This window comes from Juglans microcarpa x Juglans regia, chromosome 4S (assembly GCF_004785595.1).
Source record: "Juglans microcarpa x Juglans regia isolate MS1-56 chromosome 4S, Jm3101_v1.0, whole genome shotgun sequence".
NCBI classification, from domain to species: Eukaryota; Viridiplantae; Streptophyta; class Magnoliopsida; order Fagales; family Juglandaceae; genus Juglans; species Juglans microcarpa x Juglans regia.
The window spans coordinates 5,097,528-5,150,996 of NC_054601.1; the positions used below are offsets into that span (position 1 = coordinate 5,097,528).

General features: G+C 36.4%; 7 protein-coding genes across 12 annotated transcripts; 2 read left to right on the forward strand and 5 right to left on the reverse strand.

Annotated features, from left to right (window-relative positions):
* Window positions 1–102: 102 nt before the first annotated feature.
* Window positions 103–855, reverse strand: LOC121262747. Its single transcript, XM_041165338.1, has one exon. It carries the CDS (start codon window positions 853–855, stop codon window positions 103–105), a length of 753 nt encoding a protein of 250 aa, XP_041021272.1.
* Window positions 856–8,984: 8,129 nt separating this feature from the next.
* On the reverse strand, window positions 8,985–10,290 carry LOC121262999. Its single transcript, XM_041165755.1, has one exon. The coding sequence runs from the start codon at window positions 10,187–10,189 to the stop codon at window positions 9,086–9,088; it is 1,104 nt and encodes a 367-aa protein (XP_041021689.1). The 5' UTR covers window positions 10,190–10,290; the 3' UTR covers window positions 8,985–9,085.
* Window positions 10,291–15,670: 5,380 nt separating this feature from the next.
* On the forward strand, window positions 15,671–21,371 carry LOC121262976 (heptahelical transmembrane protein 4-like). Of its 3 annotated transcripts, XM_041165705.1 has the most exons (4): window positions 15,671–16,023; window positions 17,326–17,590; window positions 19,150–19,447; window positions 20,495–21,371. In XM_041165705.1, the coding sequence occupies exons 2-4, from the start codon at window positions 17,328–17,330 to the stop codon at window positions 21,146–21,148; spliced, it is 1,215 nt and encodes a 404-aa protein (XP_041021639.1). In that variant the 5' UTR covers window positions 15,671–16,023; window positions 17,326–17,327; the 3' UTR covers window positions 21,149–21,371. The 3 variants fall into 3 exon arrangements, with proteins under 3 accessions (XP_041021639.1, XP_041021640.1, XP_041021641.1); XM_041165706.1 differs by lacking the exon at window positions 15,671–16,023 and having other exon boundaries at window positions 17,404–17,540; XM_041165707.1 differs by lacking the exons at window positions 15,671–16,023; window positions 17,326–17,590 and adding an exon at window positions 19,633–19,748 and having other exon boundaries at window positions 19,307–19,447.
* Window positions 21,372–23,978: 2,607 nt separating this feature from the next.
* LOC121263128 (protein SOB FIVE-LIKE 5-like) lies at window positions 23,979–25,240 on the forward strand. 2 transcript variants are annotated; one of them, XM_041165928.1, is made up of 4 exons: window positions 23,979–24,571; window positions 24,638–24,721; window positions 24,805–24,877; window positions 24,993–25,240. In XM_041165928.1, exons 1-4 carry the CDS (start codon window positions 24,194–24,196, stop codon window positions 25,019–25,021), a joined length of 564 nt encoding a protein of 187 aa, XP_041021862.1. In that variant the 5' UTR covers window positions 23,979–24,193; the 3' UTR covers window positions 25,022–25,240. The 2 variants fall into 2 exon arrangements, with proteins under 2 accessions (XP_041021862.1, XP_041021861.1); XM_041165927.1 differs by having other exon boundaries at window positions 23,994–24,571; window positions 24,805–24,890.
* Window positions 25,241–28,227: 2,987 nt separating this feature from the next.
* Window positions 28,228–36,383, reverse strand: LOC121262837 (WD repeat-containing protein PCN). Its single transcript, XM_041165472.1, has 11 exons — window positions 36,022–36,383; window positions 35,801–35,944; window positions 34,475–34,778; window positions 34,290–34,353; window positions 33,995–34,108; window positions 33,697–33,859; window positions 32,509–32,662; window positions 31,766–32,364; window positions 30,380–30,561; window positions 29,696–29,956; window positions 28,228–28,708 (listed from the first exon to the last, which is right to left on the reverse strand). The coding sequence occupies exons 1-11, from the start codon at window positions 36,181–36,183 to the stop codon at window positions 28,396–28,398; spliced, it is 2,460 nt and encodes an 819-aa protein (XP_041021406.1). The 5' UTR covers window positions 36,184–36,383; the 3' UTR covers window positions 28,228–28,395.
* Window positions 36,384–36,970: 587 nt separating this feature from the next.
* On the reverse strand, window positions 36,971–48,274 carry LOC121262878 (70 kDa peptidyl-prolyl isomerase-like). 3 transcript variants are annotated; one of them, XM_041165544.1, is made up of 16 exons: window positions 48,013–48,274; window positions 47,795–47,881; window positions 47,447–47,704; window positions 47,195–47,275; window positions 47,025–47,105; window positions 45,393–45,587; window positions 44,831–44,920; window positions 44,537–44,712; window positions 44,034–44,156; window positions 43,792–43,938; window positions 42,961–43,088; window positions 42,759–42,879; window positions 42,434–42,515; window positions 42,154–42,165; window positions 42,024–42,086; window positions 36,971–37,075 (listed from the first exon to the last, which is right to left on the reverse strand). In XM_041165544.1, the coding sequence occupies exons 1-16, from the start codon at window positions 48,209–48,211 to the stop codon at window positions 37,035–37,037; spliced, it is 1,884 nt and encodes a 627-aa protein (XP_041021478.1). In that variant the 5' UTR covers window positions 48,212–48,274; the 3' UTR covers window positions 36,971–37,034. The 3 variants fall into 3 exon arrangements, with proteins under 3 accessions (XP_041021478.1, XP_041021480.1, XP_041021479.1); XM_041165545.1 differs by lacking the exons at window positions 36,971–37,075; window positions 42,024–42,086; window positions 42,154–42,165 and having other exon boundaries at window positions 42,260–42,515; window positions 48,013–48,273; XM_041165546.1 differs by lacking the exons at window positions 47,025–47,105; window positions 47,195–47,275; window positions 47,447–47,704; window positions 47,795–47,881; window positions 48,013–48,274 and adding an exon at window positions 46,978–47,023 and having other exon boundaries at window positions 36,974–37,075.
* Window positions 48,275–49,110: 836 nt separating this feature from the next.
* LOC121263170 lies at window positions 49,111–50,149 on the reverse strand. The gene has a single exon (XM_041165996.1). It carries the CDS (start codon window positions 49,761–49,763, stop codon window positions 49,296–49,298), a length of 468 nt encoding a protein of 155 aa, XP_041021930.1. The 5' UTR covers window positions 49,764–50,149; the 3' UTR covers window positions 49,111–49,295.
* Window positions 50,150–53,469: the final 3,320 nt, after the last annotated feature.

Sequence of the window (53,469 nt, forward strand, 5' to 3'; positions counted from 1 at the left end):
CAAAACCCGAGTAATTTACATCAATGAACACAACAAACGAATTATTAACCACCTCAAAAAACAGAGAGAAAGGAGGGAGTCAGATCATCGGCCTATTCCTGATCACCAGCTTTTCTGATGACTGTGATGTGGCGCTGACTTGCCTTCCACAACCCCAGAAATGCTTCTCATATATTCTTTACTGTTCTCCTTGATCACCATCTTCTTCTCGCTCAATTTTCTGACATAATCTTTCTTCTTTGTTGACCTTTCTGTGTTTGAGCTCTCCTTCAAGGTAGGGACTATGTACCACCCTAGACAGGTACAAAGTATTGCAAAAGTTCTTCCAAACATAGTCAATAGCAGCAAAATCAAGATTATAATAGCTGGCAGATAGTAAGATGGCCGCCTCCATTTATCCAACTTCATGTCCCATAAAACCCTCTTCTTCTTACGCTTTTCTTTGGGTTCCGATATTTCTGGCTGCTTCACTTGTTTCGAATCAGCGTCTGAGATCTCAAACAGTGTGATCTCTTCGTCTTCTTTCCCATCCCTGGTCTTAGTTTTGCCTTCCTTGTTGGTCTTGGACTTTACCACAATTGGAACGCAATCATTTGAGTTCGAGTACACAAAGCGCACCATAGAGATATCTCGGGAGTCCATTTGTGAGTAAATCTTGTTCCTCTTCTCTTCAAGATCATTTAAAAGTGCAGAAAACTTGTCGAGCCCACGACTGGAATATGGGTTTCTGTTGTTCCTCCTATTCTTTCTTGCTTTTGTTGGTGATGAACAAGGACTATTGTTCCATGGGTCTCCTTGATCTTCTTCATGATGAAAAGTACTGCCGCCACTGCCACATATTAAAAGATTCAGCATCTGGAAAAGGGAGTTGGGGGCCGGGTACTGGTTTTGAGAAACAGCTTAGTTTTCTTATTTGGTTGATGAAAGGAGAGAAAGAGAGAGCTACAGGTATTTATTTGCAGGGTATGCTTGGCTGGACTCATGAAAGCTACAGAGCAGGTTTGAAAACAAAGAAAACCTATAGAAGCTTCCCCGGCCCACATTATACATGATATGATGATCTGGGCATTGTTTGACTTCTTGGGAAGGAAGAAATTAGAAGCATATGGAGTTTATTCTTCCCACATGACTATTTCACATCGAGGAAAAATGTACACCGTAGGATAGGAATAAAGATTTATCCACGTGCCATTGATAAGGACTATTGAATGACCAGTACCAGCATACATTAATAACGATCCTGGCCTTCTTCTTCAACTTTCTTCTAGAAGGAGCTAGCACCTAATAAACATTAATTGCTTGGAGAGGCGCATTGATTTGGTTGGCTTTTGTCGCCATTGCTAGCTAGGTGAAATGATGGAATTCTTTTAGAAATGGCAATGAGCAAAAACATCCTATCCTCCTCACGGTTCTACCTTGACCAATTAATATACATTGAGAGTTATTTTAAATTAATATAATCTAGGTCATGTTGCGGTGATTTTTATTTTTTGTTTTCCATAAAAATGGAAAAAGAACCCAATTCAAGAGGGAGAGTGCTAAAATGCTAAAAAAGAGTTGAACAATATTTCTCAAATATTTAAATTTGTTTGAAAAATTATAACAATAAATATTATAGTAATTCTATATATAACCATAAAGTGCGTAAATGCCGTGTAATCATTTTAAAAAAAGTGAGATTTACTATTAAAAAATTAATTTTTTTTCATGTAGATCTCATATTTTATTCACTTTTTTAAAGCGATTACGCGACAGTTACACAATTCACAGTTACAAATATCTTTTCTCTAAATATTATAAGATCAACTTCATGCAAGATCTATCTTTATTCTACTTAAAATCCTCAAATTAGAAAAAAAGAATTTAAACAAACACCTTTTCACATTCTCCGTTCAGAATATAATATAAATGATTGAGTTTACCATTTATTATCAGCTTAATTTTTTTGAGATTAGTGATAATTTGAAAGACCTTAACATAAATATCTATAGATTATATTCATATTGAATCGTTTGTGGAGAGTGCGTGCGTTTCTTTATTTATTTATTTATTTATTTTTTACTTTTTTTGGCGGGGGTGCAGGCCGGGGTCTCGTGTTGGATGGAATCGTGGATGGTGTATTGACGATCAAGAATAGAATGATTAAACTTAGCTGGTAACTAATGTTGTTAAGCACGACATGGCACGTACGTTTCTTTTTTGTTTTTCTTGGCACGAGTATATGGCGTCACCGTCAATATTTTCACACACATGCTCGGAACATGAAATTGATTATGGTATTGGTACCTAATTGATTAAGAGTAAAGTAAAAGTAATGTCAGATATAATTTATGTACAATTTTTGTATATTCCCATTTAAAAAAGTGAAGTATTTTTTAATGTGATTTCCAAATTTATCTAATTTTTTTTTTAAAAAAATGTACGAGACTTGCACACTAGCTTAATACTACAAATCTTTTTCTATTGATCAATGATGTGATAGACTTTTTTTGATGCTAGGTATAAATAAAAGAAATCACATACAATATTAAATTTACATTTGTTTTCACAGATCAGATAAGTTGAGATAAAATTAAATTGAAAGTTAAATAAAATAATATTAAAATATTTTTTTAATATTATTTTTATTTTAAGATGTGAAAAAGTTAAATTATTTATTTTATTTTATATAAAAATTTAAAAAAATTATAATAATTAGATGAGAATAATTGTGAAAACAAACGAGATATGTCCTAACCAATGTACGTAATTTATTTCCGGAACTTTTTTTATTTTATGTTTTTAATTATTTACACGTGCATATGGATCCTCTAAATATGTCCTAAATAATAGGAAGAATCCAAAGTCCATAACCCATAATTACGCTTTAATCATATATGGCAACTCAAAAGCAAGACAACTGCTACTAATTCCCCCATTTAGCGCAAATCTATAGATATATAATAGCCTGTATCATCAATTATAACATAGTACTATTTTTATTTTGAAAAAATAAATAAAAACTATAACCTCGTACGTACATACTTTATATAAACTTCACCTCCAACTGTCAATACAGATCATTGTATTACAATTTAAATGCAAAACCTCCAACTTGGGCTAATTAATTGGTTTATAAATAAATTTATAAGCTTGAATATTGGTTTAGGTAGGAATTAGCATCTAGAATCATGATTAATTAATTGGATCGATGTCAAAAATACCAAACCATGCACGTGGTAATTAGGGTAAAACTAGAAAGATATACAAGGCCGCAAGATCAGTACTAGTGGGAACTGAGATGATCAAGAGATTATCCTTCCAACTTGCTCATGATGTCGAAGTTTACTGTATGCATATAGCTGAGCATCAATTGGAAGGCGACGACCTGGCCTTCTGGAAGCTGCAGAACTAATGAATCAAAACCTCTCGATTTCGAAGGAGAAAAAACAGTGACAGCGATGTTGAAACATAATTCCGGATCAAGTCTTCTGTCTTATCTTCCGGATCGAAGATCACATTCGACAAATATATGTATGTACGTCCGAAAGGCCAACGACTCCACAAAGAGAACAAAATCAACGCCCTGCATGGAAAATAGGTTTGTTAATTTATTATTATTACTATGTTTCTTAAAGTCCACATGCCTTGAGGACCACGCTCCCAATGGCTGGTAACGTGGAATATTCAGAGAGGATATGATCATCATGATCATGATCAGGGTCGATTGATCTGTGTTCATGAATCTGCATTATCTCCCTCTTTTTTTTTTTTTTTTTTTTCAATTACTTTTTGGGCACGTAAATACTGGTATACAAAGATAATAATATTAGCACTTTTTAAAGTCTTTGTTCTCCAATTATTTAAGTTCGTTGATACGTACAAGGCAAATTAAGGACTGCTACTCAGAACTACTGGGTTTGGACGGGTCACTAATGAACCCGTAACGTGCGTAGGCTATTAGGAATCGACCATAAATAACATCATTTAATTTTCTCACAGATAAATGCAGCTTAATTAATTATATATAAAGCCTTTTGTATCCGATAAACGTACGTAACCATGTGCGAGCTTTCAATCAGCTAAATTTGATAATCTCACAACTTATAGTACTACTTTTCTAGTTATAGGATTCAATCACTTTCGCTATTAATATTACATGAAATTGATAATAAAATCTAATTTTTCATGGGTTTAAATTTGTGGTAGGAGCTCATAAATGAATATTGTACTTAGAGCAATTTTATTTTCAAGTCAGTGTAAACACATTTAGTAAAGTATTTATATAATATTATTTCATTTGAAAAATATATTTTAAAATTTAAATCTTATGAATTAAATCTAAGTATTTAAGTAAGGTATATAGTATACTTTATAGTTTATACACCGACTCTAGACAATAGAATAACTCTTTGCACCTAATTCCTTCCACCAAACTGGGAGTCGTCCCATGAGCACGCCCATGGTACTAGAAAAATTAGTGAGCTCAGATCTTCCACATTTACATCCCACTCATCTCCCTTAGCCGTGTGGTACGTAGGGTTGTATAGAAACTGATGGAATCGACTCGACGTGAACCGACTGAAATAGATAGAAAATCGGTCAAATGACGGTAGGAAATTGATAAAACTAACGTCGATCAGTTCGGTTTCAAACTGTCGAATCGGCAGATATAATATATATACGTGGCACCATTCTCTCTCTCTTTCTAAGTTTCCGTCTCATCCCGACGCCGACGGGACACTGATAATCGATAGGAATCATGCCGAAATCGATGTTGTCAGTTTTCTTCTCCTTAATCGACAGATTTTAAAAGTAGTCGGTTCGGTTTTCATCTATCGATTTTCAACCCTAGCATGTGGTTACAAGTAGGCGTATTGGACCGTCTAGATCACTTCCCTTGACAAGAGATGAGAAGGAAGAGGAACTGGGTTAGGTTTATCCATTGGCTAATAATAGAGTGTAACACAATATCACGTCATGCACCATCGTTGATCTTAAGGTGGTCCAACTGAACTGATAACTCATAATAGAGTGCGAACTGGCGCGAAACTGTTCTGAAGAACCCAAGAATGAGTTAATTACCAAAGGAGTGGGGACGGGAGCCACCCATAACCAATTTTTTTAAATAGAAAATCTTCTCTTTTAAAATATTATTATATTCTAACCTTCCAAAGATTTCTAAAATAATATTTTTAATTATTTTAAAATATAATAATCATATTTTTATTTTTTGAAATTTACAAAATACATATAACAAGATTTCTAAGTTCAAAAGTAATTCTTACAGGATGATCTGATCAGGAGAAAAGTCTGCTTTGACAGAAACCTAACGAAAATAAAGTCGCGACTACTCGCGAGTATGTTCGGTGGAACCAGAGACAAATGCGTTGGCTGTATATTTAAATACAGTCTATCCAACTGAGAAGGTAATAATTTGGAACAATTAACGATCGTTCAAATGTATAAAAAGCATCATCATGTATAGGAAAATACCACACCAAAACAAGACTCATGAACGCCATACATGGTGCTGGGAAATGTCAAAACTAATGTGCTTTATTTTATTTTTTAAAGGTTACCGTATATAAATGTCACCTCTTATCACAGGAGCTGTTTCAAATGCTCCCATGGAGAGGGTGTGCAATCAGCCCATTCAACTACATTGCACATGTGGGCCGTTTCTGCTGCAAATATGATCATACCCAACTCATCAAGGAAAAAGGCAATCTAAGCAGGCCGGCTTGAACATGGTCGGAAGGATGCAGCGATCGAGGAACTCGATGCCACAGATGTTGTAGCTTATACCGTTAAATATTCTGATATGAACATTAATAATTAGATCTTCGATATTCTATGATCCACGATAATAAAATAATAACAGCTAAAAGACGTAACTTTATCCATCACAGATCGTCGATGAAGAATCTAACTTGACTATGAGAGAATGATCACTTTAGTAACTTAGTCTCACAGGTGTCTTCTGATCATTTGTGATGGAGGAAAACCGAGGTAAACCAAGCATCTAGGGATATACAAGTAAGAAAATAAAAACCACCCAAATGCAAACCAACAAATAAACCACAACAACAAACAAATCTAAACAAGCCTATAGACAAAACTCTAACAGGCCTATAAAAATAGTGCAATAATCTAAGAAGTCTAAAGAAAATAAGACCAACGAAATAAGAAATACATAAGTCTGACAATCCCACCCAGTCCAACCTATACAAACCACAGACCTCACGGCCTAATCGAGACACCTCTCTAACCATATTATTCACCTCGAAGGCTCCCTCACAAGCAAGGAAGTCGGCAACTTTATTGCTCTCTCTAAAACAATGACTAATAGTGTAATTAAATTCATCCAGTAATATCAATAGTTTGTCTCAAAAATCTCAAAGATACCAAATAGTACAAGTTTTAGCCAATATCTAAGAAACCACCACCAAAGAATTACATTCAATATCAATGCAAAATAAACCCAACTCCTTACACCAAATGATACCTTTCAAGACCGCCCAGAGCTCAGTTTCATTATTAGAACAAAATCCAAAATACTTGAAAAAATCGAAAATAAACTTACCATTGCAATCACAGAGAATTCCCCCTCCCCCCCCAATCACCGAGTCCCGAATTTCCAAAGCTATTGCCATCAATGTTGAGCTTGAATCTACCCCTTATAGGTTTAACCCACTTCATAAGTTGAACATTACTAGTTTTTGGTTCCACTATTTTTACACCCAACCTGGTAAGCAAAACTCTATCCACACTTGACAAACGCTTCACTTTATTCACATTGCTGGCAATATACTTAATCCAATACATTATAGAGCTAAAAACCGAGTTGATGGATTCATAAATATCTTCCATTCTAACCATACAACGACGCCGCCACAATTGCCAAATAATCATAGAAGGGATCAACGAAAACACTATCCTCAATTGGGTGTGTCGAGAAGCTCTATTAAACAACCCTTGAACTCTTTCCTTCCACCCCTGTTGAGCAGTGAAATGAATACCAATTTAGCATAAACTCTCTTCCACACCTCCATAGCAACCTTACCCTTATTAATCACATGGTCAAGGTCTTCCTTATGCCCCACATTACAGCAATTACAACAGGATACCAACAGAATGCCACATCTTCAAACTTGATCATCCACTGGAAGGCAATTAAACGTTACTTTCCAAATGCAAATGAAAATTTTTTTTAGGATCCACTTGTTCCGAATCCAACAAGACCAATCAAATTTCTAGAATTTGACACAAAGGATGTCCCAAGCCGACTTGGATGAAAACAACCCATTTTTGTTAGGCAGCCAAATAAGTATATCCTTAGCCTGAGTTAAACTGCCTACCGAAGCAATAACCTCTCTACTCAAGTTCCCACCAATTAATTGGCTCATCTTTTGAACATCTCAAGTGTTATTAATCACCAGATCCTTAACACACAAAGTTGGTTCATCAATTCTTTCCACCACATCACAGAGAAGACTATTTTCCATGAATTTATCATACAAAAGAGAGATGTTACCCTATCTAACTTTCCACTTTGAGTTATGAAACTATTGAACAATGATTGCCAAATCAATTTCAAATATTACACGTGAAATCTAGCTACAAACAAAATAAGGATTTATTTTAGAGCCATCAACTCGGCCAAAGTATTAGTTCCAGGTCCCAAATGGAGAAAAAAGGCAAATACAAATTCGCCAGTTGCATTTCTTAAGATACTGGCCTCCACATCCTGCCATACCAGGATTTTCAAATGAAGGTCCGTCAATATTAAACTTAACATGTCCTGAAGGAGGAGGCTGCCAAGTTAACTTTGAATTGAAGAGAATTAATACCCAGAATTCGTAAAGAAATTTGAGCACTAAATTGAAGAGTTTGATAAGGCTTAACAAAAGTATTATATTCAAGTAGCCACAATATTTGATCATAGGCTGCTTACATTTTGCGAAGATGATCATTTCTAGCTAAAGCAAGAATTGAGGCTTGATCATCTCTTCTGGAAAGTTGCCACCATTTCACCAACCTATCTTCCAATTGAAAAGATACATAGTAAATTTGAGAAACCATACACTGCAGTAAAATGCTCCCATATCACAGAAGCTAACTCTCCTTCATTAAACAAATGATCAACAGTTTCGATATTGGAATTTATTCTGCAACAATGACATTTAGAAACTAATTATGGGATGCCACATCTTCTAATAGCTGAATCAACAGGTAATGCATCAAAATCTAGTTTCCAACCAACCACTAATATTTTAGTAGGAATCAAAGAGTTCCACATCACCTTGGCAAGCTGAAAATCAGGGTATGTTATTCCCAAATTCTACCAAGCAGATTTAATTATAAATTCCCCTTCTTTTGTATGTTTCCAAACTCTCTGGTCCATTCCATTCCTCAGGACAATGGGAAGATTAGAAACTTCCTGCACTAGTTGAGGCCCCCCAAGCTGGCTTAACAAATCAACATTCCAGCTTCAACCTGAAAATAGATCATGTAATATTATTGAAAGAGAAGGTTGGGAATCGGGATCAAAGATTCTAGCACGTTTTCCTCACAAAGAACAGAGAACCATGGGAAGAACTTGGTCAAAAATCATATTGAAAAGAAGCACTTCATCTCAATGGCCGTATGAAGACTCGCAACAGATTAATATTTTTTATAAATGGCCGTATGTTTACATGAAGCCATGGCTCTGTTTTTGTTTGTAATTTGATCACATTATCTTTTATTCATGTGCAGGCGAAGTCGTACGCTGACAATATTTCAGATGGACGGGGCCACCAAAGGCGAAGTTTTTAGTCTGTTATCCCGGTTTTGGTGCCCGAGTTGAGGATTGTAAGCGGATTTGACAAAACTTCGTCTTTGAATATTCTCATGTATGTGTATTCTACTCTTCTGCAAATAATTACGGTAGATATAAATTTAAGTACTGTAAATGAGACGGGATCCAATCGGCAGATTAAAGAGTTCAACACAAATAGAAGTGCCGACAAAAATATACGTGACGTCGCGATTTTGATATATAATTAATTTATACGCTACATAAGATACTTTTAGTGGTAATTACACTTGATATGTACAATATTCACACGTTACAACTGCTCTGAGAAGCCTCTTTGGAATGGGTGTGGAACCTCCATGTGAAGAGGTAATCCTTAGACTCGCAGGACAGTCTAATCACATCACAGAAAGCATCGACTGAGCTTTTCTTCCCCTCAGCTCCCCACTCTATCCTCACCCAACACGAGAACCCATTCGACGAAACCGGTACCCCCGAATCAGAAAGACGAAGCATCACCTCCCCACCGATCCTCTTGCTACAGTTGCCTCCCGATCGCCCATCGCTGGCCACCGTCGAATCAAGCCAGGAACATTCCGGCTGGCCCACCATCTCCTTATATGCCGAATTCGCCATCCTAACTTTGTTGTTCGAGTCTGAGATGACAGCCGGCAACATCTCCGACTCGACGTCTTCTTCGACCTCTTCTGGCTTCTTCGTATGAACTTGAGCCGCTGGGGTCAAACTTGGGTCTTCGCTGATGCAGCCAACGCATATGCTCGAGCCAACCGGACGAACTGCCTGAGGTGCAATGACATTAGTGCTGCTGCTGGATCGTGGTCCTTGCAGTTGCTGTAAGAGATCCTTTTCCTCCGGAATTTCAGCCGCAGCATTCAAGTCTATAACCTTTTCTTCTCCATAAGGCTTCATCAGGTCCAGCTCGGGTAGCGCAGATTGGTTGGCAACGTCGGGGATGGATGTAGGGCAAGCAAGAAGAGGAAGCGTCACTAAACTGGGAGTTTTCGCTGGCTGTTCCAGGCCGCTGTTAACCGCCGCTAGGTTCGGAACAGAAAGTTGAGGGAGCCCAGGAGCGAAACCCTGCAAGGTTAGATTCTTGGTGGGGGAGATCAAATGACAAGGAGAAGAAAACCCAAGGACATGGGTCCTGGGTCTTTTGAGGAAGGGTGGTGATATCGCAGCCCTACCCCGCTTTCTGGTTCTGGTGGGCCTTGCCTGCAAATGTGGCCAGAGGTTCCTCAGGTACGGAGATTGCCTGATCTTTTGAGATATGGACGGGCTCTCGCTTCTAGCATCCGTGGGAGTCTCAGGCTTTGGAGCTATGGGCCTGTACCTAGACATAATCTCAGCAGTTTTCGCTGTGTTGGAGTAGGGATTCAGGGTCTTGATCATGCTTGCTGGTTTTCAAAATTCTAACTTGGCTCCGCTCTCGCTTGTGTTGTAATGGGATTGATAAAGAGCGCTCTCTCTCTCTCTCTCTCACGGCAAGAAAGAGTAGGGCGTCTGGAATGGATGATGGTGAACGGGTGGGAGTTTTTAAGGGCAGGAAGTGGCCAATGGGCGATGGGCAACATGAAGCAGAGAGGCAGGAGAAAGGGACACTTGGCGATGTACGGTGGGTACGTGTTTGCGAGGTTCACAGAGAAATGACATATGGGAATCGAGCATGTTGAGTGGGTCCATGCATGCTTACACATAATGAAGAGAGGGGCATTTTGTCTCGACATCTGTTCCCAGTAGCCATCCGAGCGAGGACTCTCCCTCTCTCTCTCTCTCTGGCCCGCTAAACTGTGGAGGCCCCAGTCTCGGTCTGTTCATGCCAATCAGGACACTGGGTGCACGGCGGTGGCGCCCTTGGAATTAACGCGTGTGAAGTTGGCCGCCATGCGTGGATACACCTATCAGGATTGGCTTGGACCGTTTGAGCGCTTTTTTGGTTTTAACAGGCGATGTTGACAAAAAATAAAACCCGGTCCTCCCTCGATCGGTTACATTTGGATTTGATGGGTTGTCCATGCGTCAGCTAAAGTATCGTCGAGTGCATCCAAAAGGAGGATGAGGTAGAATGTGATTGGAGGGTGAGCCTTGTTGGGTCGGGCGTTAGAAATTAGGCACAAAGGATGTGAGGAAACGTGGCCTGTGCCACAAAAGAGGTGGCCAAAACGTGGTATTTTTACCCGAATTTTACTGCACAATCTTCGTTACACTTCACATTCTATATTTTTTTAAATTTTTAAATATTTTAATATTTTTTTAAGTTTATTCTTTTTAAATTATTTCAAATTTTTTATTTTTTATTTATATAATAAATATTTAATAAAAGAAAAAAATAATAAAAATTAAAAAAAATATAGAATGTAAAATATTGAAAGATTGTAAAGATTTATTCTTTTTATCTCAGTAAGGCGTGCCACTTTTTTTCCCCTATTAGCGCCGCTCCAGTTGTGCTTCAGCTGCCTGCCACGTCATCTTTCATCACTACAGCCTCAGGTTAGAATTGACTGAAGTTAGGACTACTGTATAGTTGTTTACCAAATGGAATTCGATTTCGTGTCAGGTCGAGTAATTCCTGAAATAAAAAATATTTATAAATACAGTAAATATGTATAGAATAATTTTATATAAACAAAGCATAATAATTTTGAAAAAGAATAAAATTTATTATTAAAAAATTAATTTTTTTTTATGTAGATCTCATATTTTATTTTTTATTTTTAAATAATTACATAATAATTATATAATTCATAATTATAAATATCTTTTCTCATATATAATATATATATATATATATACATATACATATTGGTTTCATTTTGGTCATGGCCACTGAGAAAAAGAAGAAAGAAGAGGAGGAGACAAGGATACGGGCGTGGCGACTACAATGGAGAAGAGAGACTGTGGGAGAATTATATTTAATCTAACCTTTAAAATGATGTTGTTTCAATAATGAATTTATTTTATTTTATTTTATTTTATATGTTTATATATAGGTTTATTTTATTTTATTTATATATATGCATATATAGGAAGGTGAGAGGGGCAGGCGGTGGACGTGGTGTGGTGGGGGAGATGGCCCGCTGCCCAACCCTAAGAGTGATATCATACTGCAAAATTTCGATTATTAGTTATATGATTTACCTCTCATAAGTACAACATATGTAACGATCATGATCATGATCAACTCCAGCACGATGAATATTTACGTTGTTGATGGGCTTGGCTCTAATGAAGTAGCTCTCCTTCCTATGGTCCTTATATATAAACCATTTTTTAGCTCTTCTAACTTCTTTGTCGGCATGTCTTTAATATATAAATAATTAAATTTATCTTATTTTTCATCGATTTAAGTTTGTGAGCCACTTTCTTTTCTTACTAGTAAGAAGTTGACATCTAATTTATAAAAATGAGAAAATGTAAATACTAATTTTATAATTAATCTTTATAAGTTAAACAAAACTAGCGTGGTAGGTTATGGGTTTACTAAAAAATTATATTTGAAGTCAAATTATATCACGTGAATGGTGTCTGATATAAAAACTTTCAAACAGAATTATTCATTCTGAATTTAGTAATTTTTTTTTAAATAAAAACAACTTATCTAATTGACATTTTTCTAAGAAATTTATTTATGTTTTTTAAAAAATAACTTATACAATTTGGGAGAATCATCGTTAAGAATTAAGGAAGCACTCATATCATGTATGGCATCATTTATTGTGATATTCATTATATTTATAAAAGTAGTTTTTTTTTTCTTCCAAACTATGAGATCTTCATTCAAAAACTGTAAATAGAGTTCAGTTACAGAAATATATCTAAACTATTACAACCATTTCAAACAAAACTAGAAAATTAAACTAAGACAACTACTGAACTTGATGGTGGATCTTTCCCACTGTGAAAATCCAACATGCACTATGGCAACTTGATGAGGGGTATATCTCCAAAAATAGCATTTGAAGAAGTCCATTGCACCATTGTGTGCGTGTATCGGTTCTGAGCCCAATGTATTTTAACAGCCTTCCAACTCTCAAGTCTGTTTAGCATTAATCTGATATCTCTTATCCGACCTTCAATGAGCCAATCAGAGTTTTGATGAGGATGGTATAGAGCTGAAATTACCACCTGCGAGTCACCCTCCAGAATAATATATTTCCATTGATTCCTTATTGCCATTTTGACACCTATGAAAGCTGCTAACACTTCTCCACTGTTTAGATTACAACTAGAGGTAAACTTAGTTTTGCAACCCACTATATTTCCTAGATGATCTCTTCCTAGTGCTGAGGCTACATTATCTGCCTGTCATATTGCTACATCAAAAGATACTAGAACCTTTCCTATTTCAAGGGTTCCCAATGGAGGTTGCTGTGAATGAGTTTAAAAGTCCAAGCCTTCCTATGTTCCTGGTAAAGTTTTGAGACTTGCACTACAAACTGTTCTATAGGAATAGAAGTTGAGCCATGAATAATTTGATTCCTATAAAACCACAAGCAGTCCATTGCTAAAATCGCAAATAGTTGAAAGTTATGAGCTTCCTGCAATTGAATGTTTAGAATGGCAGTAGGATCAAGAATGGCCAAAATCCAAACTTTTTTGTCCTGGCCAATTATGCATTCAATATTTAAAGGCCATGGTGACTGTCTCCACAAAATTCTTGAGTACGGCGGACACCTTAAGAACAAGTGAGAAGTTGATTCTTCATCAGTATGGCAAATAGGACAGAGGATCTGGTCATTATTGAGAGAGATGCAGTGATTCAATATAGACCTGGTAGGAGGATATTGTTCAAAACTTTCCATGTAAATGGTTTATGACGATCCTGAACTTGAAGAGACCAAAGCTTTTTCTAAGCATGACGAGTATGACCATTATTTAGAAAAGTAGTTAAAGTATTTAATTTATTGCATGTGAACTGATGTAATAAACTCACACATCACTGTATTGGTTACCGTATAAAAAAGTAGGGGTGATACCAACTCTCTTGGACCGGGCCTGGCATTGCCCCCTTGGCAGGTGCCCCTGTCCTGATGCAAGGGACGGATTGGTCGTGCAAACAGTCCAAAATTTGACGAAGAACTCATATTTTTCATCAAATCCACAAATCTATTTCTAAAATTCACAAATCCATCATCAAACAACAAATATATAAACATAGATAAAAAAAAATATTATCTTAAAAAAATTGCAACAACTCAAGCGGCAAGACCACGATGTGGCCGTAGGTTTCTTTTCAAACCCACGGGTACGTTATGGCTCGCGGGTGTCTCACAACCTTTAAGGCCCCATTTGGTTAGTCAATATAGATGAAAACATCTCATCTAGAGTTATACCGTAGAGTAGTTTTGGCTATCCAAACACAATATTTCATCTTTTAAGTTTTGAAAACATCTAATTAAATGAACAGTAAATAAACAGTATAAAACAGTGAAAACTGACATGAACAGTGTATGAACAGTATCAAAACTAACGTAAACAGTACGTGAACAATGAAAACTAACGTGAACAGTGCATGAATAGTACATGAACAATGCACAATTCAAGTACTCTATAAAATAGTATGACTCACACCTTTTTTAAATCTCAAAAATTAAAAACTATCTCATCTTATTTCATTATCCAAACACATTTTTTTTTTTAAAAATTATTTTATCTTATCTTAGCTCAAAAATTTTACTACTATTCAAAATATCTCATCTGAATTGTGTATCCAAACGGGACCTAAGACAAAAAAATGGAGGAAGCGGTAGAGGAGAACATGACTTTTGCTTGTTGCGGGGTTGGGGTGGAGACGAAGTAGGAGATGAAGAACCAGAGAAGAGAGAAGGGCAGGTAAAAGTCAAACGGTGGAGGGAGAGAGAAGAGAGGAAAGAAAATGATTTAAGATTTTGTGACTCTCTCTTATATACTATTCAAGTAAAACACAGAAACAACCTCGTTTTATTTAAAAATTTTATATTGAACCAAGCGAGCTTGGGCTTACTCGGGCATTGTCCCCCAACATGCAGATGAGTACAAGCGCCCACCCGCGTGTCGATTGTATGTGACCGAGTGCCTGATGGGAGGTGGGCGAATGTGGTGACCCGCCACCCACCCCTATAAAAAAAATATTTAAATAGATTTATTAAAAAATAAATTCCAAACGAGGCCTAAGAAGAAAAAGTGGAGGAGGCGATGGAAGAGAACATGACTTTTGCCTGTTGCAGGGTTGGGGTGGAGACGAACGAGGAGATGAAGAACGGGAGAAAAGAGAAAGGAGGTAAAAGTCAAACAGTGGATGGAAAGAGAGAAGAGAGTAAAGATAATGATTTAAGATTTTGTGACTTTCCCTTATATACTATTCAAGTAAAACACAAAAAGGACGTCGTTTTATTTAAAAATTTTATATTGAGCCAAGCGAGCTTGGGCCTACCCTGGGCCCGACATTGTCCCCCGACACGCAGATGAGTACAGGCGCCTGCCTGCATGCCAATTGTGTGCGACTGAGTGCCTAATGGGAGGTGGATGGGCGAATGTGGTGACCCGCCACCCACCCCTATAAAAAAATCTGTAAACAAATTTATTAAAAAAAAATTTTAAATATCCTCACCAATAAAGGTCCTTCACCGAAATTCTTTTTATTTTTTTTGAAATAATTCTATTTATCATTTCTACACATTACACATCATACTTAATTTTTGTTTTTTATGACAAGTATGTAGTGTATGGATGAGAAATAAAATAACTCAATTAGTTTAACAATAATAAAATAAAATAAAAAATAAAAAGTAATTTAAAATATGTGAAATGTAAGGTATGGAATAACGAATTGATTTTTTATTTATTTTTGGATTGGTTTTTTCATATCCTCGGCAGGTGACGTGCCAACTGCCAACACATTCCGGGGCGTTTTTTCAAAGTATTCGTCCCATTGTCTCGTTGGTCTTGCAATATCTTGGCTAACGGAAAACCCAAAATAGCCGTCCTCTTCCAAATATAACCACCACCATGACCGTCTTTCATTTACCACCTCGCTTCCTTCGTTTTTCGTGAAAACTCCCGCATCATCTCTCTATCTTTCTGTCCCTATTTCGGTATTATCAGACTCTCCTCTACACCAATTGTTTCTTCAGAGAAAGCTTCCGGGGTCATCGTTACTATCGACACTTTGCTTGGCAGGTTCCTTTGAAGAGACTCGGATAAGTCGAATTCTCTTCTGGGTTTAGCTGGCGGTTTTGCAATTTAGAGTATGTCTATCTTGTTTGATTTTTGTTTTTTTTTTGCTAATTTATTTTTCGCTGGCCTAGGTCGTAAATGAGCTTGTGAATTGTGATACTATGATATCAGGCTTCGCACAATTAGTGGCTTAATTATGTGAATGATCTAGCTTCTTCTACAAATCCTTCAAAGGCTTTCAAAATTAATGTCTGCTCTATTGTTATTAGCAACGGACGAGTTCAAAGTTACCTTTTTTCCCCTTTTTTTCTTTTTATAATGTGACTGATTTAGTTTGGTTATGATCCTTCTGCAGTGGAATTTGGTTGGTGGACAGGTGAAGAGTGTATTTATTATGCCTTGCCTTCTTAATGAATTTGATTAGTTGTGACAAGCTTACAGATATAATCTAGTTTAATAAACATGCTATCATTTTAGAGGGACATGATTTTCAATAAAAATCCTGATAAATCTGAAAGTAGAACTCGAGAAGCTGGAAGAAAAAAATCTTCTAATGTTATCGTGACTGCGATAAGTATTAAGACCTTTTTATTACTCGTGGAATACCAAAATCAGCGCTAAATGATGGATAAATGAGGAATGCTCTAAGATGCTTATATATATAAAACCGAAAAGAGGTTAAGGAAATAGGATAATAGTTGAGTACTTGAAGATTTCTCCTCCATTCCTCGTGAGTAATTAAATGGCAAGGAGCAAGGGATACGTGCTGAAGTCACAAGTTCATTTTAGTATGTATGTTTAGTACCAATAACTAAACAGGCGTGGGGCTAATCTGAATGTGGACTATTGCTAGTTGATGCATGTACCCACTTGTGTTTTCTGAGAGCAATAACAGCTCATTACGTTTCATATTTCAGCTGTTAATTGTGGAACTATTCCTTCAGTTCCACAATAAAGAATTGCTCAACAAAAAAATTGTGGAAATATTCTTTACTTATCAAAAAACAATTGTGGAACAGTCAATTCTGTCAGATTTGTAATTGAGAAACAACTTATCTTTGTGTCAGCGATTTTTTAATAGCATTGTCAAGCATCTTAAAATTATTTCAGCTTCAACATGCTACCCTTTCATGATTTTTTTTAAGGGAGACTACACTATGTCATGAATTACAGGCTCTTTAGCGTTTGAACTTCTCAGTCATTTGCTCAACTGTGAACATGTAAATTAACCTGTTCAATCGAAGAATCTGTTGAGCATTTGAGCTTATTTAAAATCTATATGCAGACAAGAACTTGAAATCGACTTCATTTGTTTGATAGTCTCTTGTATGATATTTTTAAAAATGTTTCTCATTGCCTCTACTGGGTTGCAGAGATGACAAGTGATGAATGGATAGCCTCGTCCGAGACATTTGACAATATATTTGAATGCAAGGATGGGGATAGAGCCTGTTCAAAGGAAAGGAAGGGAAAGAGACTGTGGATGAAAGTCAAATATCAACTTATTGAGTACCACGCATTGCCAGGATTTTTAAGGGATAACGAGTTTATTCTGGGTCATTACCGATCTGAATGGCCATTGAAGCAGGTGCTCCTCAGCGTCTTCTCCATTCATAATGAAACTCTTAATGTCTGGACGTAAGTACTTTATCTGAAAATAAAAAAAAGTATATATATATATATATATATATATAAGCTTTTAATAATTAATGCCCATTATGTTTTCACTTAACAAAATTTTCCATTCAATTATTTTTTACTTATACAAAAATGTATTAACTTAAAAATCTTTCTTTTTTCACCTTCTATATTCCTTGTATAGTTGAGTTGTACCTTTTAAGCAAACCAATAAAGATTATATTATCTGCTCAGGGTTGCATTTTGGTTTTTGATGGGCTCTTAAGTGAGAAAATTTAGCAGATGCATGATTATGTCATATTTTGTTTTTCTTGTTTTGCTCAACATATATGTAAAGAAATATATATATATTTTATAAGTAAATAAAGAAATATATGTTTATATATTTATCTTTTTTCTCCTGTGTTATTCGTTTTTTCCTTCCTTTTCACAATTCATGCTTAGTTAAGTTGTTATATAGGTTTGGCTTTCCCACGTTACATATTTTTGTTCTGTCAAGTAGCTGATAAAATCTTTCAAATTTAAACTATGGAAGGAATTGAAATGATCTAGTTCAAAGAATCAGCTCCATCTGAAGTTTTACCTTTTTTTTTTCTTTTTCTTTTTTACAAGTAAACAATTGTATTAATAAGAATAGGCATAGCCCAAGTACACAAGATGGTATACAAGAGGTAACACCTATTCAGGAAGAAGAAATGGAAACAAGAAAATCATGAAAATTAAGGCCATTAAAATCTACAGCTTTGATCCATAGAAATAAAGTTCTAACAAAAAGTAATCTAAGCTCCTCTAATGAGCGCTCCTTGTCTTCGAGCGTCCAATCATTGCACTCCTTCCATGAGCACCCCAAAATACAAATAGGAATCATCTTCTACACAGCTGTGATTTGTAGAATACCTCCTAAATTTGTCCAACAAGCCAAAAGCTCAATCACTGTAGCAAGCATAACCGAGGCTAGCTCTAACCTGCAAAATACATCTTCCCATAATGCTCTAGCCACCTCACAATGAAGTAGAAAGATGATCCACAGGCTCACCACTTTTCTTGCACATACAACATCAATCTTTATAATCACCTTGCGGTTTCCGTAAGTTATCCGTCATCAAAATCTTACCCAGAGAAGTTGTCCAAGCAAAAAATGCCGCTTTGGGAGGTTCCTTATTTCACCAAATCCTTCTCCATTGAAAATGAGTGCTCTGCGATTGTGTGACAGTGTGAAAGACTTATAGAAAGAGTGAACCGAGAATGTACCTTTTCTTGCAGGTACCCACCATAACGTGTCAAATCCTTGAGAGCTCGATCTCATGGTGTACAAAGACTTAATATTGAAAAGCTAAAACTCTGAAGTTTTAGCTTTTCAATATTATTTCTGAACATTCTCTTCATGCAAAAAGGATTCTGTTTTTTTCTCCCTTACACTATACTATGCAATATGTGTTTGTTGTCCATACCTTTTGGCACATTATGTTGCGTTATCTTGATGATACCATAAAAATGAAGACAAATATAAAACAAGCATGTCTAATTTTAGTTTTAAACATCAACAACGTTTGTTTCAGGCATTTGGTTGGATTCTTCCTTTTCCTCTTTCTGACCATATACACAGCAATGCAAGCTCCGAGTGTCATGGATCTCACGTCCCTCAAACGTTTGCCTGACATGGTCCAACAAGCTGATTTACACAAGATTCGTTTAGAACTCTTGAATTGCCTTCCTTCGCTACCTAACATGCCAGATTTTCATAAGTTAAAGGATGAATTAAGGACATCATTGCCATCTATGGATTTTCTTTCCTCACTCTCGAGCTGGCATTTTGTGCAACTCCTCACCAACTGCCTGCGTGAGCAGTTCTCCCAGGTCTGTCAGATAAATGATTGTACTCTGTTGATGTGCTGCTTCTTGCATTGTTTAATTCTTACTGGTTGGCTTTGAAGCTATGAGAAAGAAGAGAAATTCTTATTTAATAGTTACTAAACCTGGTTATGTGTAAGCAGTTATCCATTGAACTTCGTGTGTTCAAAACTAAGTTTATTACACTGCAGTTCCTTAATGCCACATACCAATGCACCAAGGGTAGACCTCTCAGATGTATCCACTTCCTTTGTCAGCCACTTTAAACTACATGTTTTTAAAAAAGGGAAAAATACAGAGAGAAGTGGTATGTATACTAAACAGTATTTACATGTACTTTTGTTCCCAAAGAATTGCGCAAGGAATACACCCTCAATTGGCATTCTGTGTGTAGAAGAATGCAATGGCTTGGTGACTGCTGCATATTAGAGTTGTAGCGTTATGGGGCTATTTATCAAGTCTTTTTTGTACTTCCATCAAGGTCAGATTGAGTGACTCTTTTTTATTTTTCAAGTCACCCCCCATGCTTGGTGCTCACCCAACTAAAGAATTTGGAGCAAGTTATATATTTGGTCTGGCTAATTATGAGCATTTGTTGTCAGCATTTCCTTGCATTTTGCTTTGATGCTACTTAGGAGTATTGTTTTTATTTGGTTTTACGTAATATTGTGAACTTGTTTATGCAAACTAATTTTGAGTTTTGGTGTTGCTCTCTCTCTCTCTCTCTCTCTCTGCACGCACGCTGTGTAGGAATTTTGCGTATAACATTAGAATGAGCGTTGTTTTGCATTGGTTTTCCATTTATTGAGTAATTGATGAGAATTCGATCCTTCTTGCTGGTATGGCTTATGCACATGCTTTTCAAATTTTAAGCACGCATAATCCTACTTATAAAAAAAATTTACATCATCCTAAGGTTCATTCTGGCAGTGTTTGTGTTGCTCAATTTCTGGTAGTACATGTCAAATGCATTTTTGTAATGCTACTATGAATTCACTGTTAGCTTGTTCTACCCCTTGGAAAGTAATGCCTTTACTTGTTTCCTTTTTGCAGCATGGTGTGAAAGAGGATGTGATGAACATGATAGCACCCCAAATGGTCCGGCCAATCACAAGATGGCCCTTTTTTGCCTTCTTAGGTGGGGCCATGTTCTGCTTGCTAGCCAGCAGTACATGCCACCTCCTCTCTTGCCACTCAAAGCGCCTTTCTTACATAATGCTCAGACTTGACTATGCAGGCATCGCAGCTCTCATTGCAACTTCCTTTTACCCTCCTGTCTATTACTCCTTTATGTGCAACCCCTTCTTCTGCAACCTCTACTTGAGCTTCATAACTATTTTAGGGATTGCCACCATTATTTTCTCTCTGTCTCCAGCTTTCCAAACACCCAAGTTCCGGAGCTTCCGAGCTTCCCTCTTCTTCGGAATGGGCATGTCAGGTGTGGCACCTATAGTTCACAAGCTAATAATGTACAGGAATCAGCCAGAGGCCCTCCAAACCACCGGCTATGAGATATTAATGGGGGCTTTATATGGATTAGGAGCATTGATTTATGCGACAAGGATACCAGAACGGTGGAAGCCTGGCAGGTTTGATATTGCTGGACACAGCCACCAGCTTTTTCATGTCTTGGTTGTGGCAGGGGCATATACACACTATCAGGCTGGTCTAGTCTACCTCAGATGGCGGGACGTGAGAGGTTGTTAGATTTGAAACTCCCAACTGCCGACTGCGTGCTAGATGGATCTTTTTTATGGTGTCTTCACTCTCCAACGTGAATTAGTGATATAGTTTTTCCTTGCGCATAAACTTAAAAGACCATTTTCTTATAAAATGCAAGGGCCTTGCATTTCAAATGAACTTGGGATTGTAATAAATTGGGGGCTCAGCCCATATTATCGGTCATGAATAGAAACCACTTTCAAATGAACTTGCTGCTCTTGCGAGTGTTGGATTCTGGTTTAATGAGAACACAGGAAAACATAACTGGAGACTGTAATTCCTCTACATTTTTAACACCATAGTCTCATGAGCCAAGTAAAACTTACTTTTTATTGGAAATACACAGATCTATATAAAAAAAACTTACTTTTTTAGTTCTTCCATTGACAATCAGGATTGTCATTCACATTCAATGGCGTCAGCAGATCAAAACCCTGAATAGCTTTCGGCAGCACTTTTAGGCTTTTCGTCCTGCTGACCTACATTGGCTTGTATGCAGTACAACAGCATCCACCGATGCGTAATACTGCTGCAATTGCATGTGGATTGCTCTGTGCTTCGCTTCATTAAGTCCAATTTTCGGTTTTATTTTTCTCTTTCAATCTAATGCATAATGTTTCCAAAAAAAGAAAAAAAAAAAAAAAACATTTTCCTTAGACAAATGAAATAAGCTATATATGTATATGTATATAATTTTTCAGTAAAATCAGGACCTCAGCTTGACAAAAGAATCAGTTTAGTTCAAATCAATCTGGAACCTACCAAATTATGAGGGCCCCTCTAGCAAGGACGGTCATACCGACATCATTTATAAGCACTAGAAACATAATATTTGTGGCACATTCCTTCTCAAAGTCTTCACTGTATCATCCTCGAAGCTTTTTAGATGTCCTAGCTCACAGAATTTCAACCCCTAAACAAGAGAGAATTTGTATGGATATGCATTATAGCTTTCAATAGTCAAAGATATGGCTACAAGTGAGAGAGTTCACGCATGGCTAGCTCAAGTACCCTTTTTTGTAAGCATTCTTTCTTTTTTCTTTGGAGAACAGGAACGATTTCATCGGTTGATATGGACTTGTGCTGTTTGTTCGATTCATTAAGGAGAGAGAAAGGTAGAATCTTTTCAAAGAGTTTGAAATCTGATCAGAGAGGGTGCTGTAGAGAGTAGTGGCCACTTGCAATGTTTGACCTAAGAATTGTTGCAAAGGGGGGGACCAGCTCCTCAACCAGCTAGCCAGCTGCTTAATTAGAAAGCTCATGATGGCTCTGGCCATCCAAGACGATGTAATATTGATTCTATTAGCTGTACGTGCTGCTTATATAACTTGGGAGATAGCAATATGGGACCCTCTTCAACCGATTCTATTGGAAATATCTTAACAATATTTCACACTAAATTTTAATTTATTCACAAAAATAGACTTATAAATTAACATGATTTCATATGATACGTTAGATCTACTTTACAGTAAAATTAATTTTAAAATTTAACTTACCACATCATAATTTTTTTAATAACAATTACATTGACCGACGGTTTCTGCAACACAGATTATATGTATGGATGATGGAGATGCACACGTGGGAATCAATGGGAGGACAAATTTGACTCGTATAGCACGAACATCCAAAATCCAGTCCCATAATCCATTAAGGAAACATTAAATTCAAAGATATCATTGACTCCCAAAGGCAGTCACAGCCACTCACTGACTTTTCTCTACATGTTGGGGTCAGTGATTAGTTATTCCATCTCCTCACTTAATAATCTAAGCTCCTCCAAAAATAAATCTGGGCCTCCTTTTTCCGGCATTTATTATCAATGTGTTTCATCTCCAGCTCATATTATGATAGAGTTGGTTTTGTTTCTTTAGCATGATGCTCTAATTTGGATTTTTCTGCTGAAAATATGGTCCCCAAGTCAAATGCAGAAGACAATTTCATACACAAAATTATTGATGTTTCCCGTTGGCACTTTCATTAGAACACCAATAGCTTTTTTTGGTTAATAAGTTTCAGGACCCAAGTCATCTCTATAAACCCACATGGTCTGTGTCTGTATCATTAGCCTAGCTTGGTTGCATCAGAATTCAAAGGAAGAACTTGCCAATCTTCATGGCAGGAACCCATCTTGGATGTGCTAATTAAGAGTGATTTCTTACCTTAAAACAAACTGGATCGACTTGAATCAAATCTTTGCAAACCCCTTCCCAAGAAAAAGGAATTACAGATCATGGGCATGTTTAAATCTGTAATTTTCTACTCGTTGCAGTCGGCTTATTGGGATATCTTGAAACTTTTCCAACTCATTTACAATGCCCAAAAAAAAAAAAAAAAAAAGTATACTTTCCAGTGATCATGGACTTTGATATTGATTAGAGGCAAAAATAATCTGTGGTTTGGGGGAGGGCAAGCTAGTTGCTGGGTGATTTCGTTGTCCTATATGGACTCCTGATCACGACAACGTTGGAAAAAAATAAACCAAGTACAATGAAAGATATGTTATATAGTTCGTGAATTACTACTGTACTTCTACCTTTCACCGAGAGAACAGAACAGCAAAACCTTTGCATATTTTGCTACATGAGTTCTGATACTCACCACACACTATGCCTGTTACAGCCAAAACACAAATATTTCTTTTTTGTTAGTTAATATTGCTGTTGTTTCTCTCTCTCTCTCTCTCTCTCTCTCTATCACACACACAGACACAAACAGATACACGCGCACACCAACTACAAAGCCAACTGGCAATTTCAATTCATGCACATAGAGATAAAATAAGAAGGCGAAGGATAGAGCAAAGGACAAACGTAGTCTAGGATTTAAGTGTGATTCGTTTGGTTTCTTCTCCCTCTATTCTTCTCCTCTTCTGCTTATATAGAGAATAGAGCCAGAGAGGGAGGGGGGAGAGGGACTCCTTACAACCTCATTCTTCTTACATCTTTCTGTCATAACGAGCCTACACACACACACACATGTAGGAGAGTGTGATTGGAGTTTTAAGTGTTAAAGAGGCTACTGAAAATGGATTTCTCGGCATCTCAATGTAGCAGTGGATGCGAATCAGGTTGGACTCGGTACTTAGACCAATCCTCACTTTCAGAAAATCAATTCCACAGAGATGGCGGTATGGATGAATATAGAGGAAAAGGAGAAAAAATGGAGGAGAAAGAAGAAGATTTATCCTTGGTCTCTGATGCTTCATCTGGGCCTTCACATTACCATGAAGATGATGAAGAGTCCATTCATGACTATGGGTTTCCCCTTTATTCTTCTACAGCTTCTGAGGAGGCCCGTAAAAACAAAAAGAAAAAGAAGGCCAAGGCCAAAGAATCTGGCAGACACCGACAGCATTCAAATCTTGATGATACTGCCAGTTCTCCTGCATTGAACTTTCCAAAGGCAAGTTCATAGATTATATATGCCTTTTGTATATTCTAATGTATTCTAATACATTCAAATCTGCAGGTTACAACTCACTATGGGAATGAAGATTCAATGAAGAATTTAATGAACTTCTCTCAGGGTAATTTCTCTGCAACACAATTTGAGGTACCTTCTCTTCCCCGAAAGATTTTCTGCATTAGAGTCCTCCTGTAATTAAATTTAAGCGGCGGTACTTTTAACATTTGCAGGGAAAATCTGCATTACAGGAGAATTTTATTTTCTTGAAGTCCTTTGCTGAAAAACCAGCTTCAGAAGAACCAGGTTGGCCCATCATGTGTGTTTTGGATTTGAGTCCTCTACAGGAAATAGAATGCTTCTTCAAGGTATGTGATGCTAACTGTAGAATTTTTGTTGTTTTGTTTTACTCTCTCGGCAGGTGGTTTCCGTGGAAGAAATTGGAAATGACATCTTTTGTCGTGGATGCTGCAGCACTGCAGTTGCTGTGGAGAGAGAGAGTGAGAGAGATGAGAGGGCTGTAAAAGATGTCACTAGATCTCAAAAGGATATTGCTTCTCCTTTTTCTCCTTTTGTTTTTGTTTCAGTTTTACTGCTTTTTCTCTGTGATTGACAATGCAGTGGGAAACAACCTGAGAACACAAAAAATAAAAGATTTTCCTGTCCTCATTTTCTTGTGTTTTCTTTTTTAACATCAATAGTTGTCACACACTGTATCTGTGGGACTTCTTTATACTTATAGTCCTGTCATTCACAATCCACAATCCGTTCGTTGATGTTAGAGTATTATTTAATAATCAAATTTACTTCTTCCTATCATCATATTCATGGTTTTCGAACAAATCTTAACTGCTGCTGGGTAAAGATATAAATATGTTTCACAGCAAACATAAATAACCAATAAAAGTACGAGCTTTGTTACATACAGTTACTTTTACGTATTCTTTGCATATTCCACTGGTGTGATTAGCGAAAATAATTATTCTATATTTAAAAAAAATGATGCAGCCAATCACATTAATAGAGTAGGCAAATAGTACGCAAAAATAACTGCACATGAAATTTTTGTAAAAACTATTAACCTTTCCAATCATCATATTCATATTTGCACCAATAATTAACCAGAAAACAAGGGGGAAACACTTGGAACTTTAGAAGTCGAGATGGGGAGAATAGACATATCTTCTCAACCATGTTGGGAAGTACTGAATTCTCTTAGCAGTCTTAATAAGAAGCAAAATCATTTACCCTCAGGGCTGGAGAAAACAAAAGAAAGCTCATCATTAAAGAGTTGTGGTCCTTGGAAGAACAGAGTCCGCATTTCCCACTGATAAGCTGGATACCCACTTGCACCCAGAGAGAGAGAGAGAGAGAGAGAGAGAGAGAGAGAGAGAGAGGCCATCGTCAGGAAGGATAGGAAGGCCCAATGGCAATCAGTGGCTCACTTTTTCAACTTCAGGGATTGCCAGCCTAGCTTACAACAACTTTGGGTGGGTATGAAAACCATCCCAGACTCAAAAACAGACAACTTTTTTTTATTTGTGAAGGTAGGAACCAAAAGCAAAGCTTCATTTTCCACCAAAAAGGACCGAAAGCAGTGTCCCCACCACTCTTAGATAGCTACCCACTGAGAATATGATCCATACATGCAACACACAGTGCTGCAATTATTGAACTTGTCTTGGCGGGATTTCTTAGAAATCTATAAACAACGGATTCGCATCCTCAGAATTAGTACCCATATCTTGGAAAAGGACTTGGATTTCAGGAAAAGGACAATACCTCCACCTCTGTATCATGTCAATCTTCCTTTCTTGTACTTATTTACTTTTCAAAAAACATAAAATAGCAGCTATGGTAGGATTTTAAGTAGCTGTGTGTGTATATATATTTATATATATATATATATATATATATATATTCCAATGATCTTTATGAATTGGTAGGCTCTTATGGCGCTTCGCATACGGAAAAACAATATGAAAGCGAATGTTTGAATTATAGTGCATGCAATTTGCACACTCTTGAGTACCAATTTCACCGATCATTCCAGACATTATTCCTCTCAGTAAAAGAATGAATGCGTAGTTAAATTCCTTGTTTTCTATGAACTCAAGTGCCAACTGACTCGACTTGCTCTCTCACTGATAAATTTAAGGCAGGGTCTGCCCTTCAGGTGTAGGGATTTTGTTGATTGCTGCTGAGTGGCGTGTAAATATGGAACCTTAATTAAACCATCGTCCGGATGTTTTTTTTTTTTTTTTCTTTACTTCCTTTTGTGGGGTACACCGGCCGGCCCGTGCAATTCTCATGAACCAATGGAGAGTGCATTTCATTGCATGTGCACGTGCACAGCACGCCCCTTAAAAAGTGTTGTCGGGCAATTGGATTGAACGGTTAAGATCAGGACATTTTGGACCATATTGGAGCAGCGTTAAGTGATCAACTGCTTCGTTGTTAACTTGAGGGATACTTTGCAACGCCAATGATCATTATGGCATGTACCAATAGAAGAGTGGTTTCCAGCTGATAGAACTAACGTTCAAACTGTGAAGAGGATGACTTCCTAGAGAGAGAGAGAGAGAGCTTCCAATGATGAAGTGAGCCACTGAGGTTGCACACCTGAATCTGTTGTACTTGCTCTTATTACGTAGAAGGCTCTCAAAGCGAGTGGATTATTCTCATTGATTATTATCGTTGATGAGTTATATAAGGGTCGCAGAAAATAACTGGTTTCTTTGTCGTTTGTGAGATCTCCCTTAAATGCTCAATTCTACCATCATCATCAGTATATCAAAGCCATGCTCATATTATTTGTTGAGGTGTATTTTTTTTTTCCCTCAGCAAATATTTCATTAAGAAATGGAAAATGAGATATATGAAGAGCGGGTGAAATTTCTCGACAAACATTTCACAAAAACCACAGCACAAAAGTGAAAGAAATCGTATTTTTAAGTCTAAAAACTTAGTTCCTACTCATACCCTGCAAAAAATGTGTCGTCTTAAACGACAATTTAAGATAATTTTTTACATTTGTGAGATCCATATGCCCTTTCTCAAGATCATTGGTTAGTGAAAGCGGAAATATTGTTGAGGTGTATTTATTCACCATAGGGGAGAGTTCATTAATAAAATTATAAAATATTTTACTCTTATATATATAACTTGTTAATAATTACAAAATATTTTACTCTTATATATATAACTTGTTCCGGCCACGAGACTCTAATTTTACTTTCTATGAGTCAGTCTGGTGAATCTGAACCTTTCTTTTGATCTCGATCGTCCCTCATTCGGCTTGGTAGCCTAATGGTAGGTGACAATGTAGAATTTGTTCTTTAAAAGTAACAAATAACTGGGATAGGGCCATCCCATGAAGGAAGCCAATTATGACAATTAAATATAATAAAACGATGGATGAAATGAATATTCAAAAGCTCTTAAACGTGTAAAACCATTAACCATGAGCCCTAAAACTTCCTAGTTTCCGTGGGAAAAAGAAAACAAATTACATAATTTTTTTTTTCTTTTACTACTGTTGTGGAGAATGTGTAGCAAAATAAAATACAAAATTAAGACACTAGGGTGCTCAGAACGAACATACACATCAATCCTGGAAAAGGATCAAATAAATTGAAAATGAATTATGCAAGACAAGAAACAAAAAAAAACTATTTTAACGGGTTAACAAGAATTATTCAAGGCTTACAATACAAAACATGCTTTGGAGCCAAGGTGACCGAGGAGAAAGTGTCGCCACTTCGAAAATTCTCGCTCCAATGGCTGCCTGTAAAACAAACCCTTTTGACGAGCAATTACAGCAATCACGTCCCAAATATATGTCTATGAACCGGTGAGGTACTGAAAGTTTTAACCACTTCCAACCATGGTTTGTCTATGATCAACAGGGAATTTTTCGAAAGGTGTCCTATAAATAAAACTGGGTTTCTGAAAGAAAAAAACTCAAAATTTTTTCTACCACCGAGTTTATTCTCTGTTTGACCATCTCTCAGTATACGTTTCAGTCTCCCTTTGATGGGAGTACTTTGTAAATTTCTTGGTGCTGTATCCTGACCATTTACCATCTCACTTTCATCTCGATCCACGGGCATCCCAAAGTCAATCAAACACATAGCCCTAAAGCAAAAAAAAAAAAAAATTGCAACTGTCGTCAGATATCACTCAAAATGAGAGCCTCAAAGCTCGACACTGATAAATAAAATGTCTGACACAATGCAAGTAATAAGCACCACGTTTTTTATCTACCATAAGATTATGATCAAATCACTAAATGACAGCTTTACTTAAAAAAAACAATAACGGGAAGAAACAAGGACGACCAATTCCCCAACGAATCCATCAGGGAGGATAATTTTCAGCTTTTATATCACCCCACCTTCAGCATTTATTTGCTTAAGTTGATTTCATATCTTGGCTAATGGAAATAGAAAGTTAACAAAAGACCCCTATATATACCGTAAATAAAACAAATAGCTCTGCCATTAGAATTATTATGTTGTTCGTCCCCAGGACACTCATAAAACCATCATAATGAAGTGAGATTTGTTTCACTAGAAAAGGCCCTGTGGTCATCAAGTGTGTTTGTCAAAATTCAATCTGAAAATTTTTTTCCAATGTATTGTTGCATGCTATAAATGTGCAGTAAAAACATTTCTTCTCAAGAAAGATTGTATACACACATCCATTATATCACATGTTTATGGGAACAAGTTCACGACTGCATGGGGTGTCAATTCTCTAAGCTCAGAGCAGTCATTCCGACTTTAAAAGAATAATTCACTAGATTCTGGAGTCCTCGATCGCAAAGATCTAAAAAACTAGTGCAGTTTCTTACAATAATGAACCTGAATGTTATTCAATCTGGTTTTACTTTTTGAGCTGGAAAAGAAGTGCCAGTTTATATGGTATTAACTGCATTTAATTTTGCTATTAGAACATAATTCAAAATTTCAATTGATTAATCAATTCAAAGGTGTGCCTAGTTACTTCTCTTTTTGCCAGGTTGAGCTTTTGTTATCTGCTTCAATCGCTTTAGCAATTACCCATGTACTAAGTCCCAGAGAAAACTACACCACAGCAAAATATACAAGAAGAGAGGAGCACCTGGCACTGTAAACAATAATAGATGACGACTTTGATGAGGGCAAGAAAGAAAGCCCAATGACTTCCCCCGGGAACTCTTGGTATCTCTTTGGCAGAACAAATGTGTGTTGCATAGACCATTCTCCCAATTGTCTGGCCTCAACATCAAATGCATAGACCTGATTTGAAGAGGTTGTAATAATAAGCACATTGTTGTTCCTTGGAGGAAAACCGCCAGCTGTAACAGAGGCACCATCCAATCTTGAGATGAACCAGTGCTGCCTGTTCCACAGAAACAAAAAAGAGTTTATAGAAAAGAAAACTAACTGCACACAGGCATTCTTAAAAGTTGTAGTCCTATGAATAAAGGATGAAATGCTTTGTGACACGACAAAATCAGACTTTTGAATCTTCTCTGCCTCATGCCTGATTACACAGGTCCTCCCACAAGCATTCAGTCACGACCATGAATCATAAAGAGAGCAAAAAGAGTGACGAACACAAGAAATATAGTAGCAAACAAAGTCTTTTTTTTTTTTTTTTTTTTATTAGTAGCAAACAAAATCATAACCAGTTACAAAAACTGGATCTTCTTAGACACCTGTTCTCCTAAGGTATGACTCTAATGATGCTTAGATTGCTTGAATAGAAAATAAAGAAAAGTAACATCAGACAACAAATGCTGGACAAAGTGTTGTTCCGAACCTCAAAATCTCCAGATTAAATATGTACACATCACCAAAGCAGTTGACAGCAGCTAGCCACTGCCCATCAGAGCTTGTAAACATTTTCGTGATAGGAGGTTCACTTGGCTGTAATTGCTCATCATGCAAGTTGCGGCATGGTGTGAAGGTATGCACTAGTTGTGAGCTGCCCACATCTACAACCTGTAACATAGGGAAAAAAGTCATGAAACATTCGTGTTTAGATTTTTTTTTTTTTTTTTTTTATAAGTAATAAGAAAATTTTATTGACTATGGAGTTTAGATATAAACCAGGGATCTGAAGGCTGAACCTCCACAGTAGTATGATTATCATGACTTTTAGCCTCACCTTTAATTTAAAAGGGGGTAATTTTTTTATAGAGTTTCCTCCAAACTAAGGAGATTCCTCCAACCCCTTCTATTAAAGTACCATGAAGGAAGCACATGTCTTTTAATAAGATAAATAGGGCGTGAGAAACACATACTTTTTTCATATGATCAATAAATCTCTATTAATCCTATAAAAAAAATGTGCTTGGGACACATGAAAATTTAATAGACCAGTTTGGAGGAAAACCTTTATCCAAAACTTCTCCATTATGACAAGCAATTTTTTTTTATAGGTAATCAAGAAGTTTTATTCATAACAGATTATGACAAGCAATTATAAAGAATTCATATGATAAAAAATAAAAAATAAAAAATCAGCCAACTGCTCCATTTAGAGTGCTTTGCAGCAAGCATGTCAGGGAGTGATGCCTCTTATTTGTTCTTCTGAGGCTCAAAGTTTTTCCCAATAGTTCATGCACATGACATGATAAGTTGTAGCTTTCCTCATTTTATAGAGAGAGAAATGATTAGTCTTGGGGTTGCACCTTACAACACTGTAAAAAGACTTCTATTTACACTGCTTTGGTAACTCATCCATGTGGGCAGAGGAGCAAAAAGGGAGGTTTTAAATGGTAATGGTGAGAGTTAAGAATTTGTGTGAGTGAAAAAATTTCAGTATTCCCCACAATCTTATATGTTAAATTACAGAAACTACTTTTCACAAACCAGGGGCAAAGAAGTAATGCATGTTCTCCAACTGCAATGGTATGTAAACTAGACAACGTAAACCTCAATCCATCAAGAATGATTGACCTAACTTGGTTCATATCAGGGCCCACAAGGTATTGGGCAAGCTGCAAGGCTACAAGGCAAGGGGTACATGTTCTGTGAACACCCAAGTTGCTCAAAGGATTTCAGCCGCTAAGATTAAACCCCAAGGAGTCTAACCACATGGAATATGCCTCGTGAATACACAACACGGGAACAAAAAAAAAATATATATATATATATATATATATAAACATGCAGAGGGCATTAAAGCCAAAGGAAAGCTTACATATATCTTTCTATCATGCCCAGCTATCATCAAACGAGAAGAATCAAAACTAAAAACCATTGAATGGGCAAATGGTAGTCTCTGAGGAAGTAGCCTTTTATTAACAGTCCATGTACTTTTCCCAGCTCCAAGCATCTTCAATTCAAATAGGCTGGGTCTCACGTGATCAGAATATGCAAAAAGTTCACCCGAATTAGAAATAGAACTGCAAATGATCTTCCGAGATGCCTTAGCCTTAATTCGAGCAAGCAGATCTGTCATTGCAAGGCCGCCAGAAGGACCACAGGCCATGTCAGGAAAGGCAACACTTTTTGTACGTATGGAGAGAATATCTAACCAATGGGAAGCTTGGACTAGAAGTAAGGGCGTTTTATTGAAAACCGTATCATGCACCAACTGAATGGGCACCCTCTGAGGTGCAGGGCTGATATCATGAGGAGAGAACTTGGTGAACTCCTTCACAGAGTACGCAAAAAGCTTTGTGTCGTCACCTGCTGAGATAAGCATTGGAACTCCCATGTGGGCCCACTTGTGGTAACTAAATTCAACTGGCTTCTCCTTACGGCGAATTCTTTTCACCTTTTCATCCGGAAACGGTTCTGCCAATTAGAATATTGTAAATTAAGAACTGAGAAACAGCCAAAATGTGTCAAGAATGGGTTACATAGGTACATATATTCTTTTCATATAGGATGTGTATGACATTAATATTAAGAGCATGTATAACAACGTCATCGACAGACCTTCCCTGCTGATAGGAACAGCCAGTGTCAAAGCCCTGACATCATGTGTATGAGCTCTCACATAACCAACATAGGTCCATTTCTTCATTGCTATAGAAGAAGCTTGGTCATCACTAGGCCCCACTGTCTCACTAGAGAGCTTATACAAAATAACCTACAAATAAACAACATTACTAGAGATCAGTTTACCAAGTATATAAAGGCCATAAAGTGGAACAGGAAGGGGAAAAAAGCTGCATAACACAAAAACTGTAAAGGATTTTAAGCTGATGGAACTGTTTCAGAAACCAAAAGATCCCTAGCACAGAAACTCGTGTTGAAAAGCAACCCAGAAGTTGATAATTTTCTCTCTCGTTTTGGGGAAATCATAGCATGTCCCACTGAAAAAACAACATACGGAAGATAATTCCACATTCTGGGTTAGTATATCTCCTAAAGAGTTACGAAGAAGTTTTGGGTCACGGACATCACCTAGTTTAGAAAGATCCCAACACAGAACTTAGGCAGACTAGAAACTGAACCCCTCAGAACTATGTATGACTGCCTTTACATTTACATAACCTTCCAAGAAAATGGCTACAGACCTTAAGTTGAAAACTAACAGACTAGAGTACCAACTACCAATAGTGGGCTCAGTCAACCAGGTTTAGCAGATATTGAGCCTCTCAAGTTTCAACTCTCTAACCAACCAACAAAATCTACGCCAATCTCAATAATCTAAGCCAAATGACAATAAAATAGCACAAAAGCAACAGCCAAAAGCTCCTAACTGTTTCATAAAATCCATTCAACATATCACCTCATCTAGCCATTTCTAAACATCTTACTGTTTCCATATCCCATCAACAATCATATAACTCTCTTGAATATTCAGCACATCATCGCAGTCAGAGAAACCTGACAACTAGCCTTTCTGGTCATGGAAATTGGTCTCTACAATGCTTCAGTTTCCATTTGCTTTGCAGAGAATTTTGAAATGTTGACATTTAGTGAAATTAGCTGGCACATTTCATAGGGGAAGTATCATGCAATAACATAATGCCGAATGCCTTTTTTCACTTCAATAACTTCAAATAGAAGATAAAAATTCAAACAGTAGTAACAATGTCACATCTCAAGTTAAATGTGGACGAGTAGACTGAACTTGGTATGTGATTTTCTACTTTAAATAGGACCAACATCCTGTACCTGACCATCAGAACCAGCAGAGAACACCCTATTATGGCTGGGAGCTGCTGCCAGAGCATGCACATCACCTTTGTGGAGAGAATGTGCCTGCAAAAGTGTCCCATGCTGACTGTCCCAAAACTGAACACTACCACTACTGTCTGCACTAACAAGGACCCCACACCTACAATGAACAACCACTCAACGTAAGCAGTGTAAGTATGCCCATGCCTTAGTAACAAACAAAATGAAACAGCTTCCCATAAGCCACATACAAAAGAATAAAACAAACTTGGCAAAAAGATGCATCTACTTTTACCTCAAAGAGAGTAACGACCATACACAAAGTTCAGGTCTACCACCTGAACCTCCAAGTCCAGCTGTAATCCTATACATCTCAAGACCAGCTTTAGCATCCCAGCATCTTATAAACCTGTAATGATAGGAAAATCCATCACAGAATGATAGATAACATTTTTTACAAGTAGAGTGATAAATAATTTTAATAACAACTATCTGAATGAAAGATTTATCTGAGTTCAGAGAAACTGAAAGTTTGATGGAGCATGTGAAAGAACTCTGGCAATAAAACATGCTGAAGATTACATACATACCCGTCACTACTCCCGGAATATATCATATTCGCATCAGGACTCCAAGTCACACTTAAAACACGTCCTGAAAATAATAATACCACAAACAATCTCTACAGTCAGGATTGAGAAAATGTAAAACTATAAATAAAAACAAAGGAATCAATGAGATGTTGAGCATATATGGTGAGCAAAAGATATCTCACCACTGACCCTAGGCAATGATTTGGTGTAAATTAATTCATCTGAGTCAGAAATACTGTATATTCGCACACAACCATCATCACAAGCGATTGCTACACGAGGAAACTCAATAACAGGTTGCTCATGAAGCTCAACTGAGTCAGAATCATCTTCAACTTCACTCGTTTCATTATCATCCATGCCTAATCTGTCGCTTAAATACCCATTTTCAATATGCTCAGACGTAGGATTCGTAGCAAGTGCAAGATTATCAGAGGGTGCTACAGCAATTTGCCAGATTGAGACTCCAATTGAGTTTAAAACAGTCTGCAAATACAGGAGTTCAGAGACATTATCTTTTTTTTTTATAAGTAGAAATAACACATTCAAATTGGGTCTCTTTATTCTTTGATTTAATTATTTTCTTTATTTCTGGTGCAGTAATAATTGTTATCAGCAAGAAAAGTTTTATAATAAAGCTTTGGCAAAAACCATGTATTCCAAACCACATGCCCCTGAGTTACCACAGTTCAGAGACATTATCTAATAATTCATCAGAATAATAAACGGTTTAAGCACATCAAATCTGTATCAAGTGCATAATTATTGGAGGGTGCTACTGCCATTGGCCAGATTGAGATTCCAATTGAGTTTAAAACAGTCTGCAAATACAGGAGTTCAGAGACATTATCTAATTCCCTCAGAATAATTAGGGATTTGAGCACATCAAATTAACAATAAATTACTAAAAAGAATAGGTTCATGCTACAAAATTGGTTTTCCTAATAAATTACAGCTAGCAGAGGATTCTTAAAAGTAAAAAAAGAAATCAAAATTTTTATATGCTGGTACGTCTTGCAATTTGCTAATTCATTGCAACATTACCAGCAGTGGACCCACCCCATGGTATTGCCTATGATTAAGATAATTTGCACATCTACATTTAGATAGAATGACTGCCATCTGACCCATGTGACTGCAATCACCAGCTACCTCGCAACCGCTGCAGAGCATCTGACCTGTTTCAGGACTAACCTATAGTTGTAGCATGCATTCCAAGAATTACCACTCAGCTGCTTCTTTTGTTGGCACTAGTTGTTCAAAAACAACGTCCCGACTAATCCTAGGGTGCACAGGCCCTCGGCGAGGACACTCAGCTTGTTTTCCAAGCATAAAATATTTTGATGAATTTTTTACTAATATTTTGTTCAAACATAAATTCCAATCGAAAGGTCGTAAGCTTGGAAAAATAATTTAATGTATCTATACATAAAAGATATAAAATGTCAGTCATTTTCAGTTCAAAGAATTCAAACAAGCAGGTAAGGTTTAACTAATAAGAAGTATACCTTCTGTTTCAAATCAAAAAGATCCCACTCCGAAACCGAACCATCAATACTAGACGAAAATAGCCGACCACAGGGCAAGCCTTTTGAACCAGCTCGACACCACAGTAGCGACGAAACCCTGGAATTAGGGTCCCCATGGATGGTCTGCATAAAAAACGTATAAATAAGTTATCAATTTCATGAAAACGACATGAACCAATGGAAAAAATTATTTAGGGTACCAGCTGACAGTGCCAGCCGACGGAGCCGGGAGAGACGAGCCAAATCTCGAGCGAACCGTCTTCTCGAGCAGCAGCCACCTGGGAGTCGTCGGCGCTGGTGGCTAGGGCAACTATAGGAGACGGCTTCCAGTCGATTGAGCTATTCTTGTAAGCCTCGAGCATTTCTGTGGCCAAACACGAAGCTCCCGAAGAAAGTCGAGCGCTATATGTATGGCGGTTTATGAGTGCGATTGGCTGGGAGAAGTAAGGGACATAAGAGAAGAGAGTCGTAGAGCATCACAGAGGCAGTGTGGGAACAAGGAAAGAAAGGGAAGGGATGGCGATGCATAGGTATTACGAGGAGTGTTAGGTTTTTGAGGGTTTAAGGCCCTAAACGCGGCGTTCGTTTGTATTTGACCCGGATATTCTTGGGCCAGGTTTGGGTGGTGTTTTAGACTTATCGGGTCACGTGCAGTCTATACTAGTTTTTACTTTATACATATAAATTTTTCTTTTTTAATTTGGTATAAGTATAAATTTCTCGATAAAGGGTCTAAGTTGTCAATTTTTTTTTAATAATCCTAGGATATAGGTTATCAATTAATTTGATATATTTTTTTATTTGAATTAATTTGATATATTTAATGATAAGGTTTCATTGTCCTAAATTATTAGGGCCAAAAACACGTCATGTTGTTCTAACTTTTACGTAAGGTTTACACCAATGCTTTTTTAGATCCGGTTTGGATTCAAGAATCACTCAATCCCATCTCATCTCATTTCATCTCATCTCATCTTATCTCATTATTACAATTTTTTTAAATTTTCACACAAAATATAATAAACAATTCAACTTTTTCAAATCCCAAAATAATAATAATATTAAAAAATAATATTCTAACAATATTTTATTTAACTTTTAACTTTCATCTAAAACCATCTCATCTCATCTCACTATACAAACCTCACCTTATTGTATGTTTTCGCTTGTTCAAAGTTATTCATATAACCAAGTTTGATCCACAATGTTTTAATTAATTCATATAACCAGGTTTTGGTATGCTATTGTGAATTGTATCCATTTAAGGGACACTATAGTTGATTGTTTTATTAGAAGTATTGTATTAATCGGTATTGTATTATTCATTCAGTTTCGTTAGCCTAGTTATAAAGCAAGCTTTAAGTTAGTTAGTTAGTTAGTTTTCCAATTTACTTTTCTCGCATATTATGGCTTGTATATAGAGGGCACATATGTACCTTGCTTCATATAATACATTTTACAAATTCTTGTAAACCTCTAAATTCAACACTTATCATGGTATGAGAAGAAGAAAATTCTTCCACTAATTCATCTGTTTTGCCTGTGGATCCTTCCAATTCATATTATCTTCATCATGGAGATAGTCCAGGCACAATGCTTGTTACTGAGCTCCTTATAGGCAATAACTACAACACATGGCGTCGTTCCATGCTCATGGCATTGACTTCCAAAAACAAAGTTTGTTTCATCGATGGATCTGTTCCATCTCCTCCAAATACTTCTTCATTGTTTCAATCATGGACTCAATGCAACAATATGGTTATTTCTTGGTTATTTAATTCTATTTTTAAAGAGATTGATGCTAGTGTCATTTACGTTGATTCTGCAAAGGAGATGTGGTCTGATCTTCACGAGAGGTTTTCTCAAGGCAATGGTTCTCGGATCTTTCAATTACATAAATCCATTGCATCTCTTACACAATATGACCTTTTTGTCAGTACCTATTTTACTCAGATGAAAGGCCTTTGGGATGAGTTGATGAACTACCGTCCCTACCTGTTTGTTCTTGTGGTTGTTCACGATCCTTGATGAATATGCATCAACAGGACTATGTCATGATTAAATGATGCCTATTCGCATGTTCGAGGTTAGATCATTCTCATTGAGCCTCTGTCTCCTATCAACAAAGTATTTTCTCTGGTTCTTCAAGAAGAATGACAGCGTGATATTGGATTTGTTTTAGTTCCAAACATACCATTTGCTACTTTCTCATCCACTACAAAACATGCTCCTATGCCCAAACCTTCTACTCGTAGACCTATTTGCTCACATTGTTCTATTCCAGGGCACACTATGGAGAAATATTTTAAGTTACATGGTTATTATCCTGGATATAGATCCAAAGGCAGATTCTCCAATTCTACATCCACCTCTAATCCTTCTGTCAATTTTGTTCATCACAGCAGTGTCAATGTTGCCAATTCTACATTGAATCCTTCCATGCCTTTTACTCCACAACAATGTCAACAACTTTTGGCACTTTTTCATCCTGCATCCTCAGATTCTTTACCACAAACAGCTAATCTGGTAACTTCTCCACTTGATCTACTTTCTGGTAAGTTTTCTTTTTCTTATATACATTCTATCTTTTCTCTAAACACATCAAACATTACTTCAAATCTTCATGATGAATGAATCATTGATACTAGTGCCACGGATCACATGATCCATTCTATTTCCCTTTTTCAATCCTTTAAACCAGTCCACAACTCGTTTGTCAAACTGCCAAATGGTCTTTCTGCACCAGTTACACATATTGGATCTTTTCATTTGTTTCCTTAGCTTATTTTGCACAATGTGTTGTGTATTCCTTCTTTTCATTACAACCTCCTTTCTATTAGTCAACTTATTAAATCATCTCCTTGTTGCATAATCTCTTTCCATGATACATGTATCATACAGGACCTTATCCATTGGAGAATGATTGGAAAGGGTAAAGCCAAAGAAGGACTTTATTTGCTGCAACCACCAGATTCGCCTGTGAATTGCTCCACAGATTTGTCATCTTCACATTCTGTTTTTGCTTTGCAGTCTAATCATCTTTCTTTTGATGTTTGGCATAAGAGATTGGGACATCCATCTCTTCCTAGGATACAAATGTTATCTTCAATTGTTCCTAGTCTTTCTGTTAATAAATTCACAATTTGTGATGTCTATCCTCTTGCTAAACACAAGAGGTTACCTTTTCCTTCACATAGTCAACATAAATCAACTTCTTCATTTGAGCTTATACATTGTGATATTTGGGGACCATTTCAATCTCATTCATTGGATGGTTTTAAGTATTTTTTTATTATAGGAGATGATTTCTCTCGCAGCACTTGGGTTTATTTGTTAAAATCCAAAGCTGACACTCGAGTCTTATTATAGCATTTTATTGCTATGGTTGATACTCAATTCAATTCTAAATCAAATTCATTCGAACTGATAATGGTGGTGAATTTGCCATGCACAATTTCTTTTTTAGTTAGGGCATTATTCATCAACTTTCTTGTGTAGCTACTCCCCAACAAAATTCAGTGGTTGAAAGGAAGTATCGGCACATTTTAAATGTAGCTCGTGTTCTCCTTTTTCAATCAAATATTCCCTTACATTTTTGGTCAAACTTTATCCTCACTGTTGTGTATTTAATCAACAGAATTCCTTCTCCTCTGTTGAACAATAAAAGTCCTTATGAATTACTCTTTAACAAACTGCCTTCTTATGCTCATCTCAGAGTATTTGGCTCCCTCTGTTATGCTTCTACATTAGCACATAACAGGTCTAAATTTGCCATTCGAGTTATAAGATGTATATTTCTTGGTTATCCTCTAGCCATCAAAGGCTACAAGTTATATGATCTTGATAATCATACATTTGTTGTTTCCCGAGATGTTGTGTTTCATGAACACATTTTTTCTTTCAAAACCCCATCTCCCCTTATTCAACTTCCTGTTTCTGTTGTTCTTCCTCAACCAATTTCAGATCAAATTTTGTTTCCTATTGCCTCCTCTAATTCTATCCTACCTGCTGCTTCCAATTCTGAGTCCCCTGAGCATACACATATTTCTTCAGACCAGCATACAGAAATTCCTTCAAATCCACCTGATTCTTCATCTATTTCTCATGTTCCCAATCTTAGAAGGTCCTCTCAAACTCACAGGCCACCTGGGTACTTGCATGATTTTCATTGCCATCAGACATCTTCCAAGGCTTGCACTTCTTCATCTTCCAATGAGATTTCAACTTTTGTTTCAGGTACTCTATATCCTCTTTCTAATTCTATTTCATATTCCCATTTGTCATCTAAACACAAGGCTTTTGTCATTGCTCTTTCTACCATATTTGAGCCTAAATTTTTTCATCAAGCTGTTAAACTTCCACATTGGAGAACTGTTATGGCAGAAGAAATCACAGCCTTAGAACATAACCAAACATGGACTTTAATTGATCTCCCCCTGGTAAGAGTACAATAGGCTGCAAATGGGTCTATAAAGTGAAGCTGATGGAACACTTGAGAGGTATAAGGCTCAATTAGTTGCTAAGGGCTTTAAACAACAAGAGGGTGTTGATTATTTTGACACATTCTGTCCAGTTGCTAAGATGGTGACAGTTAAGTGTCTTCTTTCAATAGCAGCAATTAAGGGTTGGCACCTCATTCAGTTAGATGTCAATAACGCTTTTCTTCGTGAAGATTTGATGGAAAAAGTCTATATGGATTTATCCCCTGGTTTTGGTGATAAGCATGATAAAAAGGTCTGTCGATTGAATAAATCCTTGTATGGATTGAAGTAAGCTTCCAAGCAATGGTTTGACAAGTTTTCCACTACCATCATTTCTCTTGGTTTTACACAATCCAAGACGGATTATTCACTCTTTACAAAGACTCAAGGATCTAGTTTCATGGCTCTGTTGGTTTATGTCGATGACATACTTATTGTTAGCAATGATATGGTCTTTGTTAACACCTTCAAAGCCTTTCTTGATCAAAAATTTAAACTTAAAGATCTTGGACTATTGAAGTATTTTTTGGGCCTTGAAATCGCAAGGAATACATCTGGCATTTCTTTATCCCAAAGAAAATATGTTTTAGATATCTTCTCTGATACTAGTTTCCTTGGTTCTAAACCAATTAAAACACATATGGAACAACATCTAAAATTGTCCTGAACAGATGGTGATCTTCTTGATGATCCCAAATCTTATCGAAGGCTAGTTGGTAGTTTACTTTATCTTACCATTATCAGACCAGACCTTACATTTGCATTTCATACATTGAGTCAGTTTATGGATTCTCCTCGATTATCCCATTTACATGCTACTTATAGAGTTCTTCAGTACATCAAAGATTCACCTGGTCAAGGCCTTTTTTTTTCCTTCCACTTCAAATTTAAAACTCAATGCATTTGCTGACTTTGACTGGACAGGATGTCAAGACACCAGAAGGTCCATCACAGGTTTTTGCATATTCCTTGGAAGCTCTCTCATATCTTGGAAATCCAAGAAACAATATGTGGTTTTGAGATCATCAGCTGAGGCTGAATATAAAGCTCTTGTTAATACAGTTTCTGAAATAGTTTGGCTTTTATCCTTGATACAAGATTTACAAGTTTCTCATACCAGTGTAGTTGCTTTGTATTGTGACAACAAGTCTGCCATCCACATTGCCACAAACCCTGTATTTCATGAGCGTACAAAGCACATAGAGATCGATTGCCATTTTGCCCGTGAGAAGATTCAAGATGGTTCTGTCAAACTCTTACATGTTAATTCTCACAATTAACTTGCTGATTGCTTCACTAAACCTCTTGGTTTTCCACTTTTCTACTTTAGTTTCCAAGCTGGGCATTCTTAACATTCATCCTCCAGCTTGTATTATTCATTCAATTTCGTTAGCCTAGTTATAAACCAAGTTATAAGTTAGTTAGTTAGTTAGTTTTCCAATTTACTTTTCCCGCCTATTCTGGCTTGTATATAAAGGGCACATATAAAGGGCACTAAACCTCTTGGTTTTCCACTTTTCTACTTTAGTTTCCAAGCTGGGCATTCTTAACATTCATATGACACATTTTACAAATTCTTGTAAACCTCTGAGTTCAACACTTATCATGTTTTAAAGTTTATAAAGGAGATTTCCACTTTGAACATCTCTAGATCCACATTCATGAAAGGCAGATAAATAAATGGAAAGTTGGATTGAAAGTGCATGATTTCTGGAGGCTTCAAAATGCCACAAACGATTCTACTGCTGCTTGAGGCTCATGTGACAATGTGAAGATGGTGGGTGGTGACAAATAAGGATTCCAACTATGACTAACGTGTAGTAGTTAGAGGTGAGAAACTGTAGGAGCGTGAGTTCACGCACGAGTCTTTTTTACGACAGTGCTTAATGGAACTGAAGGATCAACGGGAGAGGAATCTCTTGGTGCAATGCATGAGAGAGAGAGAGAGAGAGAGAGATTGCTGATTATCGTTCTCTATATATATGGGGACTATTACATTTAGGAGCAGTTCCTTTTCCTTTGTGTTTGCACTCTGGTAGTCACCGTCGCTAAAAGTTTATCATCATGATACAACTTACAAAGTTTCAGGAACACGTACTTTGACAAGTATCAGCAATCATTCGACCACCAGGAGGGTCTGAATTCTCAGCAACTTTCTCCGTTTCCATTTCCATCACCTCTTCTTCTTCCTCCACTTTCTCAACTTTCATTTTCTGCCCGCATAAACATGAAACAGTTATAGTGGATGTTGTGACTAATTCGTAAGACTAACTCAAGGGATCATATTCAGCATTTCAATATAAACAAGTAAAGAAAATCATTCAAATAAACTATATTCAAAACTATTTTAAAATTCATTAACTTCACAATGGCTCACAGGTAAAAAATCCTTTGCCATGGCACCAAATGTATACAAACTCCATTCTTGGCAACAAAATAAGAGAAACGCCACTCACCTTTGTCGCCACTGGCGTGTCCCTTGTCATTCGTGCAAACATGTTTTTATAGAGCTTCGAGTCTCTCTTGTTGCTGTCAGCTTGAAGTTGTTTCAAATTCTTCTGAATCAACTTTACCTCCCTGGAGAAAGAACCACAGATCACTTGACCGAACATATCATTTCTAAGTGCCCGCTGAGCAGACTGTGAAACCCTCAGTTACCTGTTCTGAGGATCAGTCCCAAGAGCTCTCTTGATGTCTAATTCAGCAGCGAACAAATCTTCAGTTTCCATATAGGCTTGTGCCCGCCTATACAAAGCTTTCACGTTGTGGGACTCAACATCTAGCACCTGGTGGAGATCAGAATTTACAACATGAGATATGTTTCCTGACATTACACCGCGTCATATTTCCCGCGGGTGGTCATGCTATGTCCAATCTATATGGTTACTCAATAAAGATAATCTGTCGACAGTAATAATGTGCACGTCAAAGCATTTACTTTTAGGGGCATTACCATCATTTGACTGGAAAAAATGAAGAGAAATAATATTATCAATAAATTCCTTCTGTGCGAAATAATGGCAATGCTATTGTAACATCATGTCCCCTACCGTGTGCCCGTTGACAAAATCGTGATTATGACAGTTGCAGAAGAAACAATTTCAAAACTAGAACCAAGCCCCATAGAGACCACGAGGCAAATAAGTATTTAGATTAGCAAACTTCGGATCACCAACATATTGTTTGAAGAACAGCATTGTTAACCCACCAATTAAAACATTTTGAATTGCCTTTAGAGATCTCATTAATTGAATCCTGTCGGCGGTGCATTTAGACACGTATGGCATTCGCACGGACCACCCTGTGTCACTTTGCTAATCGCTCTTTAATATTTTGCATGATCTTTATCATAGGTTTTTCTTTTATTATCTTCCGCCAGTTGATGGTTTTCTCCATCTGGCAAAAAGTTTTCAAGTGATCCAATGCTTTACTTCTAAGCAAGTGTTCTCTCCCCCACCCCCAGAATATGTTTCTTCTTCTATAATCTACCTTGGAAGATAACATGATTGCTCCTTGAAAGTCATTTAGTTTGAGGCTACATGCTGCACCATTCAACCAGCAAGACACTCGCAATTGTTTAGCAAGCTTTTGCTCATCATCCCCAAAGGATTCATCGTCACTAATGTACTCTGCAGCCTGACAAAACACAACAAAGCAACTCAAAAATTTAAGCATATCAAATGAACGCTCGATTTAGAAATGCACACAAAGCCATGCATATATTGGATTACCTTGTCATATTTTTTCCCTGCTCGATGATACTTCCCATTTTGAAACAGTAGATTGCCTTCTTCTTTCCTTCTCCTAGCTGCCTCAATCTTCTCCCTGTTACTCATTTCCCATTGTGCTTTTTCCTTTTTGCCAAAGAGACATAGAAACTAATTAGTAGCTAGCAAGATGAATTATAGAACCAAGTGGAAGGATTTGGATATTAAGTCGAGTAGCATACACTGGGATTAGAATAGGAGCAGCTTCAAAAGAAAAGCATAAAAAAATATCATCAAAACCTTGTTTTTCTTTTCTTTTCTTCTTTTTCTTTTTCATGTGTGTCTCAAGTCCTAAATGCTTTTTTTGATGAATATCTCAAGTCCTAAATGCTAAGATAGAAACATTGTTCCCCTTGATTATAGTTTTCTCTAATTGATGAATTCCAAATTATCCCACAATCTGAAAACTTCAGACTGCTAGAGACATCTCATTTTCAAGTATACAATTTCATCACAATGATTGTTACCTTCATAAGTTCTAATACTTCAACTTCATACACTACATTTGAAGCTGGTGGAACTACAGCAAGATCCTGCCTTACTTCACTGCTTCCAAATCCAAAATCAGGATGTATAGTCAATATTGCTCGCTCTCCCTTCTTCATTGTTGCCACTGCTCGGTCGAAACCAGAGATCACTTGTTCTATAGACAACACAACGTCAAGGCTACTCAAAGTACTTATGGTTCCCTTCATTATAATCGAACAAACAAAATACCTAACATAAAGAAGATATCAAGATAGTTCAGGAATAAAAATGACCTTCATCAGTTATAAATTCCAAAGGCTTCTCTCCATCAATTCCTTTCTTCTCAAATACGGTCCCATCTTCTAGCCTAGCTATATAGCTAACTGCAAAAGTTGGGAGGGATTATAATAGTATAATATATAAAATTATGACCTTACAGGTCCATGTATCAATAGACTCGCTTAACTTGCCATTCACAAGATTCAAGATTTTTCACCAGAAAATCTTTGCTGAAGCCACCCGCGTGTCAAACAATAAAGTAAATTTTTTTTTTTGATAAGTAAGAAGAAGTTTTATTAGAAACGAATGTATAGGCAAAGCCAATGTAAACAGGATAAAGTAAAAAATTGATTTAAAGTTGATATATTTTTTTGTTTTATCTGATGTTCTTTATCACAAAAAACAAAGATTTTTTTTTATAAAGAATTTTAGGTATCAAAGAATGCCTCTTAAGTTAAATTTTATTTGGATAGTATCATCATACTTATAAAGCCCTTCATATTCTAAATCTGGTTCAGATCCAAGTTTAAAATATTGCTCAAAAAAACGATGTGCACATGACATCAGTGTACTTACTAGTAACAGTTGCGCCTTCATTAGCAACGAGATCACCTTCACCTTCTTTTAAAATCTTCTTAAGTACTTTAAAATCACCAGTAACATCAATAACTGGCTTGAAAGATACCAACTCAATATCAATGTTCAGCAAAGAACTATGGGGGATCATATGAACCCCATTGCTTGCATCCCTCCCCTCCTCTACAGAGGCATCTGCATAAGATTTTTAGGACTAAGACTTTTTACCAAGAACAGGATCCTTGAAATTAAAAGTTAGGAAACAAGAAAGTTCAAGAAAAAATAAACTAACTTATCTAGCTGTCATTAAGGGTGGAGAGGGGTTAAAAACAATTGAAGCAAATACCTAGCTAAAATTTTTTTTTATCAGTCAAATACCTGGCTAAAATAACAAAAGAAGAAGAGAGGACTTTTTATAGCTTTTGCAACATGCATGACAAGGATCACCAAACCCAGCACCACAAAACAAGATCAAAGAACTCACCCTTGGCAAAAATGCACATATCTTTGAATGTCAAAGTGTGGGCTTACTAAGATATGAGGCGATCACTTCTCCATGCTGAAGGTTCGTCACATTGGTGGATATTGGACCGGAATTGTAACTTTTTAATTTGGATAAGGATTTTTGAAGCATGTCATTACTTCCTCATTCCACCAAATATTCTATTTGTCATGGCCCACACTCAACCACAAGTGAACAAATTTTTTAAATTTATTAATGTTGTTTGCATTGAGTAGGTGAGAGTGTGATGGACAACTCAGGCTTCACACTTTAGACTCTTATGAAAGTGAAGAAGATGAGAAAGATCATTCTCAATGCACCAATTCAAAACTTAAGACTAGTAAAAGCGCCAAGTTCTAAGGCTCGGTTTGGATACAAAAAATATTTCATCTCATCATTACAACTTTCCCAAACTCCCACACAAAATATAATAAACAATTCAATTTGTTCAAATTCCAAAATAAAAATAATCTTAAAAAATTATATTCTAACAATATTTTATTCAACTTTAAACAAAACACCTCATCTCATCTCATCTTAATTGCGTAACCAAACGAGGCCTTAATGTATGTATTTGCAGAAATGTAGCCATTCATGATTTCTATTTCATTATTCCTTGCCTTTCAACACAATTATAACACTAAGGGCTTGTTTGAAAAGTGAGACGATCTCGTCTCATCTTATCTCAAAGTTTCTCATAATTTCTTTCCCAAACATTACTCAAACACAAACACTTTTCAATTTCAAATTTTTAACTTTTTCATCTAATCATTATAACTTTCTCAAACTTCCAAACAAAACACAAAAAACAATACTAATTATCAAATTTCAAAACAAAAATAATATTAAAAAATACTTATAAAAAAATAATATTCTAACAATATTTTAATTTTATAATCTTTTTATTCAACTTTTTTCTCTCATTTCCTAAAACTCAATAAAACATATTTACTCAAACTATTTCACTACCATTCACAAGTCATTTCACTACTATTCACAGAATTCTCATTTCATCCCACTTCTCAAACAAGCTCTAAGAGAACAACACCCTTTGTTTGTCTCTGACAATCTTGAAAATAATACCGTAGGTTCTAACATGGCAGGCTGATGACATGGATGCAAAAACATACACTGAGGTTGAACAACTAATTTGACCTTCTCTCCTCTTTTCATTGTCTTTATTGCTTCTGGCAATGCTGGACAAAGATGACCTGCAAGAAACATAACAAATAATCACCATGAATATGCAGACAAAGAGAACAATTGTTATCCATCCCCTCATTGCTACCGAAAAGATTACCATCTTTCACATAAAATTCAACTCCTTCTTCAGGTGTTTCTGCAACAATAGTACCATCATCCAGCGCCACTCGGTACTTCACTGGAATCAACAAGGAAAGAAAACCCTTAAACAAAATTGAATACCATATGCACCCATAAGCAGAATCAAAAACATAAAACACCACATTGACACAATTCTCATGTTTTTTTTTTTCCCTAAATGGTCACTAAAAGCAAACAGAAAAAATTACAGAATAAGCCGTTCTAGTACCGAGAACTTCGTCCAAATCACCGGGTCCCTCGTTCCCCTCTCCCTTCTCCATTATTTTCTTGATAATTCCGCCGTCTTTTCTAACATCCACCACCGTGATCCATGAGACAAGTTGGACTTCAAACCGAACGACCGAAAAGGGCGGAATGATGTCGTTGCCCGCATCTCCGTAGGCTAATTCAGGAGGCAATGTGAACAACGCGGTCTCCCCCTTCTTCATTGTAATTATTCCATGGTCCAGTCCACTAACCACTTGACCTATCAAGCCCCTTCATTAACTAGTAAAATCAACCTAAATTAAACGGAAACTTGAATATAGCAAAAATAAGCAAATAATCAACGACGGACCTTGACCAAGCTTTATAGTTGTGGGCTCATCTCTTTGTCTAGTGGATTCGAACGTTGTACCATCAAGTAAAGTACCAACATAATGAACTGCGTGTTTGATTGAACAGTCATTCCCATCAACAAATACAATTATTTTCTTATTTTTAACAAAAAAAAAAAAATGGAAATGATTTTCTTAGGATTAAAACGTTAAAAAAATCTGAGTAATTAGAGCGTACCAATGACTTCATCGCCGAGCTCAGGGGTCTCCCATCCTTGGCCTTGCTTGAGGAGCTTCTTCTTGATGCCGGAGCTACTAAGCTCCCGCTCTTCACCGACCTTGAGAGGGGGCGCCGATTCGATCACTTCCCCGGGTTCTTCATCTTGGTCGTCGTCGCCTTCGATGTTCGAAACGTTCGTCGCCTTCGATGTATCCATGGTGGGAACCAGACAATAGATCGATCTGGACCTTCCAGGCTGCGGTAGTACGGAAGCGCGACCATACGGATGAGGTTAATTTAATGGTGAGGTTATGTGCGGGATGGTGATTCGATTCTAGAGACGGTGCGCCACGTCGTCGCCACGGTGTCCATGTACAATTTCTTATTTCCACGTTGTCCAAGGTGTCTGCTGTTTTTCAAATGCCTTTAAAATATTTATAATTATAAAGTGGATAAAAGTGTCGTAAATTTATTTTTAAAATAATAAAAAATATATAATTTATATAAAAAAATTAAATTTCTAATAATAAATTTCACACTTTTTTTCTTCGTAATAAATAACTGATAACTCGACGCCGAAATTGAAAATGTAACTGCTGATGGTCCACTCAGACAATTGGGCCGACCGAGGCTTCCAGACTATTTGACCAACGAGTAATGATGTAAAAGTAATAAATGTACAGTGTAATTTTTTTAAAAAAAAACTGAATCTTACCGTTAAAATGTGTGAAATTTTTTTTATATAAAAATCACTTTTTTATAATAAGTTTACACAAAATTTATACATTTAAAATTTATAACTAGCATCATTTTGACAAACTGTCCATCCACGTTCTTTTATACACATTCATATATCTAATCATCATTTTTATATTGATATTAAATATACGGAAAAAAAAAACAAATAATAGACATCGTGTTCAGCCGACCAAATAGATAATAAAAAAAAAATTTATGATTAAAAAATGAGAAATCTTGGAAGACTTCAATGTATTATATGTATGGGATGGTTACAGAGTGAGATGGCTAGGAACCTACCGTCCTCCAATAGAATTCAATAAGCTACTCGATTATGCTGATCAGGAAAAAAGTAAAAAGAAACGCCAAAAACAAAACTCATGACTTCCCAAAGTTGATGGCACTTTTAGCCTTGAAATTAACGAAGTTACGAAATTACAATTCGTTCATCTTTCTACGCAAAGATTGCAAACAACAAAAGAAATCAAACCAACCAAATGAAAGAGTAATTCCCCCCATTTGCTTTCCTGACAATCCACGGCAAGGCTGTCTTCGAAAGGTGCTCACAACGGCGCCGCATTTCTGTTTGTGACAGCATAGCTTCTGCTTCTGGGATACAACAAATCCGCCTTCCGGTTCTTCCCGCTAACGCTGACTTCTTCAAAATCACAGGGCCCGTCTTCATCTATCCTGCCCATTCCGACGCTACAGGACTTGGGCAAACCCTTAGATCCCCTGGACTGCGTCCCGGCCTGCTGCTTCATAATCATCTCCATGTCAATCCTTTCGATCAAAGTTCTAACAGAGGCAGCTCTGATAAGCTCTCGCAATTCTTCATCGTTGTTGGACCTCGACGAGCTGACGCTGAAGCTCTTCGGTAACGCGGACGGGCAGCCCGTGCTCTGGCCGTATCTGACTCCTGTAGCGCAGTTCGTGATGCTTCGGACGTAAACGTCTCTCGCTTTGCCCAAGATCCTAATGGGAGTAGTTATGAACCGCACGAACTTGTTTTGGTTTCCCTTGCTTCTCATTTTGCGCTAGCTTCTTAGCGAGGCGAAGATGAAAGCTAAAGAAAGATTGGTGACAAAAACAATCAAAGCTTAGAGTGAAAACGAAATTCAGAAATGAAAAACAGGAAGATTGCAGAGCGAAGATTCAAGACTTAAACGACAAAATCAAGGTTTAAACCAGTGAGTTGGACTAATGAGTTACAAGAGGAAAACATTCTCGACGAATCTAGAGAGGGAGGAGGTGGCTGTTGAGGATGGATTTGGGTGTGGGAGACCGGTTTTGTAGAGGAAAGGAAGAAGAAGCAGTACGATTGAATATAAGCCGGTAGGTGGGAAAACAAGAACAGGGTAGGATTGGACTTTTCTTCATGGCACGCCGTATTAGAAATACCAGAGATAAGAACAATTACATAGTTGTGTGCTTGCGAGATATCTATTATCTACTACATAAAAAGGAAAAAAAATAAAAAAACATGATTGATTTGAATGTTTGACATTTCACATTTGGATAACTAACTTTTTGCTCTCGTGTCATCGGTTGAGCGACCGCTCACGAGTCACTACGTAATCTGCCCCTTTTTTTTTTTTTTTTTTTCTGCATTTTTTAACTATCTGACCTTATCGTTATATTTTTTTTAAAATTTTTATATAAAATATAATAAATAATTTAATTTTTTTAAATTTAAAATAAAATTTATATTATAAAATTATATCTTAATAATATTTTATTTAACTTTCATTTTATTTCATTTATATAAACAAACGAGGCCTTCTTCTTCGATCAATAGTTAATTAAATAATTTTAAAATTTATTGCAGTGATATTTTGAGTTGGAGTGATGATGTCCACAACTTTAATTAAAGTTTTCATGCAGAATTTTTAAAATTTACGGGAGACTAATACACTTAAGATTTACACCTAGTATTTACTATTTTGAATGATTGAATCAATATCTCCTGAGTTTGATCAAAATGAATCCATTGCACAATGGATTATAGTGTATATATTAAAAATAATGATTGTTTGAGATATAAAATTGTTGATTAATAGTGACTTTGATGTGTAATTTAAAAAGAAAATGGTGGTGCTTTGACAATAAAAAATAAAATTGTCTCAAGTTTTAAGAAATTGTCTCAAGTTTTAAGAAATAATCCCCTCGATTGATACGAGATTACTTGTTAGATCAGTTTTGTTGAAATATTAGTTCAGAAACCAACTTTAGCCGCAAAATATTTGTGTGAACTATATATAGTACGATACAACCTGGACGTTCAAGTCAAAAAAAATACTAAGCATTTGACGTACGTACGTACATCTATATCTTCTGTCCCAACCAATCAGATTGAGCTCAATGCCTGCTCTTGCTTACAAAAATTCATTAAAATATATTATATTAAAAAAAAAGGTTATTCTACTTCCCATTTTTACACCACATACAAAAATAAAAAACAAAAGCATGTGTGTTATATTTCGTATAAATATGTGACTTGATCTGAATATATCAGATTATAAAATTAATTTTATTATAAAATAAATTTATCACATATAACCCCCTCAGTTTGTGTATAACAGTTCTCTATTTTAGTTTGTTCTTATTAGTCTAGCAAGCTGCATCTGCCACGGAACCGATAGCAGGCTAGCTGCTAGCAGAGAAGCAACCGCAACTCAACATGAATTTTGCCAAGAAAATCTGTAGGCGCCCCTCGCATTTTTCTATTTTTCTAGGATTAGGCCAAGACGTACGTTTCTAGTCACTGCTGAATGGTTACTATCAATAGTCATTTTTCAAACTCCAAGTTGCTGTGGTACGTATACATTAATTTAAATCACCCGACTAATATTTGCCTAAGTCGCGTGTCAAAATACGTCGATAAACACACAATATTATATATATATATATATATATATAATATTCACGTATGACTAATACACGTTCCCAAAATGCTCATACACTTGGCCTCGGAAAATTACATTATTTTGATTAAGTCGCATTCGGTAGCAAAAAGAAAGGTAGAGAAGAAAGAAGAAAGGGTCAAACGTTCCTTAATTATTTCGCAATTCGGTATTGATCTCATCATTTATTACATTACATGTCATCATAATCTTAATCATAATGTTTCGGTATCGTTTAGTCAATGCAATGTTTTTTGCGTTTTCATTGATAGCGTGTCCAACTTTTGCATGGGTTTGACAACTAAATGTCAGCATTCTCAGCTCGTGACATTTGGCATTGAAATTCCAAACTTTATTGGCTTCTACTGCTATAAATTATAATTCATTTAAGAGTAAGATACCGTTTGGATACCATTTAAGAGTAATTTTACAATCCGCAGTGTCAAATTAATATAGTTTATTTTTATGTAAAAAAATTTGTGTCTAAATCATTTCTTTTTTAGAAAAAGACTTGTGCATTACTTGAAGTATAAAATTTATACAGATAAGAATGCGTCAAATGTGAATCACTACAAGAAAAACGGATTGTTGTAACCAGTTAATTCCAACAAAATGATTATTTGTAATTAAAATTAGTTGTGAATAGTCTTTTAGTTGCAATAAATTAGTTATAAAAATCAATTTTTCTTGTAGTAAATATTACATGCATTTTTATAGTTGTCATTATTACAACTAATCATCTCCTCCCCAATTCGAGCTTAGCATTCATTTTAATTGCTTTTTATGATCATTTATATGTTTTTTTCAAAAAAATTAAAAGAAAGTAACACAGCACTCAGGATGGAAGTGCATTACTTGGAAACTCTCAATGTAAATATTACAATTAAATCTTACACCACACACATCCACTTAACTAAAATGTAATTTATCATTTTATTTAAACACACATGTTTAAGTATTAAGATAAAATGATAAAAATTATAAATTATATGTTAATTAGATAGATGTGTGTGGTGTAAAGCTACAACGTAAAATTTCTCTTGATATATAAAACATATATACAGAGTATTGATGACCATTACAAGTTGTAATGAAAGCATATAAAAATACATTCACGTAAATATTGGAGATCAATCAGTATTAGGTTAGGAAGCTTTATTCTTATCAAGTTGTTGATTTACTTTATTCGATCCTCATCGGATAGTTGCACTGCGTTATCTATGGAGGAGTTAGATAATGATTCAACGGGCACATTTCTATAAATCCGCCGACTTATACCATGCATGAATTTCATGGAGAAGACCACAAGGTTTTACTCAACCCATGGACTGCCACCATCAGTGTGCATGGTCTCCATTCGTCGTCGAGTTCCAAACGCCGCAGAAGTATTTTTTCCCTGAGCCTCATACTTTAATCTATAATTTTTTTTAATAATTCTACATAAAATCGTGAAGTACGTAAATACTGCATAATCGCTTTGAAAAAGAGTAAAGTTTACTATTAAAAAATTAATTTTTTTTTTCTTGTGGGTCTTATATTTTATTTACTTTTTTCAAAATAATTACATAGCGGTTACACAATTTACGAAATATTTTTTCTCATTTTTTTCCTATTTTTAACTTTTAAAATAATTTAGATTTTCAATGTTTGCCTAAAACTCGTCCTCCCCACCCTCACTATTAAGTAATGGGCTTTGAGCTTTCGTGGATCAAATGGGCAAAAGAAATGAGGTTCTTGAATGGGCTGGAAGGTTGTCTTAATTGGACCTAATGGGCTATGACTGAAATGTCTAAACCAGGAATTAAAACCTTGGAAGGACCAAACAAAATGCACC

Coding starts and splice junctions, on each gene's coding strand:
- LOC121262747 (XM_041165338.1), bottom strand. CDS start 855: ATGCTGAATCTTTTAATATGTGGCAGTGGCGGCAGTACTTTTCATCAT.
- LOC121262999 (XM_041165755.1), bottom strand. CDS start 10,189: ATGATCAAGACCCTGAATCCCTACTCCAACACAGCGAAAACTGCTGAG.
- LOC121262976 (XM_041165705.1), top strand. CDS start 17,328: ATGACAAGTGATGAATGGATAGCCTCGTCCGAGACATTTGACAATATA. Junction 17,591..19,149: donor GAAACTCTTAATGTCTGGAC/GTAAGTACTTTA, acceptor CGTTTGTTTCAG/GCATTTGGTTGGATTCTTCC. Junction 19,448..20,494: donor TGCGTGAGCAGTTCTCCCAG/GTCTGTCAGATA, acceptor TCCTTTTTGCAG/CATGGTGTGAAAGAGGATGT.
- LOC121263128 (XM_041165927.1), top strand. CDS start 24,194: ATGGATTTCTCGGCATCTCAATGTAGCAGTGGATGCGAATCAGGTTGG. Junction 24,572..24,637: donor CTGCATTGAACTTTCCAAAG/GCAAGTTCATAG, acceptor TCAAATCTGCAG/GTTACAACTCACTATGGGAA. Junction 24,891..24,992: donor GAACCAGGTTGGCCCATCAT/GTGTGTTTTGGA, acceptor CTCTCTCGGCAG/GTGGTTTCCGTGGAAGAAAT.
- LOC121262837 (XM_041165472.1), bottom strand. CDS start 36,183: ATGCTCGAGGCTTACAAGAATAGCTCAATCGACTGGAAGCCGTCTCCT. Junction 30,562..31,765: donor GGCATGATAGAAAGATATAT/GTAAGCTTTCCT, acceptor CCTATGTTACAG/GTTGTAGATGTGGGCAGCTC. Junction 28,709..29,695: donor ATTATTGTTTACAGTGCCAG/GTGCTCCTCTCT, acceptor TTTTTGCTTTAG/GGCTATGTGTTTGATTGACT.
- LOC121262878 (XM_041165544.1), bottom strand. CDS start 48,211: ATGGATACATCGAAGGCGACGAACGTTTCGAACATCGAAGGCGACGAC. Junction 47,106..47,194: donor TGAATTTTATGTGAAAGATG/GTAATCTTTTCG, acceptor TGTTTCTTGCAG/GTCATCTTTGTCCAGCATTG. Junction 45,588..47,024: donor ATTAGTTGTTCAACCTCAGT/GTATGTTTTTGC, acceptor AATCTTATGCAG/ATGCCTCTGTAGAGGAGGGG.
- LOC121263170 (XM_041165996.1), bottom strand. CDS start 49,763: ATGAGAAGCAAGGGAAACCAAAACAAGTTCGTGCGGTTCATAACTACT.